Below are 72,089 nucleotides of genomic sequence, written 5' to 3'. Positions count from 1 at the left end.
GGTTGAAAAAATACATTAGTCCATCAAATTCAACCTATTCATGAATTACTGCTGTGCACAGATTAGATTTAATGTTGAATAGAATTTTAAAATAGACCCAAATGAATTCACTATCTATCTACCGATACCCAAAATTGTATATTAGACCAGAAAGGAATAAGAACAGATAGAGCACCTCTCTTTTAGCTGGGGTCTGGCAATAGAATTGCCAACTGCCAGCCCCCGCAATCCACCGGAAAGGGGGAGGGGCGTGTGCACGAGACGACACTCTCGTGCCCCATTCCGACGGAGCCCTCCGACGCCCACTTCAGCTGCCCCCAGCTCCCCCTAACCCTGCCTGTCTCTCTGAAGCGGAGACGGGCAGGGATTCTGCCGCCCACCACCAAATGCAGGGGACGCGCGTACGTGTGAGACGCCCACGCGTCCCTGTCGGATTGAGCGTCTCTCCACCGGCGATTCCCAGAAAAACTGAGATGAGCTCCATCTGTACATTATAATTAATGGTTATATCCCTGGATACTTGTTCTTCTAAGCATTTGTCTAACCCCTTTATCACTATATGACCCTTCACACAAACCTGGAACCTTCACACAAACCTGGAACGCCAGTAGCGATCGGCGTCTTACACACAATAGTAACGCACAGCGCGCAAACGCCAAAACTTACTGAGAAGAAAAACGTGAAAAATCCATCTGTTCAAATATTTATCAAAAATGCAATAAAAAAAGGGATTTTTGTAAGAACTTACCGTTCGAATCCCTTTCTCTGATATGGTCCTGGTGACACAGCTCAACACTGGGATGTAGGAGGGTCCGAAGGAGCCAGGCACCTATCCTAAAGTTTTAGAGGGTAGGCTCCTCCCCTACTGCATCCCTGGACTCTTCAGTTCAATCTTTCAAAGCCACTGGAATACATTAACTCAGTACAAACGCCTGCACATATTATATGCACATTTTATAACAGAAAACTGTTAACTTTTAACCATTTTAACATGAACATCATGAAACTTCTGGCATACTTACTGAGCGTAAGGGAGGGATCGCTGTGTCACCAGGACCATATCAGAGAAAGGGATTCGAACGGTAAGTTCTTACAAAAATCCCTTTTTCTCTTTCAATGGTCCTGGTGACACAGCTCAACACTGGGACGTTCCAGAGCCGGTCCTTTGGGAGGGTACGCTCAGGTCTGCAGCTCTCAGCACTGCTCGCCCGAATGATGCGTCCTCCGACGCGAACTCATGGACTCTATAGAATTTGGCAAATGTGTGAACAGATGACCAAGTGGCAGCTCTGCAAACCTGCTCAGCTGTGGCCCCATGTCGAACCGCCCAAGAGGTGGCAACTGACCTGGTGGTATGCGCATTTATTTTGGCCGGTACTGGTCTACCCACTTTGGTGTATGCAAAGGCTATCACAGACCGCAACCACCTAGCAATAGTCTGCTTAGATGCAGGCCAACCAATTTTGTGTACGTCATACAATACCAACAATGTGTCAGTCTTCCTGACACTCTTCACTCTGTCCACATATATGCGTAAGGCACGCACAACATCCAAAGTTCTCAACTTGTCCCTTCTCTTAGAACCCTCTGGGGGTTGAAACACAGGTAGAACTATCTCCTGATTTAAATGGAAGGTAGATACCACCTTCGGTAAAAACTGAGGCACTGTTCTTAAAACAGCCCTGTCATCATGAAAAATTAAGAAGGGAGATTTACATGACAAAGCTCCCAATTCTGAAACTCTTTTAGCAGATGCTACTGCTAACAAAAACACTAGCTTCCACGTGAGAAACTTAAAGTCAGCCGACCTTAAAGGTTCAAAAGGTGCCTTTTGAAGGCATTCCAAAACCAGTGATAGATCCCAAGGTGCTACTGGTTGCTTGTATGGAGGTTTCAACCTGGATACTCCTTGTAAAAAGGTTTGAATTTCCGGCAAAATGGCTATCTTTTTCTGGAAATAGATGGACAAGGCCGAAATCTGCACCTTCAGTGACTGAAGGCTTAGGCCCGATGAAAAACCATCTTGTTAGAATTCCATCATTCTTGATAGCTTAAAATGAGATGTATGAGCCTTTCTTCTCTCACACCATCGAATGTAAGTCTTCCAGACTCTATAATAATTTGCCGAAGATACAGCTTTTCTGGCTTTTATCATCGTCTGTACTACTGCCTCAGAAAACCCTTTTCTTTTCAAAATGGTGGTTTCAATAGCCAGGCCGTCAAAATCAATCGATCTGAATCCAGGTGATTGAATGGGCCTTGTCTTAGAAGGTCTGGTCTCAGAGGTAGACGCCATGAGTCCACAGACAACCTCTGAAGCCTCGAGTACCAGGACCTCCTTGGCCAATCTGGGGCCACTAAGATCACTGGAACCTTCTGCCCCTGTATTTTCTTCAGAAGTCTCGGTAACATTGGGACTGGTGGGAATGCATAAAGGAGATCTCCCTGCCAGTGAATAGTCATGGCATCCACTGCCTCCGCTAGTGGATCCCTTGTTCTGGCATAAAACCTGGGCACTTGACGGTTGACCCTGGATGCCATCAGGTCCCCATCCGGAGTTCCCCACATCGAAGTGATTTGGTGAAACACTTGAGGGTGTAAGCTCCATTCCCCTTCCTTGAGCTCCTCCCTGCTCAGGAAGTCGGCTTCTATATTCTCTATTCCTGGAATGAATATAGCCGATACAGCTGGAACATTCTGTTCCGCCCATAGGAAGATTCTGGACACCTCCCACATGGCCAATCTGCTGCGTGTACCTCCCTGGTGATTCAGATACGCCACAGCTGTGGCATTGTCGGTCTGAATCCTCAAAGGGAGGTTCTGTAACCTGTCTCCCGCCAAGGAAATCACTTTCCAGACAGCTCTCAGCTCCAAGATGTTGATTGGTAACGCTGATTCCTCTGCCGTCCACAGGCCCTGAAGCCTGAGATCCAGGACTATTGCCCCCCAGCCCCTGAGACTGGCGTCGGTAGTTACTATCAACCAGTCCCAGGTCTGTAATGACCGACCCCACTGAAGGGAATCTACTTCTGTCCACCATTTCAAGGATTCTCGGGTGTCCGAAGACAGCACTATCATCTCGGATTTCATGGTCAAAGTGTTTCCTGACCAGGCTGACAAAATGTTCCATTGGAACCTCCGAGAGTGGAACCTGGCAAATTGAAGCGTCTCGAATGACGCCACCATCTTCCCCAGGAGCTTGAGGCACCTCCATACTGAAATGCTCTGAGCCCTGAGAATCTCCTGGACTAGGGTGACCAGATCCCTGGCCTTTACCTCCGGGAGGAATACCCGATGAAGATGGGTGTCCAGTATGACTCCCAAGAATTGGAGCCTTTGTGACGGTACCAACTGAGATTTTTGCAAATTTAAAATCCAGCCGTGAGCCTGCAAAAAACTGATTGCCTCTGCCAAGTGACTCTGCAGCATGGCTGCCGACTCTGCTTTGAACAGGAGATCGTCCAAATAGGGTATTACTGTGATTCCCCTGAGCCTCAGCACCGCCGCCATTACTGACATTATCTTTGTGAATACCCTTGGCGCGGTTGCTAGCCCAAAGGGTAACGCCCGGAATTGTAAATGCAGGTCTCCTATGGCAAACCTCAACAAGGTCTGATGCTCCGGGTGTATAGGAACGTGCAAATATGCGTCCTGGACATCCATGGACGCCAAAAATTCTCCCTGGTCCAGACTCAGGAGTACTGACCGTAGGGACTCCATTTTGAAATGGTCTACCCATAAATGAGCATTTAGGGACTTCAAATTTAGTATTGGTCTGAAAGACCCGCCTGGTTTGGGCACCAGGAACAGCGTGGAGTAAAAGCCTTTCTTCCACTCTGCCCTGGGGACTGGTGTAACCACCCCTTTTTCCAAAAGGGAGTGAGCTGCTCTCACAAGAGCTGTACGAAGCCGTGCCTCCTTTGGTAAGGATGTGGGGATGAACCTCTTCGGAGGCGGCCCTCTGCAAGGGATTTTGTAACCCTGTGTTATAATATCTAACACCCAGGCATCCTGGCCTAGAGAAGCCCAAGCGTCCCTGAAGAGTGTGAGACGCCCCCCCACTTTTGTCACTGTCGGGCGAAGCCCCTGACAGTCATGCAGAGGGTTTATCCTCTCCCTTTGTGGCAGGCTTCTTGTGAAAAGAGCCAAATTTTGACTTTTGTGTCTTGCCTCTAGAGGACTGAAACCTTCCCCTGAAAGACTGTCCTCGAAAGGACGCACCACCTCTAGGGGAGGGCCGAAAGGACGGCTTAAAAGCAGAAAATCTGGACGTCTGCTTTGCTGAGGAGGCCGGCAGGAATGTACTTTTGCCGCCCGTGGCCTGCTTTATAATCTCCTCTAATTCGGTACCAAAAAGCACCTTTCCTTTGAAGGCTAATGTTTCCAGAGCCTTCTTGGACTCATTGTCTGCTTCCCAGGCTTTAAGCCAAAGCACTCTCCTGGCATTAATGGAGACTGTGGACACTCTGGTTGCCATTTTAATAGCTTCCTCCTCTGCTTCCACTGCATATTCCGCAGCTGCCTTAATCTTTTCTGCAAGCAGTAACGCACCAGGGTCAGCCTGCAGCATGGTGCATAATTCACCAGCCCACTCTATCATGGCCTTAGAGACCCAGGCTGAAGCAATAAGGGGCCGTAAGGTAAACCCCACCCCTTCAAAGATAGCCTTGAGGTTACCCTCCAGCTTTTTATCCACAGAATCTTTGAAAGCTGCACCGCCCTGTACTGGTAATACAGTAGCCTTGGACAAACGTGCCACTGAAGCGTCCACAACTGGGACCTTTTCCCAGAGCTCCGCATGAGACTCTGGCATGGGGTACAGACTAAGGAATCGCTTAGGCATCTGTAGCCTCTTATCAGGAGTTTTCCAAGCCCCTTCTAACAATTCCTGTAACCCCTCATCTGAAGGAAAAGTAACAGCCTCCTTCCGCTGTCGCTTAAAAACACCTTTAACAGGAGTCTTATCCTCCACAGACAGCTTTAAAGCCTGCTTCACAGCTACAATGAGATCCTCTATACCAGCAGCAGAGTTCTCTTCCACATCATCACCCTGATCCCAGGGGATGTCAGTATACTCTCCTTCCTCCTCATCTACCACAGTAGTTAAAGCATAAGACCTTCTAGGGGTCCCTGCCACATCATCCATTTTGTCCAGCATTTCACTGAACCTGTTGATCCCTTTAGCAGTATCCTGCATCACCTGAATCAGCGCAGGATCTGCCTGGGTAAGAGGCAAGGAGCCAGACGACTGCTGAGATGATGGCATAGGTCTCTGTGATTCTACCAGCCCATCACTCTGCCTGTCCAAAAGCTGCACCAAAGCGTTAACTGACCTGCCTAGGGCCCTGGCCCACGCAGGTTCCATCTGCTCTGCCCTATGGGGTTCACTGCCCATGGGTCTCACATCAGCGCAAGTAATACATAAGCCCCCCTTGGCCATCTGCTCAGGGACAAACTTTTGTGTGCAAACATTGCACGCGCTCAGTGCACTAAGGGCTCCTTCCCCCAAAACCACAGCCTGATGCTCAGACATGATGCAAGTGATAAATGTATATCTATCAGTATACACAGTGCAAACAATGTACAAGCGTTTATACAGAGGCAATGCACCCAATCACTTATCTGTCTGTTGGTTTCAACTGCGGGGAAGCGATGCCCAGGAAATCCAAGTCACTCTGCCAGGATCAGTAAGCCAGCTCAGCTCCGCTGCAAGCGTTCTGAAAGGCGCCAAAGTCAGAGTGAAGGAAGAGACCACAGGTCCCTGCTGCTGCGGGGTCCGTGACCTTTTGGCGCCAACCACCCCCAGCCAACCGCTCCTCAGGTAGGATTTCCTAGTTCCAGTGTCTCCCCCTCAACTGGGGATCACTTGGAACATGCCTGTCACGACGCTGCTGTCCTCTCATCTAGGAGCTCAGCGTGTAAGCTCCGCATAAAATGGCCGCCGCCATCACGGAGCGCCTGTCCCCCATGATCCCCACCTAAATGTGGAGCCGGTTTCAGGGTACTCCGGAGCCCAGGCAGCCTTTTAGAAAAGGCTATAAGCGCTGCACAGGGAGACCAGACAGTGTCTCCCCTGTGCACAGTGAGCTGACAGGACGCGCTTCTGTCAGCTCCTGCTGCGCTAGCAGTGTGAGGAATCACTATGAGAATCCTCACACTGTGCCTACCTAGCTAGGGTAAAAGTTAATAAAACAATAAAAATCCCCTAACTACTCTAATTCTTCGGCTGCTCCTGCAGCCCTTTAGAATAGCACCCACTCCAGTGGGCACCTAACACGAACTGAAGAGTCCAGGGATGCAGTAGGGGAGGAGCCTACCCTCTAAAACTTTAGGATAGGTGCCTGGCTCCTTCGGACCCTCCTACATCCCAGTGTTGAGCTGTGTCACCAGGACCATTGAAAGAGAAACATCACTAAAAAAATAATAAAAATAAAAAAATGTACAAAACATAAAAGCAGCTTCCAGTAGCTCCTGCGGGAATACAATCGCTAGGTCGACATACATTATGTCGACAACTAAAGGTCAACACAAGCATTAGGTAACAATGGGAAGGTCGGCAGTCAAAAGGTCAACATGAGGTTTTTCATGTTTATTTGAGCTATTTCATACCCTACATCCACTGGGGCGTAGAGGGAGAATATAACAGTGTGCCCAGAGAAACGAGTCACCGCGCCCGAAGCATGGCGAGGGCAGTGACTCATGCCAGGGGACGCGGTACATTGATATGGTGTCATGTCGATATTCTTTGTCTACTTTCCCATTGTCGATTTAATGTATGTAGACCTTCACAATGTCGACCCATAACCCCCCTGCGTTATACCGTTTTAGTTTTTTTATTTAAATTAAAAAATTCTAATAAAACATTACATTATGGCAAAGGTAACAAATATTTACACGGTGTATATACAAAAGGCACTTTCTTATCTAGCTCCTAGTATTGGAGAGCAGTAATTGGGGCGACTGTCCGGACAGTGGTGGGATTAGCTACAGGACCCCCAGAGTTACACGGTGCATTATGAATTCTGTATGTCCCAGACAAGCACTTGGTTATAGGACGCGGTGAAGAGAAGGTTGCCTGAAGGAGATACTCGGCAGAGATGTACGCAGTCGTCGTGAGCGGAAAAGTCTTGTTGTGTGCCCGTGGACGAGTCAATGACGCGCAGGAGTCGCTCTGTGGAGAAGTAACGCAGGTTACCATGGCAGGGAAACCAAGGAGCATAAAAAGCCAAATATTGTGTAAACAAATTTAAGAAAACTTATTCCTATAGTACATTAATAAATAGTTTTAATAAGATGGATTCTTATCATTTTTTTTTTTTGCTAGAAATTAGGATTGACACAATACAACATTTAGGTTATATGCACATTTTAATCCAGTGGTTCCCAAAATTTTGTAATTGAGAAATTTAGAAACAAAATATTAAATGGAGTAAATTGTGTTTATAAGTCATCCTGAAGGTGCGCACACACGCTGGGTGATGTCATCCTGAAGGTGCGTACACACACTGGGTGATGTCATCCTGAAGGTACGTACACACACTGGGTGATGTCATCCTGAAGGTGCGCACACACACTGGGTGATGTCATCCTGAAGGTGCGTACACACACTGGGTGATGTCATCCTGAAGGTGCGCACACACACTGGGTGATGTCATCCTGAAGGGTCGCACACACACTGGGTGATGTCATCCTGAAGGTGCGCACACACACTGGGTGATGTCATCCTGAAGGTGCGCACACACACTGGGTGATGTCATCCTGAAGGTGCGTTCACACACTGGGTGATGTCATCCTGAAGGTGCGTACATACACTGGGTGATGTCATCCTGAAGGTGCGTACACACACTGGGTGATGTCATCCTGAAGGTGCGTACACACACTGGGTGATGTCATCCTGAAGGTGCGTACACACACACTGGGTGATGTCATTCTGAAGATGCGCACACACACTGGGTGATGTCATCCTGAAGGTGCGCACACACACTGGGTGATGTCATCCTGAAGGTGTGTACATACACTGGGTGATGTCATCCTGAAGGTGCGTACACACACTGGGTGATGTCATCCTGAAGGTGCGTACACACACTGGGTGATGTCATCCTGAAGGTGCGCACACACACTGGGTGATGTCATCCTGAAGGTGCGCACACACACTGGGTGATGTCATCCTGAAGGTGCGTACATACACTGGGTGATGTCATCCTGAAGGTGCGTACATACACTGGGTGATGTCATCCTGAAGGTGCGTACATACACTGGGTGATGTCATCCTGAAGGTGCGTACATACACTGGGTGATGTCATCCTGAAGGTGCGTACATACACTGGGTGATGTCATCCTGAAGGTGCGTACATACACTGAGCGTTTTTGCCCATGAATGTTTTTGGCCAATAAATCACTTAGTGCATACAAACTGAGAAATTTTCTCACTGGTCCAGAGATTTCCAGGGTGATTGTCAGCGATTATCAGTCTCACCGCTCATAGTCCGCCCATACACACTAGGGGATTTTGAGCACGAAGTAGCTTGAAACGGGAAAGGTGAGCCACTTTTTTGGAGCCACTTTATTAATCAATTCTAATTTGCAATTATTAGTAGATGGTGAATGTCCTGGATAATGTCCTTAACTATAAATGAAGGTACCACTCTCCAAAGGTGTAGAATGGAAGTAATCCATTGAATGGCTTATGTGATAGCGCTGGCTGATGTTAGACGTATAAGGATAATCGTGTATAATTATGGGCAGCATTAGACTGTATCGCCCCTCCATCACCCGTCCCAAATACACAGCAGCTTATAAACCCCTGAAGAACCTAATCAGTGACAGACTGCCCATACGTACAGCCCGTAGTACGCATGCCCGCGGCTGCACTGCAATCAAATCCTGCTCATTTATATATAGGCAAGCCGTTCATAAGGTGATTGACAGGAAATATGTGTCTGTGGGCGGTAACCGGCTAGGGGAGGGTGTGCGACACTAGTGCCAGGCCGAATATCCCTTTCACCATTGCAGCCGCTGAGTAAGTCCCTGGTTACTCTGAGCCTCTGTTCCCAGTGTAACAATCATTCCATGGTTAATTTGCATGTCGGGATTTCCATCGAGAGGGGCAGCTGCGTAACTGAACGCTGGCCTCTGCAAATTCACTATCGTGCGATCAGGACTGAATTAGCCTCAATGTCCAGGTAACATCCTGCTACAACCTGTATTAAGTCTTAGGGGGGTCTTCAATCGCCCATGGGGGAGATGGTCGCCGGGCCCTATTCAATGCTGTCTTTCCAGACAGCATTGAGCAGGGTTTCTCGGCAGAACGAGCCCAACTTCACAAGCTGTCGGCTGCAGCTCGTCACTTCCCGGCCACGCCCCCTTCTCCCTCCCCGGCAGGTGGGACATTGAATCCCGCCTGCATGTTCTCAGTCGAGCTGACCGAGAACGGGACAGGGTCATGACCTACACATGGAATACCCCCCTTATAATGACCTTACTATAATATATTGTGAGATTTCTAAAATAATTGCTCACTGACGACATTTGATCTGATTATAAACTAGTAAATAGTTATCGGCGCGCGTCAAAATGACCGAACGGAGCAGCACTGGACTTGTTCTGCTGGGCGCCATCTAGTGGCCACTGGTGCACACAACACTGAGGAGCAGTGTTAATTATTTTAGACAAATAATTAATGGGGACAAAAACATATCTATTGTGCAATTACATTGTCATTAGAATCCATTAGAAGAGACATTAACCCCTTGAGTGGTGGGTTATGCTGGGGCAGGACAAACCTACCAGGGCAAATTTGTCCTGCCCCAGCAAAGCCTACCACAGAACGTAGGAGCCCCCGCCTCACCTTCGCTCCGGATGAGCTCCTCTACCACCGCCGCCAGTCACAGCAGTGACCACAGGCGGCAGACTCGAGGATGTTCGCGGCGGCCGGAGAGCCTGAACTCCTGAGTGCTCCAGAGTCCCCCCGAACATCCCCGGGGTCTGGGGAGCTCCGGCGCATGATTGACAGAGCGGAGGTGATGGGGAGGCGGGCAGAAGCAACAGGGGGGGGGGGGGGGAGTGTAATTTTGGCTGCTTATTCCAACTTGAATACTAATATCTGGGGACTTACCGCTGCTGCCCAGGGCTAGGAGTGAGGCTGCTGGTGACATGGAGAGAGATGTGGCGAAATGCGACAGTGGGATACTCAACAGGACCTGTAGGAGAGAGATGTGAAGAGAGAGGCAATGTCAGGGTGGGGATGTCCACAGACTGTTTTGTGTAGTGAATATTACAAACATATGTATAAAATAGCAGGAAAGGAGTCAGTGGCACAGAGAGTCCAGGCGGTAACTGTGCAGCAACCCGACATGTCTTCCGCTCCCAGTTGCAGCTCGGTTATTCCTCCATTTGGTTTTGTAATATAACAGCAGGCAGAGACACCCTCGCTGTTCTACCCCACACTCAGCTTCTCTGTGTACTGGTTAATCCCCCCCCCCCCACCTGGCCAATGCGGAGAGATCAGCAGAGGAGGCCATATACAGTAGGACACACAACACCACACAGACACAAGCACATGTTACATCTGCCCCACCTGCAGTGCAGCATAGTTTTCTCCATTTGCTAAGAAAGCAGCTTTGCAATCAGGTCTGAACTAGACCCATAGAAAGAAAAGTAGGTGCACTCGCCAAACAGATCTAATGAGAATTGTAATGGTCAGAGCATCACAGTGTAACACACTTATTGTAGCACTTTATAGCCCCCTACCACAGTAACTGCTGCCACTGATCTAACACTCCCTAACCTACCACAGTAACTGCTGCCACTGATCTAACCCTCCCTAACCTACCACAGTAACTGCTGCCACTGATCTAACACTCCCTAACCTACCACAGTAACTGCTCCCACTGATCTAACCCTCCCAAACCTACCACAGTAACTGCTCCCACTTATCCAACACTCCCTAACCTACCACAGTAACTGCTCCCATTTATCTAACACTCCCTAACCTACCACAGTAACTGCTGCCACTGATCTAACACTCCCTAACCTACCACAGTAACTGCTCCCACTGATCTAACCCTCCCTAACCTACCAAAGTAACTGCTCCCACTGATCTAACACTCCCTAACCTACCACAGTAACTGCTGCCACTTATCTAACACTCCCTAACATACCACAGTAACTGCTGCCACTGATCTAACCCTCCCTAACCTACCACAGTAACTGCTGCTACTGATCTAACCGTCCCTAACCTACCACAGTAACTGCTTCCACTTATCTAACACTCCCTAACCTACCACAGTAACTGCTGCCACTTATCTAACACTCCCTAACCTACCACAGAAACTGCTCCCACTGATCTAACCGTCCCTAACCTACCACAGTAACTGCTGACACTTATCTAACACTCCCTAACCTACCACAGTAACTGCTGCTACTGATCTACCCGTCCCTAACCTACCACAGTAACTGCTCACACTTATCTAACACTCCCTAACCTACCACAGTAACTGCTGCCACTGATCTAACACTCCCTAACCTACCACAGTAACTGCTGCCACTGATCTAACACTCCCTAACCTACCACAGTAACTGCTGCTACTGATCTAACCGTCCCTAACCTACCACAGTAACTGCTCACACTTATCTAACACTCCCTAACCTACCACAGTAACTGCTGCCACTTATCTAACACTCCCTAACCTACCACAGTAACTGCTGCCACTGATCTAACACTCCCTAACCTACCACAGTAACTGCTCCCACTTATCTAACACTCCCTAACCTACCACAGAAACTGCTCCCACTGATCTAACCCTCCCTAACCTACCACAGTAACTGCTCCCACTGATCTAACCCTCCCTAACCTACCACAGTAACTGCTCCCACTTATCTAACACTCCCTAACCTACCACAGAAACTGCTCCCACTTATCTAACACTCCCTAATCTACCACAGTAACTGCTCCACTTATCTAACACTCCCTAACCTACCACAGTAACTGCTGCCACTTATCTAACACTCCCTAACCTACCACAGTAACTGCTGCCACTGATCTAACACTCCCTAACCTACCACAGTAACTGCTGCCACTGATCTAACACTCCCTAACCTACCACAGTAACTGCTCTTTCTGATCTAACACTCCCTAACCTACCACAGTAACTGCTCTTTCTGATCTAACACTCCCTAACCTACCACAGTAACTGCTCCCACTTATCTAACACTCTCTAACCTACCACAGAAACTGCTCCCACTGATCTAACACTCCCTAACCTACCACAGTAACTGCTGCCACTGATCTAACACTCCCTAACCTACCACAGTAACTGCTGTCACTGACCTAACACTTCCTAACCTACCACAGTAACTGCTGCCACTGATCTAACCCTCCGACCTACCACAGTAACTGCTGCCACTGATACAACACTCCCTAACCTACCACAGTAACTGCTCCCACTGATCTAACACTCCCTAACCTACCACAGTAACTGCTCCCACTTATCTAACACTCCCTAGCCTACCACAGTAACTGCTGCCACTGATCTGGCACTCCCTAACCTACCACAGTAACTGCTGCCACTGATCTAACACTCCCTAACCTACCACAGAAACTGCTGCCACTGATACAACACTCCCTAACCTAACACAGTAACTGCTGCTACTGATACAACACTCCCTAACCTACCACAGTAACTGCTGCCATTGATCTAACACTCCCTAACCTACCACAGAAACTGCTGCCACTGATCTAACACTCCCAAACCAACCACAGTAACTGCTGCCACTAATACAACACTCCCTAACCTACCACAGTAACTGCTGCCATTGATCTAACCCTCCCTAACCTACCACAGTAACTGCTGCCATTGATCTAACCCTCCCTAACCTACCACAGTAACTGCTCCCACTAATCTAACCCTCCCTAACCTACCACAGTAACTGCTGCCACTGATCAAACCCTCCCTAACCTACCACAGTAACTGCTGCCACTGATCTAACACTCCCTAACCTACCACAGTAACTGCTGCCACTGATCTAACACTCCCTAACCTACCACAGTAACTGCTGCCACTGATCTAACACTCCCTAATCTACCACAGTAACTGCTCCCACTTATCTAACACTCCCTAACCTACCACAGAAACTGCTGCCACTGATCTAACACTCCCTAACCTACCACAGTAACTGCTCCCACTAATCTAACACTCCCTAACCTACCACAGTAACTGCTGCCACTGATCTGACACTCCCTAACCTACCACAGTAACTGCTCCCACTAATCTAACCCTCCCTAACCTACCACAGTAACTGCTGCCACTGATCTGACACTCTCTAACCTACCACAGCAACTGCTCTAACACTCCCTAACCTATCACAATAACTGCTCCCACCTATACCCCTTTCACACCTTCCAAAATCCCGGCAAAAGGGCTAGGTGGTACTTACCCACGTTGCAGGTCCTCTATGTGCTGTCTGGCCGGGGATCCACACTGGCGGCGGGCGCAAATGACATGACAGCGACGGATGAAGATGATGCAGCTCTCTGGTGCCCTCACTGCCGCCAGAGAGCTGCGTCATCTGCACCCGCCATCTGACATGTCATCTGCGCCCGCCGCCTGTGTGGATCCCCGGCCTGCACCGAGGACCAGCAACCCCTGTGAGTACTTGCCGCCTGCCCGCCTCCTTCACACACCAGAAAATGCAGGGACTTTTCTGGTGTGCAAGGGACCAACTCGGGAATGGCCTGGCATTTCTGGTGTGAAAGAGGTATTGAAACACCGCCCGCCCCCCTCGCACGCCGCGATCCCCCGCACGCATGCAAATGGATGTTTTGCATATACATCCACTCACAGTCTTGCGTGCGGGGACAAAATTATTCAATGGTCGCCGACCATCGAATGATTTTGCAAGTGCTCGCAGACCTGTACGGAGAGCGGGCGTGTTCGTTCCCCTGCAGGGGAGCGCGAGGACCAGAATAAGGTCCAATGTATGTACTTGGTGATACAGTCTGCGACGGTGACCCGGCATTGGTAAGTACATACACAATTGTTGATGCCGGAGCGGAAGAGGGCGATGGTGGGGGGAGCGCAGGCCATGCAGCATGGCCGTGGTTAATGAGGTTATGGGGGAGGGGGTCATTATGGATGTGCGGGAGCTGTACACACACTGGACGTGATGGTGATAAGGGACCTCCCTCTTACTTTCTCGTCTAGTGTGTATCTCTCACATGTGTGATGCATTGGGGTGGTGTGGTGGGGTGTCCCACACCCTGAACCTAATGATTAGAATATTAGGGACCTACCAGATGAGGTTAGCTGGATGTGGTGGGTCGGCCTATAATTTCAGCCAAAATGACACAAAGAACCTCACTTTTACTTAATGTTAAATTGCTAAATGATTACATATCTAATTAGTAATGTGCTTCCGTGTGTGGCACTACAAGTCTCAGCATGAGAGCACCTTTCATTACTTCTAGTTAGGTTTTTCAGTCTAGGCCCGGGCGTAGTTAATACCCTGGCTAAATCGCTGACTGGTCAGCAGGCAAAGGCTACAAGAACAGCAACAGCATGGCAAGTTTTCAGGAACACCTGGAGGAAGAACAGGGATGAAAGCATGAGACTACAGGAGTAGCGGAGGGCAAGAGCTGGGAGAACGGAGGCAGAGTTATAGCCGGTGCCATCCCAGTATAGCAGTACCTGCTTCTGTGCCAGGCTATAGAACAGAACCTCCTTCTGTATCCCAAATCCTGTGTACACCACCATGCCCGGCTGCCACGGGCAGAACGCTGCCAGGGTGGGAATGGGGGTCTCCGCTTCCTGTGTGACAAAACAAACTTTAGGCAACTGCATCAGATGTAAGGACGCAGGGCTACAAACAATGGTAACATGTATCAGATAATGAGACGTACAGGCGACACGCGTGACATCAGCATATAATGCTACAGGCCAAGTGTATAATACAGCAGCCTGATAGTACATGTGTAACTGCACCAGGTGTATATATACCATGCAATGCGGTCTCCAGCCGCAGTCTCACCACTCACCTTTTCACTGTCTGGAGCTGGGAAACTCAACCAATCCAAGAGTTCGCACTTGTCTTTTAGCCAATCAGAGGCCCAGACACTTACACGCCTGTCCAAACTGGCCGCCAACCAGATCTCTCCTCCCTGCAGGCCTAGTTCCTCAGGCTTTAAAAGATAGAAACATAAGTAACTGTCATATTCCATCGCCCCCTAGCTGTAACATCTGAGATGTGCACCAGGTAATACAAGGGTGCAAACACAGTACAGGCTGCAGTCTGACAGCCCATTTGGTACCTTTCTAGGTGAGCACTGGATGGTGGTGATGGGGGAACCCTTGTGGTCACTCAGTATCCGGATAGTCATTCCTGTACGCGGGCTGCTGATGGCCATCAGTCCATCCTTCCCGCCGGACAGCAGTACGTCACCTGTATAAAAGTATGGCCGTCACTGACACAAGAACCATAGCTAGAGACATGTGGATGGGCCCAGCAGTCACTAACCAGTCCGGGAGAAGGCAATGGCGGTCACGGCACAAGGGTGAGGATGAATCTTCATCTCCATCTCCGTCTTAGACACACTGAAGATACGGATTGTCCCATCGCTGTAACCGGCGGCGATCCTCTGCCCGGTGCTGGCATGGCGGCTCCAGTCCAGACACAAGCAGCTCTGTGGCATAAGGAGTATACCATGCTGTAATAGCAGTAACCTTACACCGGGCACGGCAGATCCCCGAGCAGGAGATGTACAATGGGGCTGGTGGTACCTGGTTGAGGACTTGGAACTGAAGAAGCAGCTCGCAGCTATGGAGGGACCAGACCCGGACGCTGCCATCTTCCCCGCATGTCGCGCAGTGCGTCTCTCCCGGACCCACCACCAAATCCGTCACCTACAGAGACAGACAATTCTCTGTTCTAAGAAGGGATCAAGTAGTTACCAAACTATGGGGCCATTTATCAACGAGTGATAAAACCCGCTGTGTACAGAACACCGTGCGTATGATAATGGGGCTCCAGCCAGCTCACAAATGTCATTTTTCAAACACATAACAGTTAGGAGCTGATTGGCTGGAACACAATGAGTCTGATCACTGGTTGATAAATGAGCCCTATGGATGAATTTGCTCTCCCAGAATAATGTGTCTGTACCTTGTTCCTATGACCACTGATGAGTCGGATGCTGCTATTCTCCACCCAGTTGATGTACCATAACGTGCTAGCTGTGGTACCCACGATACCCATCTCCAGGGCATCGTCAAAGGTCGCACTGACAACGGCGCCATCTAGTGTCATCTCTTGTTCCATTAGGACAGACGAGGAGCTACAGAGGAGAAGCAATAAATCACAGTCCAACCAGAAATAATGGATAACAACAACCAGGCGTATAGCACGGCAGATTGTACTATTCACGTGGGGGGGGGATCACTGGTGTGCAAAGTGCACCCATCACCATTACATAGCGGCAGCAGTTACTCTCCTAAGAGTCACAGGAAATTCCTACAGAGAGATCCAGTTCATTGCCCTGTCCTGCATGCTCCAAGCCTTCCATCGCTGCGGTTGGTGGCGCGTCGGAGTCACACAATAAACCTAACTCCCGTACCTGGCCTCGGACCCCTTCTCTCTCAGCTCCTGCACGGCAGCCACGGACCACAGCCTTATCCTGCGAGTGTTACTACCAGTCACCAGCCTGTTGCCTCTGCACAGCAGAACACCTTGGGGCGGATAGAAATAAAAGAATTATCCTCTAGTAAAATGAACGCAGTTCTTGCCGGACAGCTGAAGGAGCTGGCACTCACCGATCTCCCCCTGGTCCGCTTCCCACGTCATAAAGCATCGGTGAGTCTGGGCATCCCACACGCACACCTGCCCTGTGCTGCAGCCCGTATACAGCAGAGAGGTGGGGTTATAGGTGAGGGACGTCAGCTCTGCTGAACCAACCTCATCCGGTACCGCGGCTCTGTATAACTGGGATAAGACAGGGAGGGGGACATGGATGCATCAATGGGTCTGTGGCTACACTTGGGACCGACACGATCTCCCAGTTCCACAGTGAGCAGACACAAGTAAGAGAGTTCATTACAGAGGCCCTTACTAGAGTAGACAGCAGGACTTCACCAATCACATATTCTGTAGCTTTTGCTGTCCAATGGGAAAGCTCGCTTACCTTCAGCTGAGATGATGTCCCATTTTCCTCTAGGCGACAGAAATTTACAGCAGCGGTGCCCACACAAGCCAAAGTATTGGCATGTGTCGGGTTAAAGGCGACGGCGTGCACAGGCTGGATCATCTTACTACTCGCCAACAGCTCGTAGGTCCGGGTGCTCCACAGTGCAAGCTTACCATCCCGGAAATCTCCTGCCAGATATAAACACTGATTTACGGGAGAACTCCACCAAGTGCCAACAAGTGCTGCCCAGACCGCCACCGCCATTGATGGACCGGCCAGAAACAAAGGAGGGAAAGTCATTTTATTTTATTGTATGTATGTTTATTTGAAGGGATTTCAAATAAAAGGCGAAAGAGCAACCATTAAAGGCCTAATTCAAATCTGATCGCTAGGCTGGGTTCCCTCACAGCCTAGTGACCAGGTCAGCGCCACCTGATCGGAAGATTCCTCCCCCCCCTTCGGTAATAAAACTCAGTCAGAACTGCGAGTGTGTTTGGCGTATAAATCTAGTACGCTAAACAAAAACATCCATGTGGCGGTAATGCCGGCCTGTCACATTTATATGGAACCCAGAGGTCAATAGTAGATTTCAGGAAATGCTGCGGATCCAGATCACAGAGAATAAACGCCATCTTCCCTTCCGCAGTTTTAGTGCTGACAATGGTGGGAGTCTAAACAATATATAGTACTTATGGTTCAGTAAGAACGTAATGCCTCATACACACGGTTCCATGTGGTCTATTTTTCGATTTTATTCTGCTTATATAATCAAAACCGAATCGAAATCGAACGGAAACCAAACACATTAGATTCCGATGTGCGGCCCCGCGACATCGATATCAAATAGAAAAATAACCTGTGCAGGCAAACCTATATAGTACAGATCTGTCCGATATAGTCCAAATCCAATGTGATTGCCTTGCTGTGCGAGTCGATCCAGATCGGATCAGAATCGAATAGCAAGGCAATCGCACCTTGTGTGCACCCATTAAGAAACATGTGACAGCTGGATGACCAATGACTAATCTCCAATGAGCTGCATACTGACCGACAGTGACGAGAAGCCGGTCATCCCGGGAGAAGCTCATGGCCTGCACCTCCGCCTGGTGATACTGCAGGATTTTCTTACAGACGCCTTCTTGTGTGTCCCAGATTCTAATCTGGCACAGAGAACACCCATCTCCCGAGCCCGATGAGGACGCCAGAATCTAGGCAGAAATAATACACAAGGCTACAGTGCTCGGAACATAATAATAATGTTATTTATACAGAGCTCTTTCTCCAATGGGACTCAAGGATCTTAACAGATCGAATGAATATAGTACAGTACAGGAACAATGAAGTACAGAAAAGATTTTCATAAACTCCAGAGAGCATGGAGATTCTTAAGGGAATTAAAAACTCAGTAGGTTTATCTTGAAGATGATTTGTCCAGGTAAAGTCAGTGGAGGGAGTAGAGAATGGGAGCTATGTGGCTAGAACGGGGCTGGTTGGGGCAATAGAAGTAAGAGTGAGGCAATATAATGGTGTGAAAGAAAGGTAGATTTATTGATGCACATAAATGACAAGAAGGGAACAGTTGGGCCATACTCACCATGGCATCATGAGTCAGTGCCAGGGTAGAGATCTCCTCGGGGTGTCCCAACCATTGTCGCTGCATCCCAGAATGCAGATCCTCCACCACAATCACACAGCCGCACGTGTACGCAAAGAACCCTGCACAGTACACGGCAATCACTGACAATCCCATTCACGTCCTATCACCGCCATTAACAATGATCACACCCTCGCACCCCTACGGACAGTCGGACCCCTCCATTTTCTTAGGACAGCATCACAATGGAAATGTTATTCTTGCATCATATCCTTTTCTCTGAATGGGACACGGAGGGGTAGTAAATTTACTAAGATGGGAGTTCTATTGAAGATGGAATGTTGCCCGTAGCAACCAATCAGATTCTATCTCTGTGAGAGATGTGCAAAATATCCGCTAATAATGCCAGCGTCGCTCTCATTTGTTCTATAAATGCAAACAAAAATGTGGTGTAAAAAAAGATTACATTTCCTGTATAAGGGAACATTACCGGTCATTATGATGGATACAAATGTGCGCTTGGCAAATTCCCCACGATGTTGACAAATTCACTCAAAGGGGATAAAATGTTAGTGTACTTTTAACTAGAGCAAAACCGGATGGGCACTCGGTGTTCCCCAATGGGTTCGGAGAAGGATACAATATAAGGATCCCATTTTCTCTCTCATGGGGGACATAGGACCATGGCAATATTCCCAAAGCTGCCTCTACATATGAAATGTCAAAGCTCAGCATGCCACGGTGGAAAGAAAGCAGAAATTTCAATTTCAAAAAGAGGAGACTGCAGTCATTTGAGCTACTGTGACATCACTGTGTTTAAATTAGTGAGTGTCTTTGCAAAGCCTCGGGACACACTAGCAGTGCATGTTGGCCAGGTCTCACAGAATCGCAAGTAAAATAATCAGCACCCCCTGTGGATCTTATAAAATGTGTCAGTCAGCAATGAATACACCTGTGCCTCGACATGGAGATATGGAAAACATGTACTGTCAGTTTGTTTGGAGAAGCACAGCCCAGGTGTATGAAGCAACCATGGAGCATTTCTGCAGTGCAAGTCCAGCAAGCTGTCAGTCAGTGAGTGTGGCGCACGTCTCTCTGCCAGGGGGCAGTAACAGGAAGCATGCATATTATATATCCCAGTAACGCAGCCTTTCATATACACTGTCACACAGTGGCTGCAGCGTACAGTATAAGACATGTAGAGCCGAGGCTATGTATATATCATGTACCTGTATCTGGGTTCCACGCCATGTTCCCTCTGCCGTTACCATTGTACCCAATGACTGCTTTCAGCTGCAACATTTCCTGGCCGGGTGGAGGTGGGCACATTCCCTGTACAATACACAAGGTGCAATGACATCAATTCACCAGCCAATCAACGCCTGTCATTTTTCAAACATAGCTGATTGGCTGGTGCATTACCACCTCCTACTCTGTCTCCACTTTATCCCTGCACCTGGCGTAATACATCTGCCCCACTGTGAGCTTCTTACCTTTGCCAAGCAGGGGGCTTTGAAACAAGGGTTGAAATGAGTGTAAGCATCAGGACGGGGCGTCTCCTGCCTCACATCTAATGAAGGAACACAGGAGATAAGAATATATAGAATGTGCGCACAAACTGGGGAGTATGGAGGACAAGGACGTCCATAGTCCGCTCAGCAATCAGCCGTCTGACAGGTGCTTAGCGCGCACTCATCTCCGCATACAGGGAACATGCATTGCTCTGCACATCAGCACCGTTGGGTTACGGTGATTCTGTCTGACAATGTTGGGTTCATCATTACCTTCTCCCTGACTGCTGCTGATGGTCCTGGAACCCCAGGGCAGCTTGGACCTATTGGGCTGGCTCTCTATAATGATCAGAGATGACTGCCCATCACTTTCCAGTGGATCTCGCAATTCCACCTCTTCCACCACAGATTCTGCGTGCGCAGCTCCGGCCGCCACCGCGTCCCCATCATCGGACTCTGAAAGGAGCCCTGCAAGCAGCGAGATGGGAGGACAGCAATGAAAGAGTGCAAAGATGATATCTCACAGGGGTGTTCTATACCGCACCATACCATATTACAGCGATAGTTCCTCTCACCTGCATAACCTGTATGCTGCACTGGGCTGATATCCAGGCGCGGAGGGGAGGAGATACAAGGATGAGGAGCTGCGCCCCTTGGCACTACGCTAGAGATGAATGTGGAATCTCTCCTCTGATCTACGGGACCTGTTACGGGAGAACCAGATTAGGTTCATGGGGTGCGGCCAAATCACCTGCAGCCAGTAATGACCACTCTACTGATCCACTTACCAGTGCTGGAATGGATGGCAGAGGGTAAAGGACCATTTACACTCAACTGGTGGGCAAACGTTGAACCTCCACCAGGGATGAAGCTAGTAAAATAAAATAAAAATTGTCTTTTAGTATATAAGTAAAGAAAAACTAGCAGGCTAATAACAATTAAAAGTTACCAAAAACACACATACAAAATAAAAGGAGCACATAAATAAAAAAAATATTACCTTCTAACTGGAACATCGGGGGCCGCTTCGAAGTCCCAAATAAAAATGGCGTCCCCAGCAGTGATCACACTCTGCTGATTTGGGGAGAAGTCCGCTTGCTGCACAGGTTCCGAGTGTCCGATGAACACCTGAAAGGGGGGAGAAGCCAAGATACAGGGACGTGAATGCACAGATGCATCATGGGAGGACGATAAACCATAGCAACCACAGAATGACGCCACAAAGAGGAGAAACCAGACAGCGTTATTTGGTCACGTTACCTGTGGGCGGGCGATTCCAGCCAGACTATACTGTAGTTCCAGACTTTGATAATTCGGTCCCCAGCAGTCAGCAGGAAGCGGTTGTCTTCACTTACTGCCAGGGTGTAGCAGTGCTGTTTATGTACTTGTGTCACCTGAGGAAGATCAGAGGTGTCACCTACATGTAGGACATCACCACAACAACAATGGTTTTATCAAACACCTGTAAATCTGGTTCTTTATTTACCCAACACTGACATGCGGATAGACAGATGTACCACCTGAGTCTGCTGCTTCTGAGATTTCCAAAATGAAAATGTGTATTTATTACGATCATTTACCGTTGGTCTCCTGGCGAAACGCGTAACCTGCTGCAGTGTTTATGTAGACCAAAGTGCTAAATCTGGTGTTTTATGGTCTAGAACCCTCACCTCTCTGGTGAGACGTCCGGTCTTAGGATCCAGCCACAAGATCTTGTTGCCGGAAGTGGAGACCAGCAAGTGATAGGGGCGAAGCGGGCTGAATGCGAGGCTCAGGGCACAGTCCAGCTTAGTGCTGCCTAGATCCAGGATGCTGACATCAATGCGCAGGAGCTGAAGGAACAAGAACAACAAGTGACGAGGAGGCAGAGAGAACCGGCTCTTCCAAGAGAGCTCCTGCTACAGAAGAGGAGGACGAGGTGTACCGGGGTCAGAGGGCAGACACTAAACTGGGCTTAAGGCCAATGTTCTAGAAGTACCTCATCTAATGACCGGCCGTGCATGACAGTCACGGTGTACTCGATAGGTCCAACGAACGCCAGGAGACATCCGTCCATGCTCAGCGACAGAGACTGGGGCCCCTGCTCGGAGTTCTTGCACACCACGTTACCTGCGCATTAGACAGTGTTTAGACCTTTGCGGTCCGACAGAAGAGAAGGGAACAGAGGATATAGGGTACGTGAAGGAGAGGGGTGAAGAGAAGCATTTGGATGATCAAGAAGGATTCCGGCTTCACAGCACTGGGGCAATGTGACGGGTCACATGTATTGCGCAGTGTAATATGTGAGCGTCCATCTAGCTATGATGTCATCACTTACCAAGCACCCGCAGAACATGCTGTTCCTGGTGTCCGATGCTGTAGAGAGCCAGAGATCCCGCAGTGCAGGCACTGTACATCAGCCCGCCATCAGGAGAGAAGAGAAGGCCAGTAATGGCACCTCGGTGCTGCCTGGTGTACAAACAGATCAATAGAAAATACTGTCATGATGGGAGTGACTGACAGCCGCCCGTCATCTGCTCAGGATGTAATGAAGGGTCTCCCGCTGAGCACCAGTGACAGTACGGGGTCTTTTCGGGAAAGTACATTTCTATTAAACATAGGACAAATATTGGGGATGATTCTGGTCTACTCCCAATTGTGCGAGTTCGGCCCCGTCCCGGTGCTCTGGGGACCGCGCTTGTGCATGGTCTATTATGCACATGTGCCGCCCCCTTTGCGGATGGATTCGGTGACTTACATAGTCGCCGAGCTGTATTCAAGCTCGCAAGTTTGCAGCTTACCAAGCCAACCTGAATGGGGCCCATTGTACCAGGGGCCACACTTCTTCATACATGGGGTAGAAGCAGTATCAGTGCACATAATGGTGCGGATACCGCGTCCCCCCCATAACGAGCCTTCTTACATCCACCCCGTTGTCTCTTCCATCCAGCACAGCTACACTCCGGCCAGAGAACCGGCTAGGAGTGAGAAAGCCGCACTTACTTGTGTTCCTGCTGCATAGTGGTAGTCGTCACATCAAAGTATCTCACCACCCCGCTGCTGAAGCCGCAGGCCAGGGCCTGCCGGGCAGGGTGAAAGGTCACAGTGCACGGAGTCTCCTCATTGGCTGTGAAGTCATACAGCTGCAAACACACACAAGAGCAGAGAATAAATTGTACACTTTGCGGATACATAAGAGAGACCTTTTATCAGAGACAATGGACCAAGGGGTAGAACGCTTTCTCCAGGGCATTGTCACTATAACCAATAGGATTGTGCTATTTGGGTGGAGAACCTGCTTTCTTTCAGTGTAACAGCACATTTTACTAGCACCACAATATTAGGGCAACATACATTGGGTCCACCACTAAAGGTCATGGATGGAAGGTTGACACAAGCATAAGACCGACAGTGTCTAGGACCACATGGGCTTTTCACAAATACCATCTACAAAGTTGCCGGCATGTTCTGTGAGCGCAATGATACAAACCGTCACACAATCCATTTTAATTCCAGGTTGTGAAGCAACAAAAATATTTAAAAAAATTCCAGGGGCGTGAACACTTTTGCAAGGCACTATAGCAACTGAATTGGTGTTTTTGGCATTAGAAAGATACAGTCATGTGACCCACTGTACAATTACCTACAGTCAGTTATTACTAATACTATATTATATGAGAAAACAGGCGCTGCCCATAAGCACACAGGCGCGGCCCATAAGCACACGGGCACGGCCCATAAGCACACAGGCGCTGCCCATAAGCACACGGGGGCTGCCCATAAGCACACAGGCGCTGCCCATAAGCACACGGGCACGGCCCATAAGCACACAGGCGCTGCCCATAAGCACACGGGGGCTGCCCATAAGCACACGGGCGCTGCCCATAAGCACACGGGCGCTGTCCATAAGCACACGGGCGCTGTCCATAAGCACACGGGCGCTGCCCATAAGCACACGGGCGCTGCCCATAAGCACACAGGCGCTGTCCATAAGCACACGGGCGCGGTCCATAAGCACACAGGCGCTGTCCATAAGCACACAGGCGCTGTCCATAAGCACACATGTGTCCGCCAAACACCCAATACTCAGTCAGTGCACCTTCAGTTTCTGTTACTACAATGCCAGTGGAAATAGCCATTGAGTCGCTATTATCTCAGCGTTTTATCCACAGACATGAATGATCTGCTGCTATCTCATAATAAAAGGGGAAACAATTCTAAATAAATAGGAGGAGAAGGCTAGGTTCATTACTGACGCATACCTCCCAAAATGACCCATTCCAGGAGGTACAAAATGCTCTGTATCTGGACTTCCTAGCCAGCGACAGTTGCAGCCACAGCACAGCCCAAAGTGCCAAGAGGGGTGGCACACCAACTGTCAGTGAGTCCCTGGCTGTAGTCAGTGTTTGGAGTGACAGTTGATCTTGCTCCCCTATAGAATTTTGGACCGTGCTGCAGCTGCACATCTGCAGCTGGAAAGGAAGTCCAGGAACAGAGCATTTTGTCCCTCCTGAAATGGGTCATGTTGGAAGGTATGCTGACGGGAAATAGTTTTTTTTAATTTGGTGAATTTCAACTAATTATATCTCAGATTATTCAAATGTCCAATCTAATTTTCTATCTTTTAAAAGGATTATCTTCCTTATAGGGCTCTAAATAGGGTAATAATACATTCTATATTGCACTAATTTTAATCACTGTTTGAAATTACCTAGATATCATCAGTGGCATAAATAACACATAACAATCAGCCTGTGATGTCACAATCAGCCTGTGATGTCACAATGCCCAGTGTAAGCAGAGAACACCTCTGGCTACAATCTGCTGGACTCATTTGCTGCCTTGGACTGAACCAGGAAGCATCATATACAACGTGCTGGAAACAGACCCTTATTATTGGAGTATATTCAGCAATCAGAGCCACCACAGACCACAATCAGTGCTATAAAGAACATTACACTGAATAAGAATGTGGAATTGCTTGACATTCCCATGCTGCCACAAGGCAAGCACCCCTGGTGAAGACACATCAAGTGGGGCCAAGCCCACGGCTATCGAGAACAGTGAGATAGGAAGATCTGCCAAGAGACAGTCGCTCTTCGGCCGAATGAGGCGATGTATGACTAAAAGAAGGCCGCGCATAAATGGCCAGGTTGATGTTACCCATCTTGTCAATGAGAGCCTAAAGAAATCCATCTCCTGTGTTGACTTATCAATCTACACACAGGACTCACAAGATACTATTGCCAAGAAGCCTGTCTGTGAGCCTGCAGAAGAAAAGCAAGAGTTATCACCACCAGAATGCAAGAAGCCTGACTGTGAGCCTGCTGAAGAAAAGCAAGAGTTATCACCACCAGAATGCAAGAAGCCTGACTGTGAGCCTGCTGAAGAAAAGCAAGAGTTATCACCACCAGAATGCAAGAAGCCTGACTGTGAGCCTGCTGAAGAAAAGCAAGAGTTATCACCACCAGAATGCAAGAAGGTGCAAGCATCCACCGGCGAGCTGCTGGCCTGTCTTTCGGTGTTCCTCTGTCGCAGGTGCAAGCAGCGGGTGTCACCAATACGCATTGCTGAATGGATGGTGTCTGTAGACAAATCTCTCACTGGAACCTGGCAGCCCTTTGGCTTCCTCACACCGACCAATTTAATGTTTCTGTACATGCTCTGCCGTGAAGTGATTGCATCAGAGCTGGACACCAAGCGGGAACTCATGGAAACACTGTCAACCTGTCTGTACATCTCATATTCATACATGGGCAGTGAACTAAACTGCCCAATGAGCAATTTCATAATTGACAGCTCGAGGGAAGCCTTCTGGAACCGTGTCCTCTCTATTCTCAACCTAATGAGTGCAAAAATGCTCCGCTTCCATATGGATCCCAAATATTTCATCCAGATCTTGGAGGATCTTAAAGGTGAAGGTGGAGAGCTGCTCATACAATCAGTTTAAGACAGTACAGCTCTGGCTTGGGAACCAAAAAGAGACCCACATACAGGCTTGGGAACCGAAGACAAAGAGACCCACATACAGGCTTGGGAACCGAAGACAAAGAGACCCACGTACAGGCTTGGGAACCAAAGACAAAGAGACCCACATACAGGCTTGGGAACCAAAGACAAAGAGACCCACCTACAGGCTTGGGAACCAAAGACAAAGAGACCCACATACAGGCTTGGGAACCAAAAAGAGACCCACATACAGGCTTGGGAACCGAAGACAAAGAGACCCACCTACAGGCTTGGGAACCGAAGACAAAGAAACCCACATACAGGCTTGGCAACCAAAGACAAGGAGACCCACATAATGGCTTGGGAACCAAAAAGAGACCCACATACAGGCTTGGGAACCGAAGACAAAGAGACCCACATACAGGCTTGGGAACCGAAGACAAAGAGACCCACATACAGGCTTGGGAACCGAAGACAAAGAGACCCAAATACAGGCTTGGGAACCGAAGACGAAAAGAGACCCACATACAGGCTTGGGAACCGAAGACAAAGAGACCCACATACAGGCTTGGGAACCGAAGACAAAGAGACCCACATACAGGCTTGGGAACCGAAGACAAAGAGACCCACACACAGGCTTGGGAACCGAAGACAAAGAGACCCACATACAGGCTTGGGAACCAAAGACAAAGAGACCCACATACAGGCTTGGGAACCAAAAAGAGACCCAAATACAGGCTTGGGAACCGAAGACAAAGAGACCCACATACAGGCTTGGGAACCGAAGACAAAGAGACCCACATACAGGCTTGGGAACCTGAGACAAAGACACCCACACCCCTCCCCTTCCCCTTCCCCTTTCCCCCTCCCCACCCGTGGCTGTTATTGCATGGCTATCGGGCGTGGCCCCTTGGCGATGGGGTTACCAGTTCTGTAAGAATTGGTAGTGGCACAGCCACCATGGACCAACGCAATATTTTTTTAAGAAGTCTAATGCTGGGTACACACTAGACAATATTCCAGCGATAGTGTCGCTCATGATTCCCATGAACTCACTGACAAACGATATCTTGGAGAAACAAAAAATAAAATCTTCTAAGGTAACTTAAGTGGCCACATCCAGGAGTATACTGTAACTGACCATAGAGCAGGCATGTCCAAACTATGGCCCTCCAGCTGTTGTGAAACTACAAGTCCCTCCATAGCTTTGCTATTAGGGACCGCTACAACTATGGCAAGGCATGCTGGGATGTGTAGTTTCACAACAGCTGGAGACCACAGTTTGGCCATTCCTGCCATAGAGCCAGGATTGAGCTGCATGGATAGAGGACATTGGGGTCACTAACAACCTGCGGGAGCGCGCACCATTAACAATATAGTGCGTACACACTAGACAATAGGCAGCATACACACCAAGTAATACACGCGGGTCGTTAACAACAACACCACAAACTGATGACCGCATACTTTACGAACTGGCTTCTACCTACATGTAATTGATGGGAGTCCCGGTATATAATACACAAACACAATTAGCGGGAAGAAGATCGCTTTATTGGGAAACTCTAAAATTAAAGGTAAGTGCACGACACTCAAAGAGCAACACGAAAAGCGTATTCTACTTTCCCCTGCATTGTGCAAGCTGATCTAATACGGCTTCTATAAGAAATGTACTGTAGCCCGCTGCATACTGCAACCTTCATGGCTGAGCAGTGGGGCAGGAGATCAGGCAAACGGAGATGCAGAAGGGAAGTCAGACAATGCAACAAGCCCAGTTACACACAGGAGAACAGGAATGGGATTGCAATTCTAGCTTTAGGAAAGTAAAATAGATGGAGGTAAAAGTTCTGCCTATTTATTAGGGCTGGATGATATAACCAATAGTGTGGCTGTGCCCTCTCATATAGGACCTAGATCAGCAGTGAGCGCAGATATGCAAACATTTTATTTTTAAATCGCTATTTTGGGGCTACTGGTATTATGCAAGCGCTTCGCTACCTGGCACAGCACTCGCATTATAGCGATGTATTTGCTACATTTCTGCTATTGCATTGTGGGGAGGGCGTCCCAAAAGTACAAATGAAGCGGAATCAGGCCCATAATCCGCTCCTCTATTACAAGCACAAGGTCTCTACATACAACAAAACAATGACACATATCTCCACTAACATTGAACAATGCACTAAAACAGGATTTGACAACATCCAGACAGTGTTTCTGCAGGAAAAAAACATTCACGCCACCCCAGGTCTCGGTACCTATCCTGCCTGCCCCATACGTAGCCATTGCATGCCTGTGCTTGGTGTGTCACTTAGTGCAGTTGTACCCAATCTGTTCCTAGGCACCCTGGGGTGCCTCCAGGCACATGGCAATGACCAAAACAAATGATTTATGGTCACACTGATTGGCAGCCACTAACACCGGTTTTGCCTATAATTAAATGAGTGGATAGCTAGAACCACAACTATGGGGAAGGGTATGCAATAGTGTTCAATCTCGGCTGTGTTGGCAGGGTGAGGCTGTGTTGGCAGGGTGAGGCCGTGTTGGCAGGGTGAGGCCGTGTTGGCAGGGTGGGCAGGGTGAGGCGGTGTTGGCAGGGTGAGGCGGTGTTGGCAGGGTGAGGCGGTGTTGGCAGGGTGAGGCTGTGTTGGTTGGGTAAGCGGTGTTGGCAGGGTGAGGCTGTGTTAGCAGGGTGAGGCTGTGTTGGCAGGGTGAGGCTGTGTTGGCAGGGTGAAGCTGTGTTGGCAGGGTGAGGCCGAGTTGGCAGGGTGAGGCGGTGTTAACAGGCTGAGGCGATGTTGGCAGGGTGAGGCCGTGTTGGCAGGGTGAGGCCGTGTTGGCAGGGTGAGGTGGTGTTGGTAGGGTGAGGCTGTGTTAGCAGGGTGAGGCTGTGTTGGCAGGGTGGGCAGGGTGAGGCGGTGTTGGTAGGGTGAGGCGGTGTTGGCAGGGTGAGGCTGTGTTGGCAGGGTAGTAGTAGTACGTTTATTTATAAGGCGCCGCAAAGTGTCCGCTGCGCCGTACATAGCAAACAAAAAAACAAATTACAAGGTAACGTAGAGAGTGTGTTGAAAAATACGGTATAAATAGGGGTATAGCTGGTAGAACTAAAATCAGCATCAGTTCAGAAGTAGGTGTCAAAGTTGTCGAGGAGACCGAAGATGAAGTAGAGGAAGGGAAGAACAAGACAGAAGCACAGGTGAGGTAAAGAGGTAGGGTGAGTACGTGAGGCAGGAGGACCCTACTCATAAGAGTTAACATACTAAAAATAGGTGGGTGGACAAACGAAATACAATAGGATAAGTAGGAACGGAGGGGAACGGAGGCAGGATAGGAGGATCAAAAGAGGTTAGGAGGATGGATAGGGTGAGGCGGTGTTAGCAGGGTGAGGATGTGTTGGCAGGGTTAGGCTGTGTTGGGGCTGTGTTAGCAGGGTGAGGCTGTGTTGGCAGGGTGAAGCAGGGTGAGGCTGTGTTGGCAGGGTGAGGCCGTGTTGGGGCTGTGTTGGCAGGGTGAGGCTGTGTTGGCAGGGTGAGGCTGTGTTGGCAGGGTGAGGCTGTGTTGGCAGGGTGAGGCCGTGTTGGCAGGGTGAGGCCGTGTTGGCAGGGTGAGGCTGTGTTGGGGCTGTGTTAGCAGGGTGAGGCTGTGTTGGGGCTGTGTTAGCAGGGTGAGGCGGTGTTGGCAGGGTGAGGCGGTGTTGGCAGGGTGAGGCGGTGTTGTCAGGGTGAGGCTGTGTTGGCAGGGTGAGGCTGTGTTGGCAGGGTGAGGCTGTGTTGGCAGGGTGAGGCTGTGTTAGCAGGGTGAGGCGGTGTTGGCAGGGTGAGGCGGTGTTGGCAGGGTGAGGCTGTGTTGGCAGGGTGAGGCTGTGTTGGGGCTGTGTTAGCAGGGTGAGGCTGTGTTGGCAGGGTGAGGCCGTGTTGGCAGTGTGAGGCTGTGTTGGCGAGGAATGCCCCAATAGAGAAGTTAGCAGGAGGGCCTGCCCACATTAGTGATGTCATTGGGCCCAGCCCGGGGCCCCCTATCCCCCAGCGCCGTGCCCTCCTGTAATCCTGCAGGGATCACTACAGACAGTGTCTAGATAGACAGAGAATAGGTCGACCTCAAAAGGTCGACATTCAATAGGTCAACATGAAAAAGGTAGACACGTAAAAAGATCGACATGAGTTGTTGTTTTTTTTAATTGTTGTGAATGTCGGCATGGACCCCACGTAGTGTAATGCGTATGCTCGCTGGGCTCGCTATAATATTCTCCTCCTATGCAGACAGGGATTTTTAATTCATGTCGACCTTTTATGGTAGACCTATTGACTGTCTATCTAGACACTGTAGATCTAGCAACCAGATATTACAGAAGCAGAGTCCCAAACAGATTTACTGTAAGCTCAGCCTTGAGGCCCAGCCACATCCCTGGCCCATTAACCAAGCTTCAGAAGTCACACCAGGGGTGTAACTCCCAGAGGGAATGGAGACTCCTGCCTCCGGGCTCCTAGAGGGGCACCTGCTGGTTCACAGTGGGATCCTGCTCTTCCAATGGAGCTTTGTAACGCACCCTCTGCTGCTGCACAGTTACTCAGCTCTGTCCCAGGAGCATAGGCGAATCTAGGGGGTGGTCCGGGGGTGCACAGGACCACCCATTTTGTAGCTGAGGGATTGGGCTTTCCAACGAGCCCAGCCCCATGTCTCTAGCCCCTTGGGAACCGGAGATACTGCCAGGCAAATCTGGAATGTTTTCCCTATAGGATAACATGGGACCCGCTAATTCCGACCCCCACCCAGTTCAACGGCTGCCAGTTCCCCCTTCGGCATCACTGAAGCTCGAGGTTGATCTTAGTCGAACCTAAATCGCTGGGCCTTCAATCTGATACCAGGCTGGATCCATATGAGTTAATTAATTCCAGGGATATTGAGGTTAAACCGTTTTTTTTTTTTTTCATTTCTTAAATGTAATTTCATGACTGTTTCTCTGGAACCAAACAGCCCAGTTTCACGGGACCAAAATCATTCGTAGCCAACTCAAAAGTTCTTCAATATGATACTGGTCTCATGTAAATGGGTCAGTTGGTTCCGAAGATATAGCTGGTTGGTTAAAGGGGGGTAGGGAGAGGGGAGTGGTTGTCTCTCCCCCTCACACCAGAAAATGCAGGGACTAGGCTGGTGTATAAGGGGTCAGCCTGGGAATGTCCCTAAATGATCCTGGGACCATATTCCCGGGTAAATCCCTGCATTTTCTGTTGTGAAAGGGGTATTATTTCAAATAGCCGTGACCTGCAGTCAAGAGCGTAACTACCATAGGTGCATGGGGTGCAGCTGCTATGGGGCCCAGAGCTGAGAGGGGCCCACTTTGCCTGTCAAAGTATCATGTGCTGTATACATTTTTCAGCATAAGGTAATAAATAGGGGCCCTTACAAACTTTTGCTATGGGGCCCACATGTATCTAGTTACGCCACTGCCTGCAGTGCTCTGAATACAGCCGGGCAGCCCCCTGTTCTCTGCCCAGCTGTCAATGACTGTCACCCCTGCAGCTTCTGCTCCAATTCTTCTCCCTGCTTTCACCTCAGCCCGCCCTCCCTTTAATCATGTGGTGCCGGCACCCGGCGTGCTCCCCCGACGTCACGCACAACAACAGTATGCACAATATTTTATTTCAAATGTCCACTCGGCTAGAGGGGACACCAGGAGGGGAGTGGGAGCTGTGCTCTGTGCTGCGCTCTCCATCTCTCCCTGCAGCAGCAGCGAAGGCTCATATAAAAATCAGAGGCGTAGCACACGCTCCGGGCGCAGTTGGGGCGCAGGACGCTGCCCCCCCTCCGCAAATGAGGTGAAGTCCTGCTGCCCTGCAATAATTAATTTCACACACGCAGGGCAGTGTGCGCCAGTGGCTGCCCTGCCCGGCGCCTACCCCCGTCTGCCCTGCTCACCTGGTCCCGGCCTGCCAGCGCGAAAACAATGAGGTCACGTCACGTGACTCACTGCTCCAGTCCAGTCCAGTCCCTATCCAAGCTGCTGCTGCTGCTGCTCGGGCCGGCTCCCGGGCAGCGCTGAGCAGCAGAAAAAAGGAAGACTCCTCCCCTGCCTCTACACAGAATGTCTGTGCTGTGCTCCTCAAGGTAGATTTATTTTATTTTTATTTTTTTTTAATAAAGAATTGAGGGAATAATCATGGGGTTTGGTGGGGTCCGGGGAGGGGGGGATCTCTCTGGTTTCTGCTGCCACCCTGCTCTTCTCAAGGTGGATTTTAGTTTTTTACTAAAGATAAATAATTATGGGGATAATCATGGGGTTTGGGGGATTTGTGGGGGGGGGGGGGGGGGTGAATCTTTCTTATATGTGTCTTATATAGCACAGCAGATTCTGTTACAGTGTCTTATATAGCACAGCAGATTCTGTTACAGTGTCTTATATAGCGCAGCAGATTCCGTTACAGTCAGTGGCGTAACTATAAATTTTGCTCCCCCCTGCTAAAAAAATTGTGCCCCCCCCCCTCCCACACACAAAAATATACATATATATATATATATATATATATATATATATTTTTTTTTTTTTTTTGCCAGGATGCATGTACTCACTAAGAGTGGAGAGAGACAAAAGGACAACAGAAACAGAAAAGACATGGGAGAGCGGGACAGCAGAAAGAGCGGAGAGAGAGAGAGAGATAAGGACAGCAGAGAGAGAGATAAGGACAGCAGAGAGAGAGAGAGAGATAAGGACAGCAGAGAGAGAGAGAGAGAGATAAGGACAGCAGAGAGAGAGATAAGGACAGCAGAGAGAGAGAGAGAGAGAGAGAGAGATAAGGACAGCAGAGAGAGAGAGAGAGATAAGGACAGCAGAGAGAGAGAGAGATAAAGGAAGCCGAGAGAGAGATAAAGACAGCCGAGAGAGATGGGGCACCAGGGGCACATTGACACACAAGGACACATTGCTTGGGCACTAGGGGCACATTGACACACATATACATTGCAGGGGGCCAGGGGCACACCAATACACACATTGTATTGGCACCAGGGGCACATTGACACACAAGGACACATTGCTTGGGCACTAGGGGCACACTGACACACATATACATTGCAGGGGCACACTGACACACATATTGCATGGGCACACATAGTGTTGGGGCATGTGCATTCCCCCTCCCTTTCAAAACAGAATACCTCCGTGCTGGGCTGCCTGTCTGCTGACAAGCTGCTGGAGTGGACTGGTGAGAAGCATTCATAACTTGCACTGGCCCTGGAACAGCTGCTTATGAGCTATACCTGGCAGCGGTGCCTGGAGACGGCGCCTACTTCTGGTGCAATGCGGCTGCGGAGCTGGGGGACAGGAGAAGATCACCTCTGTGCGGCGACAGGGACAGATAGGGGAGCGGCGCCGGTGGGCCTTTCATTAGCAACTAGTAGTTGCTCCGTATTTATGCCCAACTCACTTTCGTAGTGTCCCGGCTGCATCTTCTCCTGCCTCCTGTACTCTGCCGGCTTGGGATGTGACGTGCTGGCGTCACACCGCGCTCTCCCCCGCCCTGCGCTGTACTGACTCAGGAGGAGTACAGCGCAGGGCGGGGGAGAGCATGGTGTGACGCCAGCACGTCACATCGTGAGCCGGCCAGAGCATTGATATGGGTGGGCTGAGCCAGCCACCAGCTGACTCGACGGGCGGTGGATGCGCAAGATTTTCCGTGCTGGATGCCGGCGCCCACACAGACAGCGCTGCCACTCGCTCCCCCAAGCGGTGGCGGTGGCTGCCTTAGTGTAGTTACGCCCCTGGTTACAGTGTCTTATATAGCGCAGTAGATTCTGTTACAGTGTCTTATATAGCACAGCAGATTCCGTTACAGTGTCTTATATAGCACAGCAAATTCCGTTACAGTGTCTTATATAGCTCAGCAGATTCCGTTACAGTGTCTTATATAGCTCAGCAGATTCCGTTATAGCGTCTTATATAGCGCAGCAGATTCCGTTACAGCGTCTTATATAGCGCAACAGATTCCGTTACAGTGTCTTATATAGCGCAGCAGATTCCGTTACAGTGTCTTATATAGCGCAGCAGATTCCGTTACAGCGTCTTATATAGCGCAGCAGATTCCGTTACAGGGTCTTATATAGCGCAGCAGATTCCGTTACAGTGTCTTATATAGCACAGCAGATTCCGTTACAGTGTCTTATATAGCACAGCAGATTCCGTTACAGTGTCTTATATAGCGCAGCAGATTCCGTTACAGTGTCTTATCTAGTGCAGCAGATTCCGTTACAGTGTCTTATATAGCGCGGCAGATTCCGTTACAGTGTCTTATATAGCGCGGCAGATTCCGTTACAGGTTCTTATATAAGCAGCAAATTCCATTACAGCTACATATATAGCGCAGCAGATTCCGTTACAGTGTCTTATATAGCGCAGCAGATTCCGTTACAGGGCCTTATATAGCGCAGCAGATTCCGTTAGTGTCTTAAATAGCGCAGCAGATTCCGTTACAGCGTCTTATATAGCGCAGCAGATTCCGTTACAGCGTCTTATATAGCACAGCAGATTCCGTTACAGCGTCTTATATAGCGCAGCAGATTCCGTTACAGTGTCTCATATAGCGCAGCAGATTCCGTTATAGTGTCTCATATAGCGCAGCAGATTCCGTTACAGCGTCTTATATAGAGCAGCAGATTCCGTTACAGCGTCTTATATAGCAGCAGATTCTGTTACAGCGTCTTATATAGCGCAGGAGATTCCGTTACAGCATCTTATATAGAGCAGCATATTCCGTTACAGCGTCTTATATAGCGCAGCAGATTCCGTTACAGCGTCTTATATAGCGCAGCAGATTCCGTTACAGCGTCTTATATAGCAGCAGATTCTGTTACAGCGTCTTATATAGCAGCAGATTCTGTTACAGCGTCTTATATAGCGCAGGAGATTCCGTTACAGCGTCTTATATAGAGCAGCATATTCCGTTACAGCGTCTTATATAGCGCAGCAGATTCCGTTACAGCGTCTTATATAGCGCAGCAGATTCCGTTACAGCGTCTTATATAGCACAGCAGATTCCGTTACAGCGTCTTATATAGCGCAGCAGATTCCGTTACAGGGTCTTATATAGCGCAGCAGATTCCGTTACAGGGTCTTCTATAGCGCAGCAGATTCCATTACAGGGTCTTGTATAGCGCAGCAGATTCCGTTACAGGGTCTTATATAGCGCAGCAGATTCTATTACAGGGTCTTATATGGCGCAGCAAATTCCGTTACAGCGTCTTATATTGCACAGCAGATTCTGCCACAGTGTCATATATTTCAAAAGTAACATGCCAACGCATGTTAGCCACACCCCCAATTCATTACCGGGGGGGGGGCGCGAAATATGACCTTGCTCCGGGCACCATGGCACCTAGCTACACCGCTGATAAAAATGTACAGTAAGTGGCACTTTTGTGGGCATTGCTTAGGGGGGGCTACAAGTGGCGGTATATGGGGGCATTGCGCATAATGTGCAGCTTAATGTGTAAGGGGCATTACAGTGTGCAGCATCATGTTTAAGGGGCATTATGTGTGCAGCATCATGTGTAAGGGGCATTATGTGTGCAGCATCATGTGTAAGGGGCATTATGTGTGCTGCATCATGTGTAATGGGTACTATGGTGCCACCAAGCAAGAACCCCCTAGCAATGAGCACGTAGGTAAGCAGCACTTATGTGGCAAATATGTAATGGGCATTACGGTTTGTTATATAGTATGTAATGGGCATCATGATGTGTGGCACAATGTGTACTGGGCATTATGGTGTGTGGCCTTATGTGTAATTGGCATTACGATGTGTGGCTTTATGTGTAATGGGTATTACAGAGTTTGCTAAAATGTGTAATGGGCATTACTGTGTATGGTCTAAACTGTAATACCACACCCATTTTTGTGATGCCACGCCTCCTTCCCATGGGGCCACGCCTCCTTCCCATTATGCCACTACGCCGCGCAAAGGTCAACCTTCTCATAGGTCTAGATCTGGGACCACCCATTACCATATTTCTAGATTCGCCTATGCCCAGGAGCCCTGCTAACACCTGCAATAGGGAACAGGACAGCTCCTGCCTGGTACTGCTCAGCCTGCGCTGCTGAACGCAAGGGTGCACCCACCGCTGCTGCTGGACTGTGGGATGGGACCCACCAATGAGCACTGAATCATACTGCAGACGGTTGAATCTTGTGAGCCATTGTCAGAATCAGAATCAGAATCAACTTTATTGGCCATGTGTGCTTGCGCACACTAGGAATTTTTTGTGGATATACAGTGCAGCATCAGCAGGGATGAAAGGGGGGGGTGGGGGCATTACATACATTACATTGAGACATTACATGTGGGGGACGCAGCCCGCCAATCAGCACAGCGCCTAGGCAGCCATCCGCGGCGCCACTGGTCGCTGAAGTAGCTGTGGAAGGTAGCAGTAACAGTATGAGCACAAACATTGCAATTAAAGCAGAGACAGTACAGTTATCACATAGGGGACACGGGGTTACATATGGCTGAGTGCACAGATCCTAGGCAGCCATTTGCGGCGCCAACTTGTATCTTCCTGGGGTGGTGGTGGTGGTGATGATGGCGGGGGGAGGGGGCAGAAAGAGTCAGTGAGGCCGGGGGAGGCCGGGGGAGAGTCAGTCAGGAAGGGGGGGGGGGGGGGGAGGAGGGCTCGGGGGTCCTGCAGAGCCACCCGGGGCCGGTGCGGCCCGTCTGGGGGGGATCCTGCCAGACTGATATGATGTGGAGACCTGCCCTGCCCCCAACTGCCCCGTTCAGCCACATTCCCCAATGCAGTGGGATTCCTTTTATCCTGAAGTTGCCCCTGGGGGGGGGGGGGGGGGGGGGGGGGGTGGGGGGAGGGGGGTTCCCCGGACAATGTTCAGATGGTGCTGCCGGCGGTGTGTTGCTGCCAGGGGGGGAGAGATGGTACTGAGGGAGGGGGGGGGCGCGCTGCCCGATGGTGCTGCTGGGGGGGGGGCCCGCAGTGCTGCTCGATCGATGGTGCTGCAGGCGGGAGCACAGCTCTGTCCACCTCTGGCCGGGTGCCGCCGCATCCTGCACCGAGGGGACACGGGGGACGCGGTGCTTCCTTCTCACCCTCTCCCGCCGCAGGTCACCTCCGACCGCCTCCTTCGCTCTGATCCAAGACCGCCTCCTCTTCTCAGCCCGCCGCTCCGGAGGCCGGGGGTAATGGAGCCTCTCCTGCCGCAGGTCAGGACCGACCGCCTCCTCCGCTCTCCTCTGCTCCCACCGGCCGCCGCCTCCTCTCTGCCCGCCGCTGCCGCCACGCCGCTCCGGAGGCCGGGGATGGTGGAGCTCCGTGGATGGTAGATCGGAGCTCCACGTGATGCGACCATCCCCGGCCACCACCGGAAGTGGGGCCTAATAATATCTATTGTCACGCAGGTTACGGACACTAGATGCCGATTTATAGGGATGTCACATTATTACACATGGGGAGCTCAGCAATGAGAACCTCTGCTGGCTGTGAGATCACAGGCATCACGTTACACAGCAATGATGTCAGCTTCAGAAGTTACATATAACCTCACCACAAGGGTACAAGTTGGTGAGATTGGCATCACTGTTGCACAGGCCTGTTATGCGATCGGGTACACTTCTTGCTAAGAGTCAATGTTTATACAGAAGCCTGCGACACAACATAAGAGACCTGTGCATGGTGCCACATTACCTGCTGCAGAGAACACAGGTCCCAGATTCGGATCGTGTTGTCCTTGGACACAGTGGCCAGCTGAGGCTGAGATGGGTGGAGAAGGCTAGAAGAGAGTCTGTATGTGAGCGCATTAGAGTCTGGTAACCCCGGGAGGGCACATCCAGAACCCCCAGCTCTCCGCTTCTAGTGCAGGATAGGACGCACAGACCTTCTGGACTGATGCACACGCAGCTCACCGGACCCTCGTGTTCTGCAGTGGAAGAGCAAAGACTGTTACACACTTATCAGGTCTACCTTCCTCAGCCACCAGTAACACCCATTCTCCTACACATCTACCTTCATCAGCCACCAGTAACACCCATTCTCCTACACATCTACCTTCCTCAGCCACCGGTAACACCCATTCTCCTACACATCTACCTTCCTCAGGCACCGGTAACACCCATTCTCCTACACATCTACCTTCCTCAGGCACCGGTTACACCCATTCTCCTACACGTCTACCTTCCTCAGCCACCGGTAACACCCATTCTCCTACACGTCTACCTTCCTCAGGCACCGGTAACACCCATTCTCCTACACATCTACCTTCCTCAGCCACCAGTAACACCCATTCTCCTACACATCTACCTTCCTCAGGCACCGGTTACACCCATTCTTCTACACGTCTAACTTCCTCAGGCACCGGTAACACCCATTCTCCTACACATCTACCTTCCTCAGGCACCGGTAACACCCATTCTCCTACACATCTACCTTCCTCAGGCACCGGTAACATCCATTCTCCTACACATCTACCTTCCCCAGCCACCGGTTACACCCATTCTCCTACACGTCTACCTTCCTCAGGCACCGGTAACACCCATTCTCCTACACATCTACCTTCCTCAGCCACCGGTAACACCCATTCTCCTACACATCTACTTTCCTCAGGCACCGGTAACACCCATTCTCCTACATATCTACCTTCCTCAGGCACCGGTAACATCCATTCTCCTACACATCTACCTTCCTCAGGCACCGGTTACACCCATTCTCCTACACGTCTACCTTCCTCAGGCACCGGTAACACCCATTCTCCTACACGTCTGCCTTCCCCAGGCACCGGTAACACCCATTCTCCTACACGTCTACCTTCCTCAGGCACCGGTAACACCCATTCTCCTACACATCTACCTTCCTCAGGCACCGGTTACACCCATTCTCCTACACGTCTACCTTCCTCAGGCACCAGTTACACCCATTCTCCTACACGTCTACCTTCCTCAGGCACCGGTAACACCCATTCTCCTACACGTCTACCTTCCTCAGGCACCGGTAACCCCCATTCTCCTAAACATCTACCTTCCTCAGGCACCGGTAACACCCATTCTCCTACACATCTACCTTCCTCAGGCACCGGTTACACCCATTCTCCTACACATCTACCTTCCTCAGGCACCTGTAACACCCATTCTCCTACGCATCTACCTTCCTCAGGCACCTGTAACACCCATTCTCCTACACATCTACCTTCCTCAGGCACCGGTAACACCCATTCTCCTACACGTCTACCTTCCTCAGGCACCGGTAACACCCATTCTCCTACACATCTACCTTCCTCAGCCACCGGTAACACCCATTCTCCTACACGTCTACCTTCCTCAGGCACTGTGTCACCCATTCTCCTACACGTCTACCTTCCTCAGGCACCGGTAGCATCGATTCCCCTACACATCTACCTTCCTCAGGCACCGGTAACACCCATTCTCCTACACGTCTACCTTCCTTAGGCACCGGTAACACCCATTCTCCTACACGTCTACCTTCCTCAGGCACCGGTAACACCCATTATCCTTTACGTCTACCTTTCTCGGTAACCGGTAACACCCATTCTCCTACACGTCTACCTTCCTCAGGCACCAGTAACACCCATTCTCCTACACGTCTACCTTCCATTCTCCTAAACATCTACCTTCCTCAGCCACCGGTAACACCCATTCTCCTACACATCTACCTTCCTCAGGCACCGGTAACACCCATTCTCCTACACGTCTACCTTCCTCGGCCACCGGTAACACCCAGTCTCCTACACGACTACCTTCCTCGGCCAATGGTAACAACCATTCTCCTACACGTCTACCTTCCTCAGGCACCGGTAACACCCATTCTCCTACACGTCTACCTTCCTCAGGCACCGGTAACACCCATTCTCCAACACGTCTACCTTCCTCAGGCACCGGTAACACCCATTCTCCGACATGTCTACCTTCCTCAGGCACCGTGTCACCCATTCTCCTACACGTCTACCTTCCTCAGTCACCGGTAACACCCATTCTCCTACACGTCTACCTTCCTCAGGCCCCGTTAACACCCATTCTCCTACACGTCTACCTTCCTCAGGCACCGGTAACACCCATTCTCCTACACGTCTACCTTCCTCAGGCACCAGTAACACCCATTCTCCTACAAGTCTACCATCCTCAGGCACCGGTAACACCCATTCTCCTACACGTCTACCTTCCTCAGGCACCGGTAACACCTATTCTCCTACACGTCTACCTTCCTCAGGCACCGGTAACACCCATTCTCCTACACCAACACAAACAGCTTAGATTTGTACTTAAGCCAAGGTGTGAAATACACAAACGCTAATGATCACCGAAGTAACAACTTACCTGCTTCCTGTCAAATCTGACAAAAAGAACGAAGTGGAAAAGGTTTGTGTTTGTTTGGGGCCAATGTCAAGTGAACATGCGGCCCCCCTTATTAGAGTAGTGTCCAGAACTCTTTACCTTTCCAAGTCCACGTAGTTGGAAACGTATGAAAAATTAGAAAACAATTGTCAAAGTTGACCGCGTGCACGTCCACCTTTTGTCAATTCGACCTATACATCATCGATTTATAATCCAGATCCCTTTGGCACAGGGCAACATTTGTAATTGGATAGTGTGACAGTGCCGTATGGTCACCGTCCTCAGAAGACTGGGTGAGAGGACCATATATCCAGCTACAGAGAGAGCGCCACTGCAGAGGCTGGTGGACACTAATCACAGGGAGACTCTGAAACTCCTCCCACTATGACAACAGCAAGGGCTACGGTATAACAGATAGACAATGTCTAGGTCCACAGCCACAGGATTGACAAATTCCTCAGGTGCACTGTTCAGAGAAATCTCTTCCAGTTCCGAGTCTTGCCTTTTTGGTCACTTCATTGCAATTTGTGTGATCACAAGGGAGATGGCAGTGATAACAGCCCACTTGCTACTGCAAGGGATTTGAATCCTGACGTACAGTAACTAGACGATATTCTCCAATGGCAAACTCTCAGGCCAGTCTTCAGGAACATGTCAATCTGACAGTAACAATTTTACAGGGATACGGATGGTTCATCAACTGGCGTAAGTCCAGCATGATTCCCTCCCAGCACATGATTCTCCTGGGTACCCTTCTGGATACCTCGTCGCAACAGGTTTTCCTCCCCAGGACAACAGAGAGTCTGTTCAGGACTTAGTGCGGATGTTCCTATATCTAAGGACCGTCTCCATTCACCTTGCATGTGCCTTACCTCCATTCAGAGGTATTTCACCAGTTGGTGGTGCGGTGGGTTTGGCCTCAGATCGACCTGTTTGCCTCACAGCAAAACCACAAGGCTCTTTGTTACGGAGCATCCACAAGAGACCCGGTGCATTTCTAATAGGCGCACTGGCGGTTCCGTGGCCATTTCAAACAGTGTATCTCTTTCCTCCGATTGCCCTGCTTCAGTGGGTTCTTCAAAAGATTCAGGTGGAAAGGGTAATAGCCATTCTGGTTGCACCCAACTGGCCGAAGCGAGCGTGGTTCGCAGATCTCAACAGTGCACCCCTGTGGCGTCTACCTCTACAGCCAGACTTACTCATGCAAGGCCTTTGTCTTCACCCAGACCTTTCCCGTCTGAATTTGATGGCATGGCGGTTGAGCGGTCGGTCATAAAGGGTAGAGGTTTTTCAGACCAAATTATTTATACTATAATTTCTGCTCGTAAACCGTCTACAGTTAGCGTTTACGACAGGGTGTGGCGGACTTATTTTGCGTGGTGTTTAACGCGTCATTTGCCTAGGCAATATTTTTTGTCAAGGTTATTGACTTTTTACAAGAGGGACTGGATACAGGATTGCGTCTGGCATCCTTAAAGGTCCAGGTATCCGCCTTGTCTGTTTTATTTCAAAAGAGGATTGCTCAGTCTTCTTAAGACTTTCCTGCAGGGTGTTTTACACTTGCAGCCTCCTTATGTTTCCTCCAGTTCACCCTTGGGATTTGATTATTGTTCTCAAGGCTTTACAGAAGGCTCCGTTTGAGCCTTTGGCGGAGGCCACTTTTGCTTTGGTTGATGTGGAAGACGGTTTTTCTCCTGACCATGGCTTCGGCTCGGAGGGTTTCGGACATAGGTGCTTTATCAGTTAAGACACCTTTTGTAGTTTTCCACGAAGACCGGGCGGTACTCCGTACTCCTTTGGACTATCTTCCTAAAGTAGTATCCAGTTTTCATTTGAATCAGGAGATTGTTGTCCCGGCTTTTTTTCCTTCTGGTTCTTCTTCTGACGATTTGGATGTTGTTACTTTAGATGTTGTGTGTGCATTACGCCTTTATGTTCGGAGCACCAAGGCTCTCCGAAAAACGTATTCTTTGTTTATTCTTTATGATGGGCGTAAGAGAGGCTGGCCAGCCTCTAAACAGTCCATTCCACGATGGATCAGAACGCCCATTCGTCAAGCCTATCTTTTCTCGGGTAAGCCAGTTCCGGTCTCCGTTAGATCCCATTCTACTCACTCAGTAGCAGCGTCCTGGGCGGCGGGCCAGGGTGCTTCTGCTGAGCAGATTTGCAGTGCAGCTACCTGGTCTTCTCTACATACGTTTATCCGTTTTTACAGGTTTGACTCCTTCGCCACTGCTGATGCAGCATTTGGTAGAGGAGTCCTCAGTGCAGTTAGGGAGCGTTCCCACCCTTGAGGGACTGCTTTAGTACGTCCCATGGCACCAGTGGTCCACCATAGGCTGAAGGAAAAAACAGGAATTTTGGTCTTACCTGTTAATTCTGTTTTTCTGAAGCCATGGTGGATAACTGGGCACCCACCCTTCACTCGGATCGCATCTGATAAATCGGCCGCCGTGAAACTAAACAAGTACCAAATTTTGCATTAATTACAGCTTTATCTGTATTTATTCCCAAGACGCAGTGTTCATTTGTTGTTTTCTGTGTGTAGCCCAGGAATTACTTGGTGACTGCGATAGAATCAGGCTGAACAGGGCCGGAGCTGATGTCACATGACTTCCCTTCCAATGCCTGGGCACGCCTGCGTTTTCCCTTCCAATGCCTGGGCACGCCTGCGTTTTCCCTTCCAATGCCTGGGCACGCCTGCGTTTTCCCTTCCAATGCCTGGGCACGCCTGCGTTTTCCCTTCCAATGCCTGGGCACGCCTGCATTTTCCCTTCCAATGCCTGGGCACGCCTGCGTTTTCCATAGACAGGACTGGTATAGCATTCTGAAACAAGGTGGAGACTGAAGGCTTCTTAAGTGCATTAAAAAGAATTAACAAAACTTCCAATGCAATGCTTGTGTCATGGACACGTACTGTATATCTAAAGGAGTGATCCACATCCAGCGAGGGGGCGTTCTACGGGCATGGGCATAGAAGTGGTGATGCGGAGGAAGCCAGATCCTTTCTTTAATCGGGTGCTGGACGGGGTCCAGACAGTCATTAACCCGACGTCGGGATCCCGACTGTTAAAACAAAGACGGCCGTCGGCTATTTTCCCTCGTGGGGGTCCACCACCCCCATAGAGAGAGAATAGAATAGGTGGCGAGCATAGCCCGTGCCCGCTGTCTGAGACCGGCCAGTCGGGATCCCGGGATAATGACTGTCGGGATCCCAACTGTCGGTGAAACATACCACACCCTCTTTAACCAGGGTTTCCCAATCTTGATTCTTAAGGCTTGTACACAGATGGTATAATCAAACTGACTGGGGTACTAATGAAGTCACCTGTGCTTAAGCATGCATATCCTGAAAACATGGACTGATAAGGCGTCTAAAGGCTCATACACACTACAAGATTATGGGGTCGATCCTATTAGGTACGAAGGGTGCGAGGTGCCGTTTAAACGCTGAAAACGGCACCCGAATTATGCCGATCTGGCACCCTTCGCTGGGCCAAATTTTCTTAAAATTGCATGCACCCCCATGGAGGTGCGAGCGCTTTTAAAAAAATTCAGCCCGCCGTAAAGTGCGCCCAATACCGTGATGATTCGCACTCACGAAGGTTTAGACGCGAACCTGGAGTGACAATTGCTATGCACCAGGTGCACCGTCCGCCAGGTATAGGACATGCGAGCGCGCACCTTTCGCGACCATTCAGCGGGCCATTTACCAGCGCTCTGCACCAGCATCCTACACGAAGCCTGCTCCGGGGTACACCCCGCCACATAGCAATGGGATGAGCGAGCGAGAAACTACAATATGGTGGGCTGGCTGAGAGTGGCTCCATCTGTACAGAAATTATTATTAATTATTATTAAGACACCTTTGGACTAGAAACATGGTTGATGAGGTTGAAAAAATACATTAGTCCATCAAATTTAACCTATTCTTGAATTACTGCTGTGCACAGATTAGATTTAATTTTGAATAGAATTTTAAAATAGACCCAAATTTATTCACGATCTATCTACCGATACCCAAAATTGTATATTAGACCAGAAAGGAATAAGAACAGATAGAGCACTTCTCTTTTAGCTGGGGTCTGGCAATAGAATTGCCAACTGCCAGCCCCCGCCATCCACCGGAAAGGGGGAGGGGCGTGTGCACGAGACGACACTCTCGTGCCCCATTCCGACGGAGCCCTCCGACGCCCACTTCAGCTGCCCCCAGCTCCCCCCAAACCCTGCCCGTCTCTCTGAAGCGGAGACGGGCAGGGATTCTGCCGCCCACCACCAAATGCCGGGGACGCGCGTACGTGTGAGACGCTCACGCGTCCCTGACGGATTGAGCGTCTCTCCGCCAGCGATTCCCAGAAATACTAAGATGAGCTCCATCTGTACATTATAATTAATGGTTATATCCCTGGATACTTGTTCTTCTAAGCATTTGTCTAACCCCTTTATCACTATATGACCCTTCACACAAACCTGGAACGCCAGTAGCGATCGGCGTCTTACACACAATAGTAACGCACAGCGCGCAAACGCCAAAACTTACTGAGAAGAAAAACGTGAAAAATCCATCTGTTCAAATATTTATCAAAAATGCAATAAAAACATCACTTACATAAAAAATAAAAAAATTAAAATGTACAAAACATAAAAGCAGCTTCCAGTAGCTCCTGCGGGAATACAATTGCTAGGTCGACATACATTATGTCGACAACTAAAAGGTCAACACAAGCATTAGGTCAACAATGAGAAGGTCGACAGTCAAAAGGTCAACATGAGGTTTTTCAGGTTTATTTGAGCTATTTCATACCCTACACCCACTAGGGCGTAGAGGGAGAATATAATAGTGTGCCCAGAGAAACGAGTCACCGCGCCCGAAGCATGGCGAGGGCAGTGACTCATGCCAGGGGACGCGGTACATTGATATGGTGTCATGTCGATATTCTTTGAAATTCGGGACAAAAAAAAAAAACTGTAAAAACTTCATGTCGACCTTTTGACGGTCTACTTTCCCATTGTCGATTTAATGTATGTAGACCTTCACAATGTCGACCCATAACCCCCCTGCGTTATACCGTTTTAGTTTTTTTATTTAAATTAAAAAATTCTAATAAAACATTACATAATGGCAAAGGTAACAAATATTTACACGTGTATATACAAAAGGTACTTTCTTATCTAGCTCCTAGTATTGGAGAGCAGTAATTGGGGCGACTGTCCGGACAGTGGTGGGATTAGCTACAGGACCCCCAGAGTTACACGGTGCATTATGAATTCTGTATGTCCCAGACAAGCACTTGGTTATAGGACGCGGTGAAGAGAAGGTTGCCTGAAGGAGATACTCGGCAGAGATGTACGCAGTCGTCGTGAGCTGAAAAGTCTTGTTGTGTGCCCGTGGACGAGTCAATGACGCGCAGGAGTCGCTCTGTGGAGAAGTAACGCAGGTTACCATGGCGGGGAAACCAAGGAGCATAAAAAGCGAAATATTGTGTAAACAAATTTAAGAAAACTTATTCCTATAGTACATTAATAAATAGTTTTAATTAGATGGATTCTTATCATTTTTTTTTTTTTTGCTAGAAATTAGGATTGACACAATACAACATTTAGGTTATATGCACATTTTAATCCAGTGGTTCCCAAAATTTTGGAATTGAGAAATTTAGAAACAAAATACAGGTCGAGTATCCCGTATCCGAATATCCGTTATCCGAATTATTCCGAAATACGGACATTCCAGAAAGTGAAAAAAAAATTTTTTTTTGCTAAAAACTCACTGGGGACATATGTAACAGCGCTACTGGGGACATGATATGTAACTGGCACTATATATTTGCAAGACAATGATTGCTTGGCATTCAAATTCAGTGCTGAGATAGTACACACATTTTGTTTCACGTTTTGAAACCTTGTTTTTTGAACAATTAAAATATGTTTGTGTGTATTTTATGTGGTAATAAAATATATTTGTGTGTATATTATGTGTTTATACAGCATAAATGCAAGATACTTCAAAATACATCATTGAAATATTAAAATATTCCGAAATACGGAATAATCCGTTATCCAAAATTCTCCTGGTCCCGAGCATTTTGGATACGGGATACTCAACCTGTATTAAATGGAGTAAATTGTGTTTATATGTCATGAGCAATTTTCACACTGGCCCAGCGATTTCCAGGGTGATTGTCAGCGATGATCAGTCTCACCGCTCATAGTCCGCCCATACACACTAGGGGATTTTGAGCACGAAGTAGCTTGAAACGGGAAAGGTGAGCCACTTTTTTGGAGCCACTTTATTAATCAATTCTAATTTGCAATTATTAGTAGATGGTGAATGTCCTGGATAATTTCCTTACTATAAATGAAGGTACCACTCTCCAAAGGTGTAGAATGGAAGTAATCCATTGAATGGCTTATGTGATAGCGCTGGCTGATGTTAGACGTATAAGGATAATCGTGTATAATTATGGGCAGCATCAGACTGTATCGCCCATCACCCGTCCCAAATACACAGCAGCTTATAAACCCCTGAAGAACCTAATCAGTGACAGACTGCACATACGTACAGCCCGTAGTACGCATGCCCGCGGCCGCGCTGCAATCAAATCCTGCTCATTTATATATAGGCAAGCCGTTCATAAGGTGATTGACAGGAAATAGGCATCTGTGGGCGGTAACCGGCTAGGGGAGGGTGTGCGACACTAGTGCCAGGCCGGATATCCCTTTCACCATTGCAGCCGCTGAATAAGTCCCTGGTTACTCTGAGCCTCGGTTCCCAGTGTAACAATCATTCCATGGCTAATTTGCATGTCGGGATTTCCATCGAGAGGGGCAGCTGCGTAACTGAACGCTGGCCTCTGCAAATTCACTATCGTGCGATCAGGACTTAACTAGCCTCAATGTCCAGATAACATCCTGCTACAACCTGTATTAAGTCTTAGGGGGGTCTTCAATCACCCATGGGGGAGATGGTCGCCGGGCCCTATTCAATGCTGTCTTTCCAGACAGCATTGAGCAGGGTTTCTCGGCAGAACGAGCCCGACTTCACAAGCTGTCGGCTGCAGCTCGTCACTTCCCGGCCACGCCCCCTTCTCCCTCCCCGGCAGGTGGGACATTGAATCCCGTCTGCATGTTCTCAGTCGAGCTGACCGAGAACGGGACAGGGTCATGACCTACACATGGAATACCCCCCTTATAATGACCTTACTATAATATATTGTGAGATTTCTAAAATAATTGCTCACTGACGACATTTGATCTGATTATAAACTAGTAAATAGTTATCGGCGTGCGTCAAAATGACCGAACGGAGCAGCACTGGACTTGTTCTGCTGGGCGCCATCTAGTGGCCACGGGTGCACACAACACTGAGGAGCAGTGTTAATTATTTTAGACAAATAATTAATGGGGACAAAAACATATCTATTGTGCAATTACATTGTCATTAGAATCCATTAGAAGAGACGGTACTTGTGAGTTATCTGGACGCCCGATTTTTTGATTGTATGCCTTAAGTTAAGGCATACAATCAGATACGATGCGATGCGATATCGCATCGCATCGCATCGCATGCGACCATCGGATGCGATGACCCGATTTTTCCATAGGAATCAATGTTAAAATGATTCCTATGGAAAAAGGGGTCCTTTTCATACCCCTACTATCCAAGTGGGCATGGAGTTGGATATAAACCTGTGGCGAGCGTAGCGAGCCACCGAGCCCGAAGCGTGGCGAGCGAAGCGAGCCCCGCGAGGGGACGGTATTCCGTGTCCCCTCGCGGGGCTCGCTACGCTCGCCACGCTTCGAGCTCGGTGGCTCGCTACGCTCGCCACAGGTTTATATCCAACTCCATGCCCACTTGGATAGTAGGGGTATGAAAAGGACCCCTTTTTCCCATTGAATTCCATGTTAAAATGGACTCAGTCCATTTTAACATTGATTCCTATGGAAAAATCGGGTCATCGCATCGCATCGCATCCGATGGTCGCATGCGATGCGATGCGATGTGCCCGATCCGACCCGATTTTGAAATCGGGCGTCCGGATAACTCACAAGTACCGAAGAGACATTAACCCCTTGAGTGGTGGGTTATGCTGGGGCAGGACAAACCTACCAGGGCAAATTTGTCCTGCCCCAGCAAAGCCTACCACAGAACGTAGGAGCCCCCGCCTCACCTTCGCTCCGGATGAGTTCCTCTACCACCGCCGCCAGTCACAGCAGTGACCACAGGTGGCAGACTCGAGGATGTTCGCGGCGGCTGGAGAGCCTGAACTCCTGAGTGCTCCAGAGTCCCCCCGAACATCCCCGGGGTCTGGGGAGCTCCGGCGCATGATTGACAGAGCGGAGGTGATGGGGAGGCGGGCAGAAGCAACAGGGGGGGGAGGGAGTGTAATTTTGGCTGCTTATTCCAACTTGAATACTAATATCTGGGGACTTACCGCTGCTGCCCAGGGCTAGGAGTGAGGCTGCTGGTGACATGGAGAGAGATGTGGCGAAATGCGACAGTGGGATACTCAACAGGACCTGTAGGAGAGAGATGTGAAGAGAGAGAGAGGCAATGTCAGGGTGGGGATGTCCACTGGCTGTTTTGTGTAGTGAATATTACAAACATATGTATAAAATAGCAGGAAAGGAGTCAGTGGCACAGACAGTCCAGGCGGTAACTGTGCAGCAACCCGACATGTCCTCCGCTCCCAGTTGTAGCTCGGTTATTCCTCCATTTGGTTTTGTAATCTAACAGCAGGCAGAGACACCCTCACTGTTCTACCCCACACTCAGCTTCTCTGTGTACTTACTGGTTAATCCCCCCCACCTGGCCAATGAGGAGAGATCAGCAGAGGAGGCCATATACAGTAGGACACACAACACCACACAGACACAAGCACATGTTACATCTGCCCCACCTGCAGTGCAGCATAGTTTTCTCCATTTGCTAAGAAAGCAGCTTTGCAATCAGGTCTGAACTAGACCCATAGAAAGAAAAGTAGGTGCACTCGCCAAACAGATCTAATGAGAATTGTAATGGTCAGAGCATCACAGTGTAACACACTTATTGTAGCACTTTATAGCCCCCTACCACAGTAACTGCTCCCACTGATCTAACCCTCCCTAACCTACCACAGTAACTGCTGCCACTGATCTAACACTCCCTAACCTACCACAGTAACTGCTCCCACTAATCTAACCCTCCCTAACCTACCACAGTAACTGCTCCCACTTATCCAACACTCCCTAACCTACCACAGTAACTGCTCCCACTTATCTAACACTCCCTAACCTACCACAGTAACTGCTGCCACTGATCTAACACTCCCTAACCTACCACAGTAACTACTCCCACTGATATAACCCTCCCTAACCTACCACAGTAACTGCTCCCACTGATCTAACACTCCCTAACCTACCACAGTAACTGCTGCCACTTATCTAACACTCCCTAACCTACCACAGTAACTGCTGCCACTGATCTAACCCTCCCTAACCTACCACAGTAACTGCTGCTACTGATCTAACCGTCCCTAACCTACCACAGTAACTGCTTCCACTTATCTAACACTCCCTAACCTACCACAGTAACTGCTGCCACTTATCCAACACTCCCTAACCTACCACAGAAACTGCTCCCACTGATCTAACCGTCCCTAACCTACCACAGTAACTGCTGCCACTTATCTAACACTCCCTAACCTACCACAGTAACTGCTGCTACTGATCTAACCGTCCCTAACCTACCACAGTAACTGCTCACACTTATCTAACACTCCCTAACCTACCACAGTAACTGCTGCCACTGATCTAACACTCCCTAACCTACCACAGTAACTGCTGCCACTTATCTAACACTCCCTAACCTACCACAGTAACTGCTGCCACTGATCTAACACTCCCTAACCTACCACAGTAACTGCTCCCACTTATCTAACACTCCCTAACCTACCACAGAAACTGCTCCCACTGATCTAACCCTCCCTAACCTACCCCAGTAACTGCTCCCACTGATCTAACCCTCCCTAACCTACCACAGTAACTGCTCCCACTTATCTAACACTCCCTAACCTACCACAGAAACTGCTCCCACTTATCTAACACTCCCTAAGCTACCACAGTAACTGCTCCACTTATCTAACACTCCCTAACCTACCACAGTAACTGCTGCCACTTATCTAACACTCCCTAACCTACCACAGTAACTGCTGCCACTGATCTAACACTCCCTAACCTACCACAGTAACTGCTGCCACTGATCTAACACTCCCTAACCTACCACAGTAACTGCTCTTTCTGATCTAACACTCCCTAACCTACCACAGTAACTGCTCTTTCTGATCTAACACTCCCTAACCTACCACAGTAACTGCTCCCACTTATCTAACACTCCCTAACCTACCACAGAAACTGCTCCCACTGATCTAACACTCCCTAACCTACCACAGAAACTGCTCCCACTGATCTAACACTCCCTAACCTACCACAGTAACTGCTGCCACTGATCTAACACTCCCTAGCCTACCACAGTAACTGCTGCCACTGATCTGGCACTCCCTAACCTACCACAGTAACTGCTGCCACTGATCTAACACTCCCTAACCTACCACAGAAACTGCTGCCACTGATACAACACTCCCTAACCTAACACAGTAACTGCTGCTACTGATACAACACTCCCTAACCTACCACAGTAACTGCTGCCATTGATCTAACACTCCCTAACCTACCACAGAATCTGCTGCCACTGATCTAACACTCCCAAACCAACCACAGTAACTGCTGCCACTAATACAACACTCCCTAACCTACCACAGTAACTGCTGCCATTGATCTAACCCTCCCTAACCTACCACAGTAACTGCTGCCATTGATCTAACCCTCCCTAACCTACCACAGTAACTGCTGCCACTGATCTAACACTCCCTTACCTACCACAGTAACTGCTCCCACTAATCTAACCCTCCCTAACCTACCACAGTAACTGCTGCCACTGATCTAACCCTCCCTAACCTACCACAGTAACTGCTGCCACTGATCTAACACTCCCTAACCTACCACAGTAACTGCTGCCACTGATCTAACACTCCCTAACCTACCACAGTAACTGCTGCCACTGATCTAACACTCCCTAATCTACCACAGTAACTGCTCCCACTTATCTAACACTCCCTAACCTACCACAGAAACTGCTCCCACTGATCTAACACTCCCTAACCTACCACAGTAACTGCTCCCACTAATCTAACACTCCCTAACCTACCACAGTAACTGCTGCCACTGATCTGACACTCCCTAACCTACAACAGTAACTGCTCCCACTAATCCATGGGTCTTCAACCTGTGGCCCTCCAGATGTTGTGAAACTACATGTTCCAACATGCATTGCCACATTTTTTCCTTTAAGAGCATGCCAAAACTGTCAGGGCATGCTGGGACATGTAGTTCCACAACATCTGGAGGGCCACAGGTTGAAGACCTGTGCACTAATCTAACCCTCCCTAACCTACCACAGTAACTGCTGCCACTGATCTGACACTCTCTAACCTACCACAGCAACTGCTCCCACTTATCTAATACTCCCTAACCTATCACAATAACTGCTCCCACCTATACCCCTTTCACACCTTCCAAAATCCCGGCAAAAGGGCTAGGGGGTACTTACCCACGTTGCAGGTCCTCTATGTGCTGTCAGGCCGGGGATCCACACAGGCGGCGGGCGCAATTGACATGACAGCGACGGATGAAGATGATGCAGCTCTCTGGCGCCCTCACTGCCACCAGAGAGCTGCGTCATCTGCACCCGCCATCTGACCTGTCATCTGCCCCGCCGCCTGTGTGGATCCCCGGCCTGCACAGAGGACCAGCAACCAGGGCAAGTACTCGCCACCTGCCCGCCTCCTTCACACACCAGAAAATGCAGGGACTTTTCTGGTGTGCAAGGGACCAACTCAGGAATGGCCCGGCATTTCTGGTGTGAAAGAGGTATTGAAACACCGCCAGCCCCCCTTGCACGCCGTGATCCCCCGCACGCATGCAAATGGATGTTTTGCATATACATCCACTGACACTCTTGCGTGCAGGGACAAAATTATTCAATGGTCGCCGACCATCAAATGATTTTGCAAGTGCTTGCAGACCTAAGACTCGTCTGTGGTGTCGTAGATCTGCTGGCGCCCTGTACGGAAAGCGGGCATGTTCGTTCCCCTGCAGGGGAGCGCGAGGACCAGAATAAGGACCAATGTATGTACTTGGTGATACAGTCTGCGACGGTGACCCGGCATTGGTAAGTACATACACAATTGTTGATGCTGGAGCGGAAGAGGGCGATGGTGGGGGGAGCGCAGGCCATGCAGCATGTCCGTGGTTAACGAGGTTATGGGGGAGGGGGTCATTATGGATGTGCGGGAGCTGTACACACACTGGACGTGATGGTGATAAGGGACCTCCCTCTTACTTTCTCGTCTAGTGTGTATGGGGCTGATCACTTGCTATCTCTCACATGTGTGATGCATTGGGGTGGTGTGGTGGGGTGTCCCACGCCCTGAACCTAATGATTAGAATATTAGGGACCTACCAGATGAGGTTAGCTGGATGTGGTGGGTCGGCCTATAATTTCAGCCGAAATGACACAAAGAACCTCACTTTTACTTGATGTTAAATTGCTAAATAATTACATATCTAATTATTAATGTGTTTCCGTGTGTGGCACTACAAGTCTCAGCATGAGAGCACCTTTCATTACTTCTAATTAGGTTTTTCAGTCTAGGCCCGGGCCATAGTTATGACCCTGGCTAAATCGCTGTCTGGTCAGCTGGCAAAGGCTACAAGAACAGCTACAGCATGGGAAGTTTTCAGGAACACCTGGAGGAAGAACAGGGATGAAAGCATGAGACTACAGGAGTAGTGGAGGGCAGGAGCTGGGAGAACGGAGGCAGAGTTATAGCCGGTGCCATCCCAGTATAGCAGTACCTGCTTCTGTGCCAGGCTATAGAACAGAACCTCCTTCTGTATCCCAAATCCTGTGTACACCACCGTGCCCGGCTGCCACGGGCAGAACGCTGCCAGGGTGGGAATGGGGGACTCCGCTTCCTGCATGACAAAACAAACTTTAGGCAACTGCATCAGATGTAAGGACGCAGGACTACAAACAACGGTAACATGTATCAGATAATGAGACGTACAGGCGACACGCGTGACATCAGCATATAATGCTACAGGCCAAGTGTATAATACAGCACTCTGATAGTACATGTGTAACTGCACCTGGTGTATATATACCATGCAATGCGGTCTCCAGCCGCAGTCTCACCACTCACCTTTTCATTGTCTGGAGCTGGGAAACTCAACCAATCCAAGAGTTCGCACTTGTCTTTTAGCCAATCAGAGGCCCAGACACTTACACGCCTGTCCAAACTGGCCGCCAACCAGATCTCTCCTCCCTGCAGGCCTAGTTCCTCAGGCTTTAAAAGATAGAAACATAAGTAACTGTCATATTCCATCGCCCCCTAGCTGTAACATCTGAGATGTGCACCAGGTAATACAAGTGTGCAAAGACAGTACAGGCTGCAGTCTGACAGCCCATTTGGTACCTTTCTAGGTGAGCACTGGATGGTGGTGATGGGGGAACCCTTGTGGTCACTCAGTATCCGGATAGTCATTCCTGTACGCGGGCTGCTGATGGCCATCAGTCCATCCTTCCCGCCGGACAGCAGTACGTCACCTGTATAAAAGTATGGCCGTCACTGACACAAGAACCATAGCCAGAGACACGTGGATGGGCCCAGCAGTCACTAACCAGTCCGGGAGAAGGCAATGGCGGTCACGGCACAAGGGTGAGGATGAATCTTCATCTCCATCTCAGTCTTAGACACACTGAAGATTCGGATTGTCCCATCGCTGTAACCGGCGGCGATCCTCTGCCCGGTGCTGGCATGGCGGCTCCAGTCCAGACACAAGCAGCTCTGTGACATAAGGAGTATACCATGCTGTAATAGCAGTAACCTTACACCGGGCACGGCAGATCCCCGAGCAGGAGATGTACAATGGGGCTGGTGGTACCTGGTTGAGGACTTGGAACTGAAGAAGCAGCTCGCAGCTATGGAGGGACCAGACCCGGACGCTGCCATCTTCCCCGCATGTCGCACAGTGCGTCTCCCCCGGACCCACCACCAAATCCGTCACCTACAGAGACAGACAATTCTCTGTTCTAAGAAGGGACCAAGTAGTTACCAAACTATGGGGCCATTTATCAACGAGTGATAAAACCCGCTGTGTATAGAACTAAGTGCGTATCATAAATGGGGCTCCAGCCAATCAGCTCACAAATGTCATTTTTCAACCACATAACAGTTAGGAGCTGATTGGCTGGAACACAATGAGTCTGATCACTGGTTGATAAATGAGCCCCTATGGATGAATTTGCTCTCCCAGAATAATGTGTCTGTACCTTGTTCCTATGACCACTGATGAGTCGGATGCTGCTATTCTCCACCCAGTTGATGTACCATAACGTGCTAGCTGTGGTACCCACGATACCCATCTCCAGGGCATCGTCAAAGGTCGCACTGACAACGGCGCCATCTAGTGTCATCTCTTGTTCCATTAGGACAGACGAGGAGCTACAGAGAAGCAATAAATCACAGTCCAACAGAAATAATGGAAAACATTTCCTTGCACAAAGCAACCAGGCGTACAGCACGGCAGATTGTACCATTCACGTGGGGGGGGATCACTGGTGTGCAGAGTGCACCCATCACCGTTACAGAGTGGCAGCAGTTACTCTCCTAACTCCTTACTCTCATGGTAAATTCCTACAGAGAGATCCAGTTCATTGCCCTGTCCTGCATGCTCCAAGCCTTCCATTGCTGCGTTTGGTGGCGCGTCGCAGTCACACAAAAACTCCCGTACCTGGCCTCGGACCCCTTCTCTCTCAGCTCCTGCACGGCAGCCACAGACCACAGCCTTATCCTGCGAGTGTTACTACCAGTCACCAGCCTGTTGCCTCTGCACAGCAGAACACCTTGGGGCAGATAGAAATAAAATAATTATCCTGTTGTGAAATGAACTCAGTTCTTGCCAGAGAGCTGAAGGAGCTGGCACTCACCGATCTCCCCCTGGTCCGCTTCCCACGTCATAAAGCATCGGTGAGTCTGGGCATCCCACACGCACACCTGCCCTGTGCTGCAGCCCGTATACAGCAGAGAGGTGGGGTTTTAGGTGAGGGACGTCAGCTCTGCCGAGCCAACCTCATCCGGTACCGCGGCTCTGTATAACTGAGATAAGACAGGGATGCATCAATGGGTCTGTGGCTACACTTGGGACCGACACGATCTCCCAGTTCCACAGTGAGCAGACACAAGTAAGAGAGTTCATTACAGAGGCCCTTACTAGAGTAGACAGCAGGACTTCACCAATCACATATTCTGTAGCTTTTGCTGTCCAATGGGAAAGCTCGCTTACCTTCAGCTGAGATGATGTCCCATTTTCCTCTAGGCGACAGAAATTTACAGCAGCGGTGCCGACACAAGCCAAAGTATTGGCATGTGTCGGGTTAAAGGCGACCGCGTGCACAGGCTGGATCATCTTACTACTGGCAAACAGCTCCGGTGCTCCACAGTGCAAGCTTCCCATCCCGGAAATCTCCTGCCAGACAAAAACACTGATTTACGGGAGAACTCCACCAAGTGCCAACAAATGCTGCCCAGACCGCCACCGCCATTGATGGACCGGCCAGAAACAAAGGAGGGACAGTCATTTTATTTTATTGTATGTATGTTTATTTGAAGGGATTTCAAATAAAAGGCGAAAGAGCAACCATTAAAGGCCTAATTCAGACCTGTACGCTAGGCTGGGTTCCCTCATAGCCTAGTGACCAGGTCAGCGCCAAATGATCGGAAGATTCCTCCCCCCCTTCGGTAATAAAACTCAGTCAGAACTGTGAGTGTGTTTAGCGTATAAATCTAGTACGCTGAACAAAAACATCCATGTGGCGGTAATCGCCGGCCTGTCACATTTATATGGAACCCAGAGGTCAATAGTAGATTTCAGGAAATGCTGCGGATCCAGATCACAGAGAATAAACGCCATCTTCCCTTCCGCAGTTTTAGTGCTGACAATGGTGGGAGTCTAAACAATATATAGTACTTATGGTTCAGTGAGAACGTAATGCCTCATACAGATGGTTCCATGTGGTCTATTTTTCGATTTTATTCTGCTTATATAATCAAAACCGAATCGTAATCGAACGGAAATCAAAACACATGAGATTCCGATGTGGCCCCGCAACATCGATATCAAATAGAAAAATAACCTGTGCAGACAAACCTATATAGTACAGATCTGTCCGATATAGTCCAAATCCAATGTGATTGCCTTGCTGTGCGAGTCGATCCAGATCGGATCGGGATCGAATAGCAAGGCAATCGCACCTTGTGTGCACCTAGGGTGGCCAATCCCGGGATCGGCGGGATCCCGGGATTTGGCCTAAAAAACGCCGGGATTTGAATCCCGGAATTGGATCTTCCAATCCCGGGATTTCGGGATTATATGCGCATGCGCATATCTAATGCCGGGCAGCGTCTGAGCGAGTGCTCAGACGCTACCCAGGAGTTCCTGATCCCCAGACTGCAGTCTGGAGCTGGTATGGGCAGTACGACCTGCGCAGCGTGACCTCTGACCATCACGCTGCGCAGGTCGGACTGCCCATACCTGCTCCAGAATCATCTCTGACCTGGACCGGACCTGGCAGCGTCGGCCGCCCGCTCTGCTGCCCGCCCGCTGGACCGGACCTGGCAGCGTCGGCCGCCCGCTCTGCTGCCCGCCCGCCCGCTGGACCGGACCTGGCAGCGTCAACCGTCGGCTCTGCTGCTGCTGCTGCTACCGCCGCCGACGCCTCCCGCTCCTGTCTGCCCTGCTCCTGGCCGCCGGTGTAAGTAAATGAATGTGCGGGGCGGCTGAAGCAGGGGGTGGACTGGGCTTCTTGTTTTATTGTAGCGTGTTTTTTTGGCCTAAACTGATTTAGAGATGCCAATCCCGGGATTGAGCATTTTTCAATCCTGATTCCCGGGATTGAAAAAATGCCCCGGGATTGGCATCCCTATGTGCACCCATTAAGAAACATGTGACAGCTGGATGACCAATGACTAATCTCCAATGAGCTGCATACTGACCGACAGTGACGAGAAGCCGGTCATCCCGGGAGAAGCTCATGGCCTGCACCTCCGTCTGGTGATACTGCAGGATTTTCTTACAGATGCCTTCTTGTGTGTCCCAGATTCTAATCTGGCACAGAGAACACCCATCTCCCGAGCCCGATGAGGACGCCAGAATCTAGGCAGAAATAATACACAAGGCTACAGTGCTCAGAACATAATAATAATGTTATTTATATAGAGCTCTTTCTCCAATGGGGCTCAAGGCGCTTAACAGATCGAATGAATGTAGTACAGTACAGGAACAATGAAGTACAGAAAAGCTTTTCATAAACTCCAGAGAGCATGGAGATTCTTAAGGGAATTAAGTAAATGCTTGAGTAAACAGGAAAGTCTTGAATCTGTTTTGTGAAAGGATTCTAGAGTGGGGGCCTCTCTAACTGTGCGGGGAAGTGAGTTCCATAGAGTCAGAGCCACATGGCTAAAAGCAGGTGAATTATGGGAGATTCTAGATACTGCTAAAAGTCCTTCATCTACAGATCGCAGTAATCGGGTGGGACAGTATGGAATCAGAAGCTGCTGCAGGTACCTCGGGCCTTGGTCATGTTGGGCTTTGAAACTCAGTAGGTTTATCTTGAAGATGATTCGTCCAGGTAAAGTCAGTGGAGGGAGTAGAGAATGGGAGTTATGTGGCTAGAACGGGGCTGGTTGGGGCAATAGAAGTAAGAGTGAGGCAATATAATGGTGCGAAAGAAATCTTGTGAGATTTACTGATGCACATAAATGACAAGAAGGGAACAGTTGGGCCATACTCACCATGGCATCACGAGTCAGTGCCAGGGTAGAGATCTCCTCGGGGTGTCCCAACCAGTGTCGCTGCATCCCAGAATGCAGATCCTCCACCACAATCACACAGCCGCACGTGTACGCAAAGAACCCTGCACAGTACACGGCAATCACTGACCATCCCATTCACGTCCTATCACCGCCATTAACAATGATCACACCCTCAGGGTGGGAGTTCTATTGAAGATGGAATGTTGCCCGTAGCAACAAATCAGATTCTCTCTCTGTGAGAGATATGCAAAATATCCGCTAAATACGCCAGCGTCACTCACATTTGTTATATAAATTCAAATAAAAATGTTGTGTAAAGAAAGATTATATTTCCTGTGTAAGGTAAATTTAAAAAAGAGGAGATTGCAGTCATTTGAGCTACTGTGACATCACTGTGCTTAAACTAGTGAGTGTCTTTGCAAAGCCTCGGGACACACTAGCAGTGCATGTTGGCCAGGTCTCACAGAATCCCAAGTAAAATAATCAGCACCACCTGTGGATCTTATAAAATGTGTCAGTCAGCAATGAATACACCTGTGCCTCGACATGGATATATGGAAAACATGTACTGTCAGTTTGTCCTGAGGACTGGATTGGAGAAGCACAGCCCAGGTGTATGGAGCAACCATGGAGCATTTCTGCAGTGCAAGTCCAGCAAGGGGTCAGTCAGTGAGTGTGGCGCACGTCTCTCTGCCAGGGGGCAGTAACAGGAAGCATGCATATTATATATCGCAGTAACGCAGCCTTTCATATACACTGTCACACAGTGGCTGCAGTGTACAGTATAAGACATGTGGAGCCGAGGCTATGTATATATCATGTACCTGTATCTGGGTTCCACGCCATGTTCCCTCTGCCGTTACCATTGTACCCAATGACTGCTTTCAGCTGCAACATTTCCTGGCCGGGCGGAGGTGGGCACATTCCCTGTACAATACACAAGGTGCACTGACATCAATTCACCAGCCAATCAACGCCTGTCATTTTTCAAACGTAGCTGATTGGCTGGTGCATTACCACCTCCTACTCTGTCTCCACTTTATCCCTGCACCAGGCGTAATACATCTGCCCCACTGTGAGCTTCTTACCTTTGCCAAGCAGGGGGCTTTGAAACGAGGGTTGAAATGAGTGTAAGCATCAGGACGGGGCGTCTCCTGCCTCACATCTAATGAAGGAACACAGGAGATAAGATTATATAGAATGTGCGCACAAACTGGGGAGTATGGAGGACAAGGACGTCCATAGTCCGCTCAGCAATCAGCCGTCTCTGACAGGTGCTTAGCGCGCACTCATCTCCGCATACAGGGAACATGCATTGCTCTGCACAACAGCACCGTTGGGTTACGGTGATTCTGTCTGACAATGTTGGGTTCATCATTACCTTCTCCCTGACTGCTGCTGATAGTCCTGGAACCCCAGGGCAGCTTGGACCTATTGGGCTGGCTCTCTATAATGATCAGAGATGACTGCCCATCACTTTCCAGTGGATCTCGCAATTCCACCTCTTCCACCACAGATTCTGCGTGCGCAGCTCCGGCCGCCACCGCGTCCCCATCATCAGACTCTGAAAGGAGCCCTGCAAGCAGCGAGATAGGAGGACAGCAATGAAAGAGTGCAAAGATGATATCTCACAGGGGTGTTCTATACCGCACCATACCATATTACAGCGATAGTTCCTCTCACCTGCATAACCTGTATGCTGCACTGGGCTGATATCAAGGCGCGGAGGGGAGGAGATACAAGGACGAGGAGCTGTGCCCCTTGGCACTCCGCTAGAGATGAATGTGGAATCTCTCCTCTGATCTACGGGACCTGTTACGGGAAAACCAGATTAGGTTCATGGGGTGCGGCCAAATCACCTGCAGCCAGTAATCACCACTGTACTGATCCACTTACCAGTGCTGGAATGGATGGCAGAGGGTAAAGGACCATTTACACTCAACTGGCGGGCAAACGTTGAACCTCCACCAGGGATGAAGCTAGTAAAATAAAATAAAAATTGTCTTTTAGTATATAAGTAAAGAAAAACTAGCAGGCTAATAACAATTAAAAGTTACCAAAAACACACATACAAAATAAAAGGAGCACATAAATAAAAAAAAATATTACCTTCTAACTGGAACATCGGGGGCCGCTTCGAAGTCCCAAATAAAAATGGCGTCCCCAGCAGTGATCACACTCTGCTGATCTGGGGAGAAGTCGGCTTGCTGCACAGGTTCCGAGTGTCCGATGAACACCTGAAAGGGGGGAGGAGCCAAGATACAGGGACGTGAATGCACAGATGCATCATGGGAGGACGATAAACCATAGCAACCACAGAATGACACCACAAAGAGGAGAAACCAGACAGCGTTATTTGGTCACGTTACCTGTGGGCGGGCGATTCCAGCCAGACTATAGTTCCAGACTTTTATCATTCGGTCCCCAGCAGTCAGCAGGAAGCGGTTGTCTTCACTCACTGCCAGGGTGTAGCAGTGCTGTTTATGTACTTGTGTCACCTGAGGAAGATCAGAGGTGTCACCTACATGTGGAACATCACCACAACAACGGTTTTACCAAACACCTGTAAATCTGTTTTTTTATTTACCCAACACTGACATGCGGATAGACAGATGTACCACCTGAGTCTGCTGCTTCTGAGATATTCAAAATGTAAATTGGTACTCTTTACCTAGAACGGCGCCCACGATTGAAATCGTGGTCATCGCGGGTAAAAATCGCGGTGATCGCGGTAATCGCGGGCATCGCGGGTAAAATTGGATGGTCGCGATGCCCGCGATGACCGCGATCACCGCGATTTTCCCATAGGGAACAATGTTAAAAAAGGCTGATTGACCGCGATTTCACTGTTAAATGGCTCAATTGACCCGATTTGGCCATATTAACCCTGAATTAGGCCCAATTAACCCTTAAATGTCCCCAACAATTTTTAACGCCACCCCACGATCCACGCCAACCCGAAGCGTGGCGAGCCCGCGAGGGGCGGCGGTACGCGTCCTCCGACCTTTTCATGCCCTACTATCCACGTCGGCGTGGTGTGGGAATATAATAGTGTGGCGAGCGCAGCGAGCCACCGAGCCCGAAGCGTGGCGAGCGCAGCGAGCCCCGCGAGGGGACGCGGATACCTTCACAGGTAGACGCGTCCCCTCGCGGGCTTCACAGGTGTCCGGGTCGCCACGGACACCTGTGAAGCCCGCGAGGGGACGCGTATAACTGTGAAGGTATCCGCGTCCCCTCGCGGGGCTCGCTGCGCTCGCCACGCTTCGGGCTCGGTGGCTCGCTGCGCTCGCCACACTATTATATTCTCACACCACGCCGACGTGGATAGTAGGGCATGAAAAGGTCGTAGGACGCGTACCGCCGCCCCTCGCGGGCTCGCTGCGCTCGCCACGCTTCGGGTTCGCGTGGATCGTGGGGTGGCGTTAAAAATTTTTGGGGACATTTAAGGGTTAATGGGCTCTGTGGCCCATTTAACATTGATTCCTATGGCAAAATCGGGTTGATTGAGCCATTTAACACTAAAATCGGGTCCATCGCGACTTTTAACATTGTTCCCTATGGGAAATCGTGAGCATCGCGTTGCGGGCATCGCGGGTACGTTTATGGCCGGCCGCGACGCGACCGACGCGATTTTTCAGGTTTAACATGGTTTTCAATGGGAAAATCGCGGGCATCGCGTCGGTCGCGTCGCGGGCAGGCATAAATGTACCCGCGATGCCCGCGACGGGCGCCGTTCTAGGTAAAGAGTACCTGTAAATTTGTATTTATTACGATCATTTACCGTTGGTCTCCTGGCGAAACGCGTAACCTGCTGCAGTGATTATGTAGACCAAAGTGCTAAATCTGGTGTTTTATGGTCTAGAACCCTCACCTCTCTGGTGAGACGTCCGGTCTTAGGATCCAGCCACAAGATCTTGTTGCCGGAAGTGGAGACCAGCAAGTGATAGGGGCGAAGCGGGCTGAATGCGAGGCTCAGGGCACAGTCCAGCTTAGTGCTGCCTAGATCCAGGATGCTGACATCAATGCGCAGGAGCTGAAGGAACAAGAACAACAAGTGACGAGGAGGCAGAGAGAACCGGCTCTTCCAAGAGAGCTCCTGCTACAGAAGAGGAGGACGAGGTGTACTGGGGTCAGAGGGCAGACACTAAACTGGGCTTAAGGCCAATGTTCTAGAAGTACCTCATCTAATGACCGGCCGTGCATGACAGTCACGGTGTACTCGATAGGTCCAACGAACGCCAGGAGACATCCGTCCATGCTCAGCGACAGAGACTGGGGCCCCTGCTTGGAGTTCTTGCACACCACGTTACCTGCGCATTAGACAGTGTTTAGACCTTTGCGGTCCGACAGAAGAGAATGGAACAGAAGGAATAGGGTACGTGAAGGAGAGGGGTGAAGAGAAGCATTTGGATGATCAAGAAGGATTCCGGCTTCACAGCACTGGGGCAATGTGACGGGTCACATGTATTGCGCTGTGTAATATGTGAGCATCCATCTAGCTATGATGTCATCACTCACCAAGCACCCGCAGAACATGCTGTTCCTGGTGTCCGATGCTGTAGAGAGCCAGAGATCCCGCAGTGCAGGCACTGTACATCAGCCCGCCATCAGGAGAGAAGAGAAGGCCAGTAATGGCACCTCGGTGCTGCCTGGTGTACAAACAGATCAATAGAAAATACTGTCATGATGGGAGTGACTGACAGCCGCCCGTCATCTGCTCTGCTACAGGATGTAATGAAGGGTCTCCCGCTGAGCACCAGTGACAATACGGGGTCTTTTCGGGAAAGTACATTTCTATTAAACATAGGACAAATATTGGGGATGATTCTGGTCTACTCCCAATTGTGCGAGTTCGGCCCCGTCCCGGTGCTCTGGGGACCGCGCTTGTGCATGGTCTATTATGCGCATGTGCCGCCCCCTTTGCGGATGGATTCGGTGACTTACATAGTCGCCGAGCTGTATGCAAGCTCGCAAGTTTGCAGCTTACCAAGCCAACCTGAATGGGGCCCATTGTACCAGGAGCCACACTTCTTCATACATGGGATAGAAGCAGTATCAGTGCACATAATGGTGCGGGTACCGCGTCCCCTCCATAACGAGCCTTCTTACATCCACCCCGTTGTCACTTCCATCCAGCACAGCTACACCCCGGCCAGAGAACCGGCTAGGAGTGAGAAAGCCGCACTTACTTGTGTTCCTGCTGCATAGTGGTAGTCGTCACATCAAAGTAACTCACCACCCCGCTGCTGAAGCCGCAGGCCAGGGCCTGCCGGGCAGGGTGAAAGGTCACAGTGCACGGAGTCTCCTCATTGGCTGTGAAGTCATACAGCTGCAAACACACACAAGAGCAGAGAATAAATTGTACACTTTGCGGATACATAAGAGAGACCTTTTATCAGAGACAATGGACCAAGGGGTAGAACGCTTTCTCCAGGGCATTGTCACTTTAACCAATAGGATTGTGCTATTTGGGTGGAGAACCTGCTTTCTTTCAGGGTAACAGCACATTTTACTAGCATAATATTAGGGCAACATACATTGGGTCCACCACTAAAGGTCATGGATGGAAGGTTGACACAAGCATAAGACCGACAGTGTCTAGGACCACATGGGCTTTTCACAAATACCATCTACAAAGTTGCCGGCATGTTCTGTGAGCGCAATGATACAAACCGTCACACAATCCATTTTAATTCCAGGTTGTGAAGCAACAAAAATATAAAAAAAAATTCCAGGGGCGTGAACACTTTTGCAAGGCACTGTAGCAACTGAATTGGTGTATTTGGCATTAGAAAGATACAGTCATGTGACCCACTGTACAATTACCTACAGTCAGTTATTATTACTAATACTATATTATATGAGAAAACAGGCGCTGCCCATAAGCACACGGGCGCTGCCCATAAGCACACGGGCGCTGCCCATAAGCACACGGGCGCGGCCCATAAGCACACGGGCGCGGCCCATAAGCACACGGGCGCGGCCCATAAGCACACGGGCGCTGTCCATAAGCACACGGGCGCGGCCCATAAGCACACAGGCCCGGTCCATAAGCACACAGGCCCTGTCCATAAGCACACAGGCGCTGTCCATAAGCACACAGGTGCTTTCCATAAGCACACAGGCGCTGTCCATAAGCACACAGGCGCTGCCCATAAGCACACATGTGTCCGCCAAACACCCAATACTCAGTCAGTGCACCTTCAGTTTCTGTTACTACAATGCCAGTGGAAATAGCCATTGAGTCGCTATTATCTCAGCGTTTCATCCACAGACATGAATGATCTGCTGCTATCTCATAATAAAAGGGGAAACAATTCTAAATAAATAGGAGGAGAAGGCTGGGTCCATTACTGACGCATACCTCCCAAAATGACCCATTCCAGGAGGTACAAAATGCTCTGTATCTGGACTTCCTAGCCAGCGACATTTGCAGCCACAGCACAGCCCAAAGTGCCAAGAGGGGTGGCACACCAACTGTCAGTGAGTCCCTGGCTGTAGTCAGTGTTTGGAGTGACAGTTGATCTAGCTCCCCTATAGAATTTTGGACTGTGCTGCAGCTGCACATCTGCAGCTGGCAAGGAAAACCAGGAAAAGAGCATTTTGTCCCTCCTGAAATGGGTCATGTTGGAAGGTATGCTGACGGGAAATAGTTTTTTTTATTTGGTGAATTTCAACTAATTATATCTAAATAGGGTGATAATACATTCTATATTGCACCAATTTTAATCACTGTTTGAAATTACCTAGATATCATCAGTGGCATAAATAACACATAACAATCAGCCTGTGATGTCACAATCAACATGTGATGTCACAATGCCCAGTGTAAGCAGAGAACACCTCTGGCTACAATCTGCTGGACTCATTTGCTGCCTTGGACTGAACCAGGAAGCATCATATACAACGTGCTGGAAACAGACCCTTATTATTGGAGTATATTCAGCAATCAGAGCCACCACAGACCACAATCAGTGCTATAAAGAACAGGACACTGAATAAGAATGTGGAATTGCTTGACATTCCCATGCTGCCGCAAGGCAAGCACCCCTGGTGAAGACACATCAAGTGGAGCCAAGCCCACGGCTATAGAGAACAGTGAGATAGGAAGATCTGCCAAGAGACAGCCGCTCTTCGGCCGAATGAGGCGATTTATGACTAAAAGAAGGCCGCGCATAAATGGCCAGGTTGATGTTACCCATCTTGTCAATGAGAGCCTAAAGAATTCCATCTCCTGTGTTGACTTATCAAACTACACACAGGACTCACAAGATACTATTGCCAAGAAGCCTGTCTGTGAGCCTGCAGAAGAAAAGCAAGAGTTATCACCACCAGAATGCAAGAAGCCTGACTGTGAGCCTGCTGAAGAAAAGCAAGAGTTATCACCACCAGAATGCAAGAAGCCTGACTGTGAGCCTGCTGAAGAAAAGCAAGAGTTATCACCACCAGAATGCAAGAAGGTGCAGGCATCCACCGGCGAGCTGCTGGCCTGTCTTTCGGTGTTCCTCTGTCGCAGGTGCAAGCAGCGGGTGTCACCAATACGCATTGCTGAATGGATGGTGTCTGTAGACAAATCTCTCACTGGAACCTGGCAGCCCTTTGGCTTCCTCACACCGGCCAATTTAATGTTTCTGTACATGCTCTGCCGTGAAGTGATTGCATCAGAGCTGGACACCAAGCGGGAACTAATGGAAACACTGTCAACCTGTCTGTACATCTCATATTCATACATGGGCAGTGAACTAAACTGCCCAATGAGCAATTTCGTAATTGACAGCTCGAGGGAAGCCTTCTGGAACCGTGTCCTCTCTATTCTCAACCTAATGAGTGCAAAAATGCTCCGCTTCCATATGGATCCAAAATATTTCATCCAGATCTTGGAGGATCTTAAAGCTGAAGGTGGAGAGCTGCTTATACAATCAGTTTAAGACAGTACAGCTCTGGCTTGGGAACCAAAAAGAGACCCACATACAGGCTTGGGAACCGAAGACAAAGAGACCCACATACAGGCTTGGGAACCAAAAAGAGACCCACATACAGGCTTGGGAACCAAAGACAAAGAGACCCACATACAGGCTTGGGAACCGAAGACAAAGAGACCCACATACAGGCTTGGGAACCAAAAAGAGACCCACATACAGGCTTGGGAACCAAAAAGAGACCCACATACAGGCTTGGGAACCGAAGACAAAGAGACCCACATACAGGCTTGGGAACCGAAGACAAAGAGACCCACAAACAGGCTTGGCAACCAAAGACAAGGAGACCCACATAATGGCTTGGGAACCAAAAAGAGACCCACATACAGGCTTGGGAACCGAAGACAAAGAGACCCACATATAGGCTTGGGAACCGAAGACAAAGAGACCCAAATACAGGCTTGGGAACCGAAGACAAAGAGACCCACATACAGGCTTGGGAACCGAAGACAAAGAGACCCACATACAGGCTTGGGAACCGAAGACAAAGAGACCCACATACAGGCTTGGGAACCTGAGACAAAGAGACCCACATACAGGCTTGGGAACCGAAGACAAAGAGACCCACACACAGGCTTGGGAACCAAAGACAAAGAGACCCACATACAGGCTTGGGAACCAAAAAGAGACCCAAATACAGGCTTGGGAACCGAAGACAAAGAGACCCACATACAGGCTTGGGAACCGAAGACAAAGAGACCCACATACAGGCTTGGAAACCTGAGACAAAGACACCCACACCCCTCCCCCTCCCCTTCCCCTTTCCCCCTCCCCACCCGTGGCTGTTATTGCATGGCTATCGGGCGTGGCCCCTTGGCGATGGGGTTACCAGTTCTGTAAAAATTGGTAGTGGCACAGCCACCATGGACCAACGCAATATTTTTTTAAGAAGTCTAATGCTGGGTACACACTAGACAATATTCCAGCGATAGTGTCGCTCATGATTCCCATGAACTCATTGACAAACGATATCTTGGAGAAACAAAAAATGAAATCTTCTAAGGTAACTTCAGTGGCCACATCCAGGAGTATACTGTTACTGGCCATAGAGCAGGCATGTCCAAACTATGGCCCTCCAGCTGTTGTGAAACTACAAGTCCCTCCATAGCTTTGCTATTAGGGACCGCTACAACTATGGCAAGGCATGCTGGGATGTGTAGTTTCACAACAGCTGGAGGCCACAGTTTGGCCATGCCTGCCATAAAGCAGGATTGAGCTGCATGGATAGAGGACATTGGGGTCACTAACAACCTGCGGGAGCGCGCACCATTAACAATATAGTGCGTACACACTAGACAATAGGCAGCATACACACCAAGTGATACACGCGGGTCGTTAACAACAACACCACAAACTGATGACCGCATACTTTACGAACTGGCTTCTACCTACATGTAATTGATGGGAGTCCCAGTATATAATACACAAACACAATTAGCGGGAAGAAGATCGCTTTATTGGGTAACTCTAAAATTAAAGGTAAGTGCACGACACTCAAAGAGCAACACGAAATGCGTATTCCACTATCCACTGCATTGTGCAAGCTGATCTAATACGGCTTCTATAAGAAATGTACTGTAGCCCGCTGCATACTGCAACCTTCATGGCTGAGCAGTGGGGAAGGAGATCAGGCAAACGGAGATGCAGAAGGGAAGTCAGACAATGCAACAAGCCCAGTTACACACAGGAGAACAGGAATGGGATTGCAATTCTAGCTTTAGGAAAGTAAAATAGATGGAGGTAAAAGTTTGGCCTATTTATTAGGGCTGGATGATATAACCAATAGTGTGGCTGTGCCCTCTCATATAGGACCTAGATCAGCAGTGAGCGCAGATATGCAAACATTTTATTTTTAAATCGCTATTTTGGGGCTACTGGTATTATGCAAGCGCTTTGCTACCTATCACAGCACTCGCATTATAGCGATGTATTTGCTACATTTCTGGGTACTTATGTATTATCTGGGCTCCCATGTTAAATGCACCCCATTTTTTCATACCCTTACTATCCAACTACGCATGGAGTTGATTTTATATAGTGTGGCGAGCGCAGCGAGCCACCGTGCCCGAAGCGTGGTGAGCGCAGCGAACCCCGCGAGGGGACGCGGTCTCATAAGAAAAACGGGAGCCCAGATATTACATAAGTACCCATTTCTGCTATTGCATTGTGGGGAGGGCGTCCAAAAGTACAAATGAAGCTGAATCAGGCCCATAATCCGCTCCACTATTACAAGCACAAGGTCTCTACATACAGCAACATTAAAAACAATGACACATATCTCCACTAACATTGAACAATGCACTAAAACAGGATTTGACAACATCCAGCCAGTGTTTCTGCAGGAAAATACATTCACGCCACCCCAGGTCTCTGTACCTATCCTGCCTGCCCCATACGTAGCCATTGCATGCCTGTGCTTGGTGTGTCACTTAGTGCAGTTGTACCCAATCTGTTCCTAGGCACCCTGGGGTGCCTCCAGACACATTGAAGGACCAAAACAAATGATTTATGGTCACACTGATTGGCAGCCACTAGCACTGGTTTTGCCTATTATTAAATGAGTGGATAGCTAGAACCACAACTATGGGGAAGGGTATGCAATAGTGTTCAATCTAGGCTGTGTTAGCAGGGTGAGGCAGTGTTGGAAGTGTGAGGCTGTGTTAGCAGGGTGAGGCTGTGTTGGGGCTGTGTTAGCAGGGTGAGGCGGTGTTGGCAGGGTGAGGCTGTGTTGGCCAGGAATGCCCCCAATACAGAAGTTAGCAGGAGGCCCTGCCCACATTAGTGATGTCATTGGGCCCAGCCCAGGGCCCCCTATCCCCCAGCGCCGTGCCCTCCTGTAATCCTGCAGTTATACTGTATAAAATAGTAACATACTTTAAAAACATTCCAATTTGTACAAAAAACGTATTTGAAACAATTGATATATATATATATATATATATATATATATATATATATATATATATTATTGATATGTTTGTTTTAAATACGTTTCTTTGTACAACTTGGAATGTTTTTAAAGTATGTTACTATTTTATACATGAATTATGTTTTACCCTAAATGCACAGCTAAAATGCCTGGTTACATGATAATTAAAGGTCCATCACGCCCACACACCATGTGGGAGGGGAGGAGAGTATCTAAGGTATTTAAACCAAACAGAGGGCTACAGGCAACACCACCTTGAAAAAGACCTGTTGCTCGAAACGAGTCGGTGCAGTGTTGCCATTTACATTTTTATATCCAGACTATGCCTCTTACTAGTGACCATCAGAACTGGTAAGCATCCCCGGGTTTTTTAACATCTAAAGTCTCCCAGGGACGGGTCTAGAGTAATACATAGGAACTGGCATATACAGTCTTTATCATTGGAAAAACAGGGATTTTGTACTTACCGTAAATCCTTTTCTCCTAGTCCACAGGTGTCACTGGAGTTACACTGGGGGAATAGAAGGCGACCACAGGGAGCATGGGCACTTTAAAATAATTAATCAGTGTGACCAACTCCTCCCCTTCTACTTCCCCTCCCAGGCAGTCATAAAGATCATGCCCGAAAGGGAGCAGAAAGATATAACACACATCCGAGAGGAGGTTCATCACAACATAACATCATTCAATACGTATAGTAGAAAAAGAATATATATATATATGAAAAAACAAACACACACACAGAGTCAAACCAGACGAGACAGGTGTGTAATAACCATGTTTAAATAACCCTGACAAGGGAAAACTCCAGAGGTTACCCAATAGGAACCTAACACTGAACGTAACAGGTGGAGAACAGCGCTGAGGTGGGCGTCCAATGACACCTGTGGACTCAGAGAAAAGGATTTACGGTAAGTACAAAATCCCTGTTTCTCCTTCATCCACTAGGTGTCACTGGAGTTACACTGGGGACGTCTCAGAGCTTTCAACCCGGGTGGGTGAGCGCTGAGATCCCCTTAAAACAGAGCGGCCAAACTGAGAAGCTGGTGCCGCAAAGGTATCAAACCTATAAAAGCGCACAAAGGTGTGCCGACCTGACCATGTCGCAGCACGACAGAGCTGTTGCAAGGAGACCCCACGGGCAGCCGCCCATGAAGGACCCACCGATCTGGTGGAGTGCGCACCTATGTTAGTAGGAGGCGTCTGAGCCTCAGCAAGGTATGCCTGACGAATTGTCAGACGGATCCATCTGGCCAGCGTTTGCTTTGAAGCTGGCCATCCACGACGCACTGGGTCGTAGGTAACAAACAAGACATCCGTCTTGCGAAGAGAGGCCGTGCGAGAGACATAAATCCGCAGGGCCCTCACCACATCCAAAGACCTATCCTCAGGTGAAGCCTCTGTGAATGCTGGAACCACTATGGGTTGGTTCACGTGGAACGCTGAGACCACCTTTGGAAGGAAAGAGAGAGACTGGTACGGAGCTCTGCTCTGTCCGGGTGAAACTGGAGGAACGGTGAGCGACAAGAAAGCGCCCCCAGTTCCGAAACGCGCCTGGCCGAGGCCAGAGCCAAAAGAAGAACCACCTTCCAAGTGAGATATCGAAGATCCACCTCTTCTAACGGCTCAAAAATCGATGACCTCAAATACCTGAGGACCAACTCTAGGTCCCAGGGAGCCGTAGGCGGACGAATAGGGGGCTGAAGCCTCAGCACCCCCTGGAAAAACGTGTGGACTTCCGGAATGAGAGCTATACGTTTCTGGAAAAAAACTGAAAGTGCTGAAACCTGCACCTTAAGTGTATTCAGTCTAAGTCCAGAGTTTAACCCCTCCTGTAAAAACAGGAGCAACCGAGCCTTCTTGAACAGAGTAGAGGACACTCTGCGTTTTTCGCACCACGCCACATAGGATCTCCAAATACGGTGATAGTGTCTGGAGGTGACTTCCTTCCTGGCCCTCATCATTGTAGGTATCACCGCCCTAGGGATACCTGCATGTCTCAAGATGGACCTCTCAGCAGCCACGCCGTCAAATGTAGACGTCCTAAATCTGGGTAGATGAAGGGACCCTGACTGAGGAGGTCCTCTTGAAGAGGTAGCGGACACGGCTCGTCGATTAGAAGATCCGTCAGGTTGGTGTACCACGAGCGCCGGGGCCAATCCGGCGCTATCAGAAGCGCTGTTACCCCCTCCCTGCGAATGCGCTGTAATACCCGAGGTATCAGCGGAAAGGGAGGAAAGAGGTAAATGAACTGGAACGGCCAAGGGGCGACCAGAGCGTCCACCCCTGCGGCTTGAGGATCTCGAGTCCGCGCGAAGTATGTTGGGAGCTGGAAGTTGTGGCGGGACGCCATCAGATCCGCCTGCGGACACCCCCAACGATGTACTAGGGACTGAAATACCTGAGGGTTGAGGCACCACTCCCCCTGGTGGGCATGTTGCCGACTTAGAAAGTCGGCCTCCCAATTGTCCACTCCGGGGATGAACACCGCTGACAAGGCCTGAGCATGATTCTGAGCCCAGAGGATGATCCTGCTTACTTCCTTCATCGCCGCCTTGCTCCGAATGCCGCCCTGTTTGTTTATGTAGGCGACGGCTGTGGCGTTGTCGGACTGAACTCTGATTGCTCTGCTCCGCAGCAGGTGTCCCGCCTGCAGAAGAGCAT

General features: G+C 49.5%; 1 protein-coding gene, 1 long non-coding RNA gene and 2 pseudogenes across 2 annotated transcripts; 1 reads left to right on the top strand and 3 right to left on the bottom strand.

Annotated features, from left to right (window-relative positions):
* Positions 1 to 14,522: 14,522 nt before the first annotated feature.
* LOC146021129 (WD repeat-containing protein 90-like) lies at positions 14,523 to 46,755 on the bottom strand. The gene is given in 22 exon segments (XM_083154929.1): positions 14,523 to 14,804; positions 15,032 to 15,175; positions 15,305 to 15,435; positions 15,511 to 15,676; positions 15,774 to 15,896; positions 16,156 to 16,327; positions 16,607 to 16,718; positions 16,803 to 16,971; positions 17,171 to 17,361; positions 18,222 to 18,381; positions 21,287 to 21,406; positions 21,539 to 21,571; positions 21,574 to 21,672; positions 21,949 to 22,110; positions 22,257 to 22,387; positions 22,596 to 22,726; positions 23,261 to 23,400; positions 37,294 to 37,578; positions 37,889 to 37,954; positions 38,107 to 38,120; positions 45,869 to 45,964; positions 46,749 to 46,755. Coding segments are annotated over 22 exon segments (2,934 nt in total).
* LOC146020000 (uncharacterized) lies at positions 18,774 to 21,126 on the bottom strand. The gene is made up of 3 exons (XR_014450706.1): positions 20,261 to 21,126; positions 19,997 to 20,099; positions 18,774 to 19,193 (listed from the first exon to the last, which is right to left on the bottom strand). It is a non-coding gene; the product is annotated as an uncharacterized LOC146020000 (long non-coding RNA).
* Positions 46,756 to 53,337: 6,582 nt separating the features above from the next.
* LOC146021128 (WD repeat-containing protein 90-like) lies at positions 53,338 to 59,844 on the bottom strand (annotated as a pseudogene).
* Positions 59,845 to 65,521: 5,677 nt separating this feature from the next.
* LOC146021127 (cyclin-dependent kinase 5 activator 1-like) lies at positions 65,522 to 66,445 on the top strand (annotated as a pseudogene).
* The last annotated feature ends 5,644 nt before the right edge of the window (positions 66,446 to 72,089 follow it).

This window comes from Crinia signifera, chromosome 7 (assembly GCF_055691185.1).
Source record: "Crinia signifera chromosome 7, ASM5569118v1, whole genome shotgun sequence".
Classification (NCBI taxonomy): Eukaryota; Metazoa; Chordata; class Amphibia; order Anura; family Myobatrachidae; genus Crinia; species Crinia signifera.
Note: the sequence above shows the minus strand (reverse complement) of the source record. Positions and strands in the feature narration are given on the sequence as shown.